At 54.5% G+C, this 63642-nt stretch overlaps 1 protein-coding gene across 1 annotated transcript; it reads right to left on the bottom strand.

The window, feature by feature from the left end:
- Positions 1 to 3176: 3176 nt before the first annotated feature.
- TGFBI (transforming growth factor beta induced) lies at positions 3177 to 36093 on the bottom strand. Its single transcript, XM_037138393.2, has 17 exons — positions 35900 to 36093; positions 31415 to 31513; positions 20308 to 20372; positions 18902 to 19062; positions 18423 to 18587; positions 18045 to 18191; positions 15967 to 16108; positions 13653 to 13865; positions 12747 to 12884; positions 12020 to 12165; positions 11113 to 11249; positions 10215 to 10345; positions 7806 to 7930; positions 6510 to 6612; positions 5333 to 5412; positions 4269 to 4293; positions 3177 to 3805 (listed from the first exon to the last, which is right to left on the bottom strand). The coding sequence occupies exons 1-17, from the start codon at positions 36031 to 36033 to the stop codon at positions 3765 to 3767; spliced, it is 2052 nt and encodes a 683-aa protein (XP_036994288.1). The 5' UTR covers positions 36034 to 36093; the 3' UTR covers positions 3177 to 3764.
- Between the last annotated feature and the right edge of the window lie 27549 nt (positions 36094 to 63642).

Here is a 63642-nt window from a genome sequence, read left to right as displayed (position 1 = left end):
GTGAGCTCCACTGCCCACCGCGCCGAGGGCAGGCTCAGGCGGAGCAGCCGGCTGGGGCGCAGGTGGCTCTGTGGGAGTTACCCGGGCCTGAGGCTGCCTCGGACCTTAGGCCTGAGGACGTGTGTAGGGGGCTGTCTCAGACTCCCATGGCCGAAGCACTTACTCTCTGAACTACCTGCGGCCGAGCTTTGGCCAAAGGTCACCATGGAGCGGGACTTTCTTTCCACACCGGGCAGGGAGGGCCGGGGGCAGCCCCACTTGACTCTCCGGGTAGGGCACCAGGCCCGTCCCCCACTTCATGGTCCTCCCTCCTACCTGTGGGAAGTTCCTGAACTCAGAGTCCCGCCAGTGTCTCTCAGAGCAAGACACTGAGTTGCGGTTTCAGGCACAGAAGTCTTTTCCTCTGCGTGCGAATCCCTCTCTGTTCTCTTCTTCCTGGCATGCACTAGGCTGGGGCATCCCCAGCTGGTGTGGGTCTCCCTCTCTGCCCTCCAGTAGCCTGTGATCGTGTTGTGGTCGGGCTGTGCGAGCAGAGACTGGGCCTCTGGGGCTTCTCAGGAGGGACGGGGCTTTCAAGTCCTTTCTGGCCACCCAGGCACCGTGTCCTTGCTCTGGGCTCCTCCTCCAGGGACCCTGTGGGGTGGGGCAGATGGGATGGACTGGACCAGAGGGTAGGACCCGGACTCGCGTGGGCCTGGGCTGTGTGCCAGCCTCTTCCTGTTCTGTGACCAAACTGCTTGATCTCTTCAAGCCTCTATTTCCTCAGCAGTGAAATGAACGCTCTACCAGCACTCACGGGTCTCAGAGCACTGATGTCAGGAAGAGTAGAGGCCATGGCTTCAGGTCCACGGCCCGGTGCAGTGGCGGGCCACTGCGCCCACAGTTGGGCTGGCCTGTCAGCTGGCCAGCGAGGCCAGGTCTAGATGGCCCCTGCCTCCTGTGTGCAGAAGGCCCACCCAGCCTAGTCGGTCCTTGGACCCCAATGCAGAGTGTCTTTGCAGTTCCCTCTACACACACACCCCAGAAGCTCGGTAGCCCCAGAGTGACAGCAGACAGAGAAGGGACTGAGCAGAGAGCCCTTTCCCTTCCCCCTCCCTCTTTCTGCTGGTCCGGGTGCAGCGGGCAGGGCTCGGGCAAGGAAGGCCTGGCAGCCTCCCTGGCCTCCTGACAGACGGGGCAGGGGCGCATGCTCCTTCCTGCGGCAATCGCCCACTCCAGCCACAGCCAGCGGCTGACCCCTTAACCAGGGGATCCACCTCCTGGCGGCAGCACCGAGTACTTGGCCCACCGAGTCTCCAGGAAAAACGTGTGTGTGTGCGCATGCATGTGCTGTTTGGACCCCAGAATGGGAACTCGATCCTCTCGGTCCAGGAGGAGAAGGCGGGGCAATGGCAGTCATGAGGAGGACTCCCCAGGGAGCTGAGAGGAGAGTGGAGCTCCCCTTTCAGGGGAGGCTGGAGGGGGCAGGGCAGAGGTCGAAGTGACAGAAGGAGGGGGTGTGGCTTTTTTAAGGAGTCCTGTGCTGATTTTTATTTTCTATCTCCTCACTCGGTTTCTGACGTCCTTACAAAGCCACTGCGTGCACTCTGCATCCTGAAAGTGAGGCAAAGCTGGGCACACCCAGTGCTGGGCCAGGCCATCAACACAGCCCCAGCCCGTGTGACCACCAGGCCAGGCGAGCAGGGCCAGTGACACCTCCCCTCTCAGGACCCCTTCTCCTGAGCCTGACCACTTCCCAGGTTAGCTCCCTCACCTGCTCTCGTGTTCCCCCATTCTGTGGAGCTCCTGTGTGTCCCACGCCCTCAGATTTCTTCACTCTCTGCACAGGACCACAGGGCTGCCCTTCCCAGCCCACGTGGATACACACGTAGGTGGTAGTGCCACTGGCTGACAAATGATGCTCTTCTAGCTGTGAAAGGAGTGAATGACTTTATTGGATGGCGTGTGATATCTGTACGGCAGGGCCATCTGCTTGGCCACCGCTGTCCCCAGCAGTGGACAGAGGAGCAGCGGTGTTGGCTCAGTGGGTCCAGTAAGTGAAATGAGCTCCGCCTGCTGGAGAGAGGCGGCCTTGGCCCCGGGAAGTGTGGGAGGGCAGAACTGTCCCATTTCCTAAGAAAGTGGGCTGCCTTTGGGGAAAGACACACACTACAAGGCTCTCAGCTGCCCTGATCCTGAGCGGTCTCTGCGTGATGAGAGTAAGAGTACCAGGGCTGGGGTGGCTCAGTGGATTGAGCGCTGGACTGCAAAGCAAAGGATCGCAGGTTGAATTCCCAGTCAGGGCACATGCCTGGGTTGTGGGCCAGGTCCCCAGTAGGGGGAGTGCAAGAGGCAACCACACAGTGATGTTTCTCCCTCCCTTTCCCTATCTCTAAAAATAAAATATTAAAAAAAAAAGATACCTACTGCAGTGCTGAGCACATTGTTAAGTATCATCTTGTTCTTACAATGAATGAATATTATGGTCTTATAATGAATCTTAGAATGAGTATTATCATATTAATTCCCACAACGGGCCTTTGAAGATGTGGCAGCCGTTTGCATTAACAGATGAAGAAACAGAGGCACTGAGCAGCGAAGTGATGGACTGGAGGCCACAGAGCTGGGGAGCAGTGGTGCCATGGCCACACTAGCCTCTGGGTGGCAAGGACGATGGAGAAGACAAAAGGAGCAGGGGAGGGGACTGGCACATTGTCGGCACAGAGGGTGTGGCTGGAAAACCTGGGCTCACTCGCTTGTCACGTGCTGGCCTCTGGGGTCGGGAGACTGGGCTTCCAGCCCCAGCTCAGCCATTTTCTCTGTCCCCAGTGGTTCCCCCTTCCTGAGCCTCGGTCTCCTCACCTGTGTAATGGAGCTACTTGGGTGCCCATTTCACAGGGTCTCAATGCTGTAAGGGAACACGGATGCTTCGGGCCCGTAAGAGAAATGCTGGTGAAGTGAATCCTGAGGACCCCAAGGCCCCGGGGCTGGTGGAAGCAGAAATGAACCCATGTGCCACAAAGACTGGGATGTAAACTCCAAGTGCTGTCTGGGTATCTGAGGAGCAGCCCGTCCTCCAGGCTCCCAGGTGAGACGCTCCCAGGGGTGCTGTCGGTGCGAAGGAGCATCACAGCCCCGAGCACAGAAGCCCGTCCCCAGAGAGTCCCAGGACAGCACAGTCCCCATCCACGCGGGCATAGGTTTCTTTGGCTTTATTATTACAAACACATCATGGCTCTGCCACATCTGGGAAATCCTGGGCTCTGTGCGCTCTACCTACCCTCTCTCATCTACTGGCCAACAGAAGCGTCCAAGCCATGTGTAGACTGGAGCCACGTCTGACAGAGCATGCAACTCATAGCTTATAGTGACACCATTTCTCCAGCAGGAAGCGCTAGCACAGACAGAGCCAGGACGCCCCAAGATGCTGGGTTGCTTGATGCATGTTTTGGAAGCTCCACAAACTTCGGTTCCCTTTTCTGGAGCAGTGGTCATAGGCAGGAGGTTCCATGTTTGGGACAGGTCCTTTCTGAAAGCGAATGTCAGGCAGTGACTTCCAGGTCTCTCCATGCAGTGGGTTCACAGCCATGTTTAGAGAGAACAGAAATGAAAAGTACATCTTCTCTCCTTCCTCCCCCAACCCGCCCAAGGCTCAGACCTCACTCTGGCGAGGCCCATGTACATTGAAGTGTGCTATTGGGTTTCGAAAACATTCAGTCTCTTTGGCAAACGGGGAGAAACTGGCCGGGAGCTGCAGAAGCACACTCCCCCCGTGGCGCTTCGCACTAGTGCTTCATCCTCTCCAACAGCCGCTGGTACACTGGGGCTGAAAGACAGAGGTTGGAAAGGTGAGAAGGACGCACACTTCCCCACGTCGGTCTGGGACCTGTCGGGGTCATGAGCGTGGGGCCCACGGGGTCTCTTTCTGCCACTCTCCCCCACACCCAGCAGTCCCCTGCGGTTTGTGAAACCTCCTGGCTCAGTGAGGTTCTGAACTGGCATTTCCCACACTGCCAGCTGGGAACCACGTCCTCACCATGGCTCCTGCCAGGCCCCTGTGCACTATGTCCAGGCTCCTGAAGCCAAACATTTATATCGGCCCTGAAAGGCTGGTACGAACTTATCATCTCCATCTTATAGAGGAGGAGATGGAGTGTTCTGCGCCTGGCCCCAAGGACCGGGCTGGCTTTATCGCATCCTTTATCTCTATACAGCAGATGGTAGGGATGGCCTGCTTGGGGTAAGGCCCAGACAGGTCTGTGGGGACCTCGGACTCGGCCCGCACTTACCTAGCTTCACAGAGCTCTGGGCAGCCTGAAAGAGAACACAAGGTGTCAGGAGTTTGAGTGACAGGTGTGCCTGCACCTGCTCGTGGCAGTGGTTTTGCTCACTGCCACCCCTCCTTGGAACAAATGCTGGGGATGAGGAAGAGGAAGGAGGATGTGGGACTGCCGGTCCCCCGGGAGCCCCTCAGTTCACCTCCACAGCTCTAAGTGACTAGCAAACCCATACCAAGTGGAGCCTGAGGTGAACATTCCCAGGACACCCCAAAGCCATGCTTCCACTAAGACCCCACCCTAGAGCTTGGGGGGCTGGGATTGCACAGGGAAATTGGAGCTCAGGGCTGAGAACCTTCCTGAGGGGCACTAAGGACACCCCTCTGTCCAAAAGGAGAGTGACACATTCCAGCAGCAGGCCTCTGCATTAAGGGCTACCTCCTGCAGACCCTCGTATTTGGAATGCAAGCCTTCTGTCTGGTGCTCCATATTCCCAAGGGGCTCCACCTGCCCCGAAATAGCGGAGCCACCTGGGTGGGGCTCCAGGCCCTGGGCCTGGGATGTCAGGCAGGTGAGGGAAGAAGCAGGAAGAGCAGCAGAGAGAGTCAAAGGTCTTGAGGCGGGAGGAGCTGAGGAAAGGGGTGAAGGCTCCATGCACAGAGCTGGCCCTGTGTCCAGAACCCACACCACAGCCCAGGGAGCCCCCGCAGCACCCTTGAGGGGCCACATCACGGTAAACAGGCCCAGGCCACCACCAGGCAGATTCAGGATGGGTGGCCTTCCTTGGAGAGATGGATTCTGAGGCTGCCTCTGTTCTCACCAGCAGCAGCTTCCCCACGGACAGGGCCTCTGTTTGAAGCCCTGAGAAGCCGGGACTGCCTGTGTTCCTGACCCTGAACTCCACACAGGCCAGGGCTAAGGACGCCTAATGGGAGAGGGAAGAAGTTTCCAGAGAGCCCTGAGGAAGCAGCCGAGGAAGACAGAGAATCCGGAGAGCCCCTCCGTGGCCCCACGCAGAAAGACAGGGGCCCAACCAAGGCTGCTCAGGCCAGGGCCAAACCTAGCAGGCATCTTACCCTGGAAAACGCTGCTGCCTGTCTGAAAATTTCAAGTGCAGAGTCTGCCAGTTCATCCCCTCGTTCCTGAGGTCTGTTGGCTGGAGATGAAAGAAAAAGCAGCTTTGCTGAGAGAGACACTATTAGCATGCCATTCCTAATACCAGCGATTTTCAACTGGTGTGCCACAAGAATTTTTAAGACATGCAGTACCTGACTATTTAGTCAGGGACACTGACTTCTTTTCCCTTAAACTGTCAAATTAAAAAAAATGACAACAGCCAACACAACGTTAGCTGTGCAATGTGAATGAATCAAAATTATACCTATTCTTTTGGCTAGGTTGACAAAGAACACATTTTTGGTGTGCTGCAGAACTTTAGTAATTCATTTATATGTGCCGTGACATGAGACAGGTTGAAAGTCGCTGCCTAACGGCCATGACCGAGGGGCACCGTTGGGCTTTCTGGCCCACATTTGCCACTGGATGTTCCCCTTACAACTTCCATAACGCAGGGCAGAATCCGGCCTGTGGGGGGAGAGCACCCAGGAAAAACAACGCACGAGCGAGGGGGGGCGGTGCTGCCAGAGCCACCTTCACCGAGTCTGCGCATGACAACCGACGGGGCTGTGTCTGAGTGGGCTGGGCCAGCCAGGCCATGCAAAGGACAGATCTGGCCTCACGCACCTCGTTGTGATGGCTTTGAAAGGACAGTTCCTCATTCACTTTCCCTCAGCCACCAAGGTGCCCTCCACGGAGGCGGGTTTGTGTGCCCCACCTTATTCTTATCTTTGCTTAGAAGAGCTTTTTTTTTTAAACCAAAGAAACCACAAATACTCTTTAATATAAAAAGCTCCTCTCAAGAGCATTAGAGTTCCTATTACCAATTGGTAAGACTCGGGTACAGGAATCCGGTTCCTTGTGAGACAGTTGAGTAACAGGATAAATGATGTTGAGGCTTGAGTGCCTCTGATGCTTCTGACTCCAAACCTTCAGAGCAGGTTGCAGACCGAGGGCCCTCCTGTGTGTGGCTGAATAGGGGCTCCACCACACGGATTCCCTGGCCAGACATAGTCATTCATGTAGATCTGGTTCTGTTTTACTTGCCATGTTTTAGAACAGCTTTTCTACTGCCCACCAAATGCTAGAGAAATGCAGCTGCGCACTGAGGGGGAGGCGGCCACGCCGGGGCCTTACCTGGAGGCTGCAGGACACTGGAGATGGCATAGACCACGCCGTTGGTGGCCATGATGTCGGCTTCCACAACGGGCTCTTTATTGACATACACGACATTGTTTTTCTGGGAGAAAGAAGGCAACAGTCGTTGAACGGAAAGCATGCTCACCCCAGTCGTTCGGCCAGTGTGGACTCAGCGCGTCTGGACAGCGGACCCTGGGCTAAGTGTCGGGGGTGCCCTGGTGACAGCAGGAGTCCCTGCCTGCTGCAACCCTCCGGTCTGCTCGACTCACCCCAGCCCCCCGTGTGGACCCAGAGTGTTGTGGTTCACAAGATGCTCCTCCGCGTTCCTCACTTCGCCTCACAGCAGCGTATGGGGATGAGGCACGGAGCACTGCCTCACTTCACAGAAGAGGACACTGAGGCTCCAGAGGGATCCGGGGCCTTCTTTAAACTAAGCCACTTGGATGGATGGGGACAGAGCCAGGCCTCCAGCTCTGGGTTAAGGACTCGTTGAGCTTTGGCTCGATGCCCTGGTTGGGACTTTCTCACAGGATGCGCACCGGGGAAATCTATCTAGGCTTCCCTAGACAACCCACATATCAGACCCACGGCAGGGAGGGGGGACCGGAGCCTGTGACCGACAGGACCTGACAGGCAAATCTAAGAGCTGGGAGAGTCTCGGGTGGCCCTTCCTGCCTCCCTACACACTTTCCTGTGCTCTGGAGAGAAGCCAATGAGCAGAGGGATGGCTGAAGGGCGGGGGAGAGCCAGGCACAGAGGCTGAGCCAGCCGTACAATGGAAGAGCGGTCCCTCCGCAGGGGGCCAGTGGCCATGGCTGGGGCAGCCAGGGAGGCCTCAGGCAGCTCCAAAGTGGAATGTATCTCCTCGTGCAGAGCAAGGGCAGGCTCACGGAGAAGCATTTTCGGATGGTCTGGCTCATGGCACAATTCAGTGAGCCCTGGACTTGGGTGAAGTGAGAAGGGGAATGGGGATTTACCTCTCAAGACAGATAAGTCATTGCCCATCATCTCCTTAAGGGAAGGGAGATCCAATAGCCTCTCCTAGATGCTCACCAGAGCCTTTATTTCCCTGCAAATCTGGAAGTTCTTATTCTTGTCTAACTACAGTCTCACTTGATTTCCCTGAAGATCCTTTTCTATTTTCTTTCTTTCTTTTTTTAACAAAATGCACTCAGAGATTCAAGGTATGTCTTAAAGACCGTGTGTGTGTCTACTGCTGTACTGGGGAAGAGAGGGGCCCTGAAACCCTGGTGGCAGGCCATAGCCAGCCTTTTAATCCACAGGCACACTCACTGAGCTGATTTCTAGCTTGTCGCCTTGGAGAGACTTCAGTCGCACCAAGGCCCCGACGCCTCCGCTAACCAGGATTTCATCACCAACGTGGTATTTCAGGATGTTGGCAAGCTCCTTGGCATTGCCTGCAGGTTTGTGGGAAAGAAAGCAGAGTTAATAGCAAGGTTGATCATTGGCGTGGCCAAGGAGGGCCCATAGGAGAAGATATAAAAGGTCACCCCCGAATTGGAGAACTTGCCTGGCTAATACTCACTGAGCACTGCTGTGTGCTCAGCCCTCTGCCCCACCACTCCACTGGGACCAGGCGAACAAGGCATATGTCCATGGCCATGAACCTCCCCTGCAGCCGGCGGGCTGCTGAGTTGTGGTGCTGAGAAGGAGTTAACCCATACCCCTCTGTGAGTGTGACTCATGCTTCCGTGAGCTAAAATATTTGTTTGGGAAGCCAGGGACCTTCCAGCACTGGCATCTGGGACATTTCATCATCAGCATGGCTCCTGATAGTTATAACAGTAGTGAAATATTTACACATTCTGCTCTCAAACGCATATTCAGAGACTGGCTATTTCCTGAAGGGAGAACTTGAAAGAGTCGACAGCTGCAATCTGGAGGAGCTATGGAGCCGATGAGGTCAGGGCCGAGGGGGCATTCCTGCCCTGGGTCCCCCGCCTCACGCCCCAGCATTCCTTCCACCCACGTCACCTCCCCGCCGACTGGAAAGCATCAGATGGCTCATCAAGGTGCACAGGCATTTCCCAAATTAAGTGTGGGAGGCAGTTCTTCAAGCCGCCAGCTGCTCTCTCATCTCTATCGAGGCTACCCCCTGATCCTCACATAACCAGCCAAACGAGTGAATTTCCCCAGGGCTGTTTCCAGCATCTTGGAACTGAGAAGGCAGGAAGTTTTAAAGCATTCTGGAGAGTTCACTTGGTTACCCACACATCCACGTCAGTGCTGGGGGAGGGAGCCACCAGGTACCAAGCGATTTCCAACACAGAGCCTGCGTCTGGCCAGAGCTCCCCGCCCCCAGAAACACTGCCAGCCACAGGGGGGTGTCTGCTATGCGGCTGGCCCTCCATGCCCAGGAGTGCTGGGGTCCCATCCCACCAATGGGCCCGCAGGAGGGCACGTTTGGGAAGCTCGGCCCCCACCCCCCTCTGCTCCCACGCAGCCGAAAATGAAACGGAAGCCGAGCAGGCTCAGGCCACCTGGGGAATATTTCGTCCCTGCTGGACAGAGAGAAGGTGGAAAGTTTATGTTCAGCATGAACTTCTTCCCTATTCTCAGGAACACATGTCAGCATTAGGGACATAGGCATTCATTCAGCAATAAAGAAAATTAAACAGGACACAAATTCAGCTCACAGCTGCCTGCAACCTGAACCTTCTATTCTGTTCCAGAGCAGGAAGGGAGGTGTAGACTACGGCCCCAGGGTTTGGCCAAGGTCCTTCCTCCTCCTCCTCCTTCTTAGGCCCACCTTCTGTGGTGGGTGGAAGTGTCTCTCATGAGCATATGCCAGAACTTAGCGCCACAACCCCATCCCACCTTCCCCTCTACCCCAGCTGTTACTGATGGAGGATACATGCTCAGCACTGTGGGGAACACCTCATTTAATCCTCAACGCACTGAGCCATGTACTCTTACCATCCCCATTTTTCTAATGGGAAAACCGAGGCTCAGAGAGGTTAAGCAACCTGCTAGAGGCCACTCAGCTAGCAAATGCCAGAGCCAGGATTTGAACTGGCATTCGTATCATCTGGGAGCTCGAGCTCTTGACCACTCGATTTCTGCTCAAACATTCTCAACCTCATTTCTCAGGGTCGTGACCAGCTTCTCCGTACAGCTTTTATCCCGGGATAAAACATGCGATGCAGGTAGATGGCTTCCACTCACAGGCCCTGAGTGGAAGCCATGCGGCGGTGACTGGCTGGTTGTTATCCACTGGGAAGTCCTCTCTGCTCTTCTCTGCCCTGTTTGGTGCCAGGAAGGCTGATGTTGAGAAACGTGTCTTCCAGGCTCCCTCATTCACCTCCTGCAACCAGCCGACATGCGGCCTGGCAGGCAGTGCGCGTGTGGGAACGGATCGGGGCTGAGGCACAAGGTGACCAGAACTCGGAGGGCAGCTGTTTGTGGCGCTGCCCACTGTCCTGTGCCCCTGGTCCCGCTCTCCCTGGTTCCACCCACCACCCTGCCCCAGGCCTGGGGCGGCAAAGGCTTCTCAGGGTTCTTAATCCCTGGGTGCTGTCACACTTTGCTGGATCCTTAATCCTACCCACACCTCTGCCAATAGTCTCACTGTTACTCATCTTTTGGCCAAACCCTTTGTGCTGGGCCAGCTCTTTCCTGGGGGACCCTGACTGACACAGGGACTTCAGAAAAGCTGCAACATGGACTCAAGCTGGTCTTTACCCAAAAGTTTGTTCCGTTCTCCCGGTGGCATGGCTTGGAAAGCTTCATCTGTGGGGGCGAAGACTGTGTAGACCCCGTCCCGGTTCAGCGTCTCTGTCAGCCCTGCAGTCTGGATGGCGGCCACCAGCATGCTGCGGGCACACGCACAGAAAATGTCACCTGCCTCGGGGGCCGTGTCTTTCCCTCATACGTCTCCCCATTGCGGGCAGCTGGGACCCAGAGCACTGGGACTCCCCCTCCCCCCTATGCACAAAGAGGGACAACTAATTCCAGTCTGTATCTTCTCTCCTAAATGCTAAGCTCAGTTAAACGGCCAGAAGCCAGAGGCCAGAGGTGGAAAAAGGAAGGAAGGGGCAGCAGCATGGCTGACCCGGAGCCTGGCCGAGCCCCTGGGCCCCGGGTGGGCCCCCCGGGCTGTCGCACAGGTGGCCGACCTCAGTAACAGGAGACCCTCAGTGTCTCAGCACCGAGTGGTGAGCGAGGAGGTCAGAAATGGAGAACTCGGGCCAGGAGACCGACACAGACAGCCCGAGAAGGCACGGCAGGAAGTCCTCAAGTGCGACCGGTGGACACTACGCAGAGGGGGCTCATGGGCACTCGAAACTGGGAGCTCCTGGCTCGCCCAGGACGGTAAATCGAGGGCGCGAGGCTTTCCTTGCACTCAAATGAAAAAATGCAGCCTCTCCCCTCCCCCATGTGGGTGAGGGCCCCACTCCCAGAAGTAACCTGTTTTCTCAGCTGCGGCTTTCAAGGGCCTCTTTCCCACAAGCCTGGAAGGTAACATCAGTGTGTGTCACTAGTGTTCCCTGATGCCCAGGGGGAGGGGGGACCCTGACATATAGCCAACACCCAGCACGACCCCCTGGCAGAAGCCATGCGCTGGGATGGGGCTGGTTACCTGAAGCGATTGTCCCCCTTCAGGACATCCATGACGGTCCCCATTGGAGGGGTCAGCATGCGGTCCATGGTGAACAGGGTCCCGTACCTTCCCCTCTTGTCGTGGGCGGCGATGCAGCTGTTCTCAATGCACAGGCTCTGGGTGGAGCAAGTGAGGAGGGCAGGTTACCCCCCCCCCGAGAAGTGGTCCCCTGCTCTGTGCTGATGGGGTCACCCGCAAACGCCAGTGAATACACACTGGGATGGGTTTTCATGACTAGGATAAAATAATGTGTTTTCTCCGGGAAAGAAAAACATAAAAATGTGTTCCTTAATTCAGAAAGAGGGCCACAGAGGCCCCGATAAAGTCCCACAGAGGCCTGCAATAAGACTATCATGTGACACATGAGGTCCACTGACAATGGCCAAATAAATAGGCCAAGTCTATCGATTTATGTATTTATCAGGTGTCAACACTATTTGGTCACATGGTGCAGGCTGGTCTGGAGCAAGAGCCGCGGTGTGTTGTACTTGCTGCCTGATGTTCCCGGGTAACTGCTGGGTTGGAAGGGAGAGGGGAGACAGGAAAAGGGAGAAGAGAACCTTTGGACCAAGGAGGGCGGTGCTTCAGTCCAGAGGGCTTCTCTTCGCCCAGGCCGAGGAGGATGCAGACCTTCATCCCTGCGCCCTGAGTTCCTCACTCTGAGTTCCCAGCGGACGGCTGCCCGCCCAGCAGGCCTGGCCAAGGGTGCGGGTTATTCCTGAAGGCCTCCACAAAAAGGGATTCTAATCCTTCTGCAAAAGCTTATTTGACCCTTTGATATCAGATATCTTTTGCAGAAACTCTTTCCTTCCTTATTTTTTTACACTAACACAGCTCTCCTGTTTCTTGGAGCTGAGAGGAGTGTGATCGAGGGCCCTGAACTTACATTACGATAAACGAAAACTCGCAGCTTTTTGCCGCCCAGAGTGTCCAGGGTCTGTCCGTGGTACAGATACTTGGAGGCCAGCTGGCTTTTAACCATGTGGTTCAGAAGCAAGTTCTTCGTGCGAGCGTCAATGCGAGGGGTTCCATCTGCAAGAGAAGGTGCGGTCAGGTGCAGGCACACGCCCCGCAAGGAAGAGCAGAGACGAGTGCGGCCTAAAGCCGGGCTCTCCCTGACTTTGGAGACGGAGATCAAGAGATCAAACGAGGCTGCAATACTCCTTAACATCTGGCAGCTTCTGCAGATTAGAACACAAGAAGGTCCAGAGAATCGAGGCAGTTTGGAGTTTTACCCTGAGAGGGAGCAGAAGGCATGGATGCAGCTGGCCCCTGTCTCCACTGTCCCTGTGATCACGACTCAGCTGCATCCCCCCTCTGACTGCCTAACTATCACCCTCACCGTTGCCCTTGCAAATAAAGAGGCAGGGGAGTGCTCTGCTCCCCCAGCGGATGCAGACTCTTCAGTTCTGAGGGCGAGAGCCCCAAATGCATTCTCTGCTCTGCCAAAGAAAACAGCAGCGGCTCTAAAGTTTCTGGTGAAGTTACATCTGCTCTCAGTTGAGCTGGGTGGGAGTGCTAATGTTCTGCCAGGCGCTATAAATCAGGGAGGTGACAGCGGCGGGGCAGCTGCCCCCAGTGACGCACCCACAGGGGCGCCTTCCCCACATCACCTTTGAAGACGGAATTCAGGGGGGCCAGGAGAGTCAACTGCTCATTTCCAGAAAGATGGGAGCTGAGGCCTGCTTGTTTGAAAAGGTTGATTGTGGTGGAGACCTCGGACTCTGCAGCCAACTCAAACAGCGTCTTGGCTACAAGGAAGGAGACAGTGGGTTCAAAAGTTAAAAGTGCTGTTTTCGTTTGTCATCCGTGCACCCCAGAGCATGACATACATCAGCAGGAATGTCACCTCATGAGTCTACAACGCCTCCAAACACTGCGGCATTGGGGCACTGCGGGCTCGTCCGGCAGGGGGCGGTCACCCAGGAAACCTCCCTGGTCGGGGCACTGTCGAATGCCAGGGACAAAGGCACCCTGTCTGTGTCATGGCTTCTTCTGAAGTGCAGAGAAGACCAGTGACCACACCCATGGAAAGAGTTTTCTCCTGGTTTGGTTTTTCTTTTGAGAATCTGGCACTCATAGAACGTGGACCTTCCTGGAATTTCAGAATGGGGCTGGGATGCTGAATGAAACCCAAGCTACAGTCCATTCGGTCATTTCTCCCAGGGCCAGTGACCCTGGGATGCTTGTGCACTCTTGAGGAAGCAATGGCCCTGCACGGCCAGCTACAGCGGGCAGACCTTCTGAGAGGCTTCTGTGATCGCATCGCTCCCTCCCCCGATGCCTCTGATGGCTCTCCACTGGCCACCCCCCCCCTCCGCCCCGCCCTGCAGCTCAGGATTCTCCGCACTCTGGCTACAGCCCCCCCACATGCCCAGCCTTCTCTTCCCAGGGGCTGCAAGCTGGGTGCAGGCGGGAAGTCAGCCCCAAAGATCCCTGAATTCCCCCGGCTCTGCCACCATGGATGGCAGAGGGGACAGTGGGCCTGGTAGGACCAAGGCACCCTGAGCCTGGCTTACCCGAGTCTGGGATGAGCAGCTCGTCGATGAAGTGGATCACCCCGTTGGTGGCCAGGACGTCTTTATTGGAGATGATGGGCTTCCCGTTGACGGTGAGCATGTCGCCGCTGCAGCCCACCTCCAGCGTGGTGCCCTGCAGCGTCTCCAGGGACAGCCCTGCGATGATGGCTTCCGCACACATGGCCGACTTCAGGATGTGGTTCTTCAGCAGGTCTGGGGGCCAAAGCACACAGGAGGGTCAGCAGGGCCTGCCCCTGGCTCTGAGGAGTCTGTCCCCTGCAGCGCTAACCTTCCAGCGAGGCTGCAGCACCTCGTGGCCCAGATTCTCCTCTCCTCCTGCCTGCTGCCCCTGTAAAACCAGCCGGGGCTCTGTGGTCAGGCTGCCTGAATTCGAGTCCCAGCTCAGCCACTTACCGACTGTAGGACCTGAGGCAAGTCACTTGGCCTTTTAGAGCCAGATGGAGGTCAGCAGAGTGTTCGTCTCCTGAGGCTGGGGCGAGGATGAAGCTGGGTGTGAGGCACCCAGTGGGACAGAGTAAAAGCTGGCACCTGTTTGTGATTAGCCTGTTCATACCTGAACTTCAGGGGTAAGGGGACACTCAAAGGAGTTTACCCTGGGACTTCTTATCTACGGACATTAACAAAGATGTGAAATGTGGTACGGAAAGATGGGAACCAGTAAATGAGGTTACGAGTTACTTGTACATTTATTAGCTTTTGTACATTTTATCCAAAGGTCTGGTAGTTAGTTGCCAGGCTGCCTTAGGGGTCGGGAATGGGCACCAGCAGGGCCTGGTCTTTGCCACCCCACTCACCCGGACCATGGATCATAAGTATAATCATCCAAGTGCTGCTTTGGGGACCAATTAGGGGCTGGGGGCCCTGAGGAAGCTACAGGGTACAGACGAGGGGGATGCGTGCCGGCCCCGGCCCAGCAGAGCAGGCTCTGGGACTGCCACTCACCACTGTCACCAAAACCCCTGTCTTATTCTCGCAGCAGAGGCGAGTTTCTGTGTGTCCTGCCTGTGGGAACGAAAACCTCTATGGTCAGGGGGGAGGTCGGAGGCCCTGCAGGGCCCTTGGGCGCCTGCAGAAGTGCGGGAGACTTGAAAGCCGGCAGTGACCCAATTCAGCCAGCGGGGAAAAGAGAGGACAGCTAGGTCTCTGTGAGAATGAGGCCCTGGGGATTTAGCTTCCGGAGGATGGAAACTGAAAGCAGGGCCGGGGTAGGGGACCTGCCGGGGCCACTGGCGGGGTGAGCTGGGCCAGGGCTGGAAGCCAGGCTTCCGACGAGGCACACGGGCCCAGGGCTGCGTCTCGCCTGTCTGCCAGCCCATGAGGAACCACAGGACACTGTGGGATGAACTCATGTCCCCTGCCTTCCAGCTGCCAGCCCAGGCCCCACAGATGACTCTGGCTTTGAGCAAATGGGTCACTGAGCAAGAAAAGGCAGATGTGCATAAAGGATAAATTAGGGGTGGGTTTTTATTTTCACTTTGTAATACGGTTCACTTAGCGGTGGTGAAAGCTTTTGTTCTGGGTGTTGTCTGTGTGGCTTGTGCCCAACGGCATTTCTTTGGACACCTTTCCGCGTGGGGGGGGAGCCCTTTGTGTTTACAGGGTGTCAGAAATGTACCAGGCACGTCGGTCCTACATTTCAAAGGTGGGCTTACGTAGATTCAAAAGCAATGAAGTCCTCCCTGGGTTATATCCTGGAGGAAGAGGGGTGGTTGGGACACTCGGGAGACCTGAGCCCACACACAGGGACCACCAGGCAGCAGCTCAGTGGCCCGTGGACAGAGTGGGACAGGCTGGGGGCTGGCACAGAGCCCGGTCTCCCCTCCTACTCCCCTCGCATGCTCGGTCCTCCCCTGCCCTCCAGTGATGATCAGCGCGCCCCAGCTCCAAGGCCCACTGCGGAGCGCAGACGAGCCCGGCCAGGAAGAGTTCAAGGGCCAGCGTGATGACTCCATTTCAAGGATCCCAGGACGGGCCAGGCCCTCCCGGTACCGCCAAGCTGCTGCCCACCCAGCAGCTTTGTGCAGCCTTTGATCCCTGGGGCCTCCAACTCCCCCTGTGCCTGGCCTGGGCCTGCTGTCAGCCTCCAGCTCTGCCTCCCTCCTCAGCCCAACGGCGACCCTAGGCACAAGCTGCCGATTCCGTGCACCCCTCTGACCAGGCCTCTGCAGAGACTGGGCTGGCCCGGAGCGACGGGACAGGACGGCAGGTGGCCTGTCTACCTTGGATGGGAGCAGGCCTCGGGCTCTGTGCGGCAGCACCCGTGAGTCGGCAACAGAAGCTGAGGGGTGCTCACCTCTCAAGGCCTCTGGGTCACCCAGTATGCGGTTCAAGGTCTCAGCGGGGATCTTCTCGAAGGCCTCATTGGTGGGCGCCAAGAGTGTGTACTGGCCGTCGCCCTCCAGCAGGGTGTTGAGCCCGGAGGCGGCCACGGCAGCCTGTGGGGGAGGGGAGAGGACGGAGCACCCCCTGAAGGCTCTGGGAATTTCTGCAGAGGAAAAGACACGCGCAGCCGCAGCCTTGCCAGTGAAGCCCAAGGTGGAAGGAAAGGCCAAACAGAAGCTCACTGGCTGCCACGGTGGGGGCCGTCTGGGGCCTGGCCCCTCTGGCCACCTCTCAGGCACTGCACGGGCCTTCTCCCCTCCCGCCTCCAGCCCGCACCCCCACCCTTCCCATCTTTGCTCCTGTGATTCCTCGTCCTTCTTTGGGCTCTAACTAAAATGTCCTTTCTCTAGGTAGTCGATGGGACATTGCCTCATGCCCCCACCTCACCGGCCACTGCCCCCATGAAATGGGCCGTTACACATACTAAATAAAGCAGGTTGCTGTCCTCACGTCATAATTAAACAGTTACTGGTGACGATGACTTGTGTGGGTCGTGTGAGTATAAAGATCATGTCGCCCGCTATCTGCAGAGCAGCCAGAAGCATCTGCAAGCACAGGTGGCGTCTGGCTGCCCTCGGATGAAGCTGGGCTCCTGGGCCAGGTCTGCCGGCCTGAAGGAGCTGCCCTGCCCGCAGCCCGCCCGGCCTCGCCCCTCCCCTTGGCTATCTTCCCTCTGGCCCCTCCGGCCTCCTGCCGGCCTCCGAGCCCCTGCTCCTGTTCACTGCTGCCCTCCCTCTGCCCGTTGGGCTTCAGACCCCGAGTTTTGTGTAACCGGCTGTTCTCATCTGTCAGGCCTCAGCTCAAAAGTCACCTCTTCCAGGGACCTTCTCTGATCACCTGGTCCCAACCAGACTCCTCTGCCCGCCACTTCCTGCCTTCGCACACTTAGCACAGTCTGCGGGAACCTTGTTTGTTTCTTGTCTGTCAGCCCAGGAAGAACACAGGTGCCGTGGAGGCACAGTCTGGCGTTCACCTCGCTACCCTGGGCGTGCACGGCAACGCCTGGGAAGTAGCAGGTGCTTTCACGTGTTCACAGAAGAAAAGATGGGCGTTAGGGAGGAGCAAGCAAGGCCTAGTTGCCAAACCTAAACTGTAAGAGGTCCTTTGGTGGGGTCAAAGGATGTTAATCAAAAGATGTGCCACCCACTCTGTGGGAACATCCTTCCCAAGCAGACCCTGACCTGTGAGTGACCCGGGAGGGAAGCGGGGAAGAACTTAGGCAGCGGGGTCCCCAAGGCTGCCAGAGTCACTTCCTGAGGGCCCCTGGGTGCCAGCCCAGCCCGGGGTGTTTGTCTCTGTGTGTTGGAGATCTCCAGGGGCGGGGCCGCCCCACTCCCACTCTGCATCCTTTGTGGTCAGGAAGTTCTTGAATCAGGGCAGAAACCCTGACGGGGCAGCCTGTGTTCACTTCCTCTGGGCAGCTGTTGCCAAGAGGAACACCCGCTTGTCACTCAGGTTGCAGGACAAATGTCTGCTGGGTAATGGGGGAGGGGCAGTGTCCTGCAGCCCCCTGGTTGCCGGCCTGGGCTCCAGGGAAACATGGGTAGGGCGGGAGCAGGGGTCCCACGGCGGGGACATGTCAAGAAGATCATGCCAACTGGCCATTTATTCGAATCCCACACGTGGGAACCCCAACTGGGAGGGAGCACCCCCACCTCTGGAACCCACAGGGTTCATCCCTGGCCGCTCAGAGGACCCTGGTCTGCTGCAGCCACAGCCACTGACTTTCCAGGGCAGTGAAGGGGAGGGAAGCTTCACACAGAAGACGAAGGGCTGAGGGGATTTACGGCACACAGTCTCGATGTTTCACTGTGGCCACACTGGGGCTCTGATTAACGGAATCTCCAAATTCATGGGCATTTAGAGGAACTGGATTCGTGTTCCCTAAATGCCTGAGACATGGAGACCTCCTCGGCTCCTCCCACAGAGGCAGCCCCCTGCCTCGGAAAGCAGGGTGGGCTGGGCCCCCTGCCCCGGGCAGCGCCTCACCCGAAGGGTCTCGAAGGTGTCCTCGATCTCGATGATCTGCTGGATGTTGTTGGTGGTGGTGGAGATGACCTTGTCAATGAGGTGCACCACTCCATTGGTTGCATGGTGGTCAGCTTTCAGCAGCCGGGCACAGTTGACGGTCACAATCTGCCCAGAAAAGTGGCGAAGACTCGAGGTTAGCTCACAGAAGCACTGTCTCGAAGCCCCAGGCAGGGAAGACCCGGCACAGCATGTGGGGCCCACATACTGTGGGACTAGAGAGCCCGCGGAGAAGACGCAGGGGCCACAGGGGCGTCTGCAGCTTACGCCCCTGCGGGACCACAGCGCTGGCGCCAGCCCCCGGGGCCCTGGCAGTGCCGCACCGCGGGGACGCCCTACCCCGTTGGGATAGTGGTGGATCTGGATGTCGGAGTTCTGGTACATGGAGGTGAGAGCCAGGCCGTGTTTCAGCTCGTCCGTTAGGACGCGTCTGTTCACCATGTGGTAGCGGAGGGCGTTCAGCAGCTCGATGTTGACGTTGCTCACCAGGGAGTCCAGCACTTCCTGGGGGAAGGGCAGTGCGGTGCTTAGGGGGCCGCGGACCCCAGGTTCAAGAGACGGGCATTGCTACCCAGGCCAAGATGCTCTGCAGCCCGGGTGGCCCAGGCCCCTACTCTGCCAGGGCCCCTCCTCAGAAGACACTGGGGTCACCTCTCCAGTTGGAAGAACCTGGTGAGATCTGCTTCAGCTGGAGGTCCCTGGCTTGTCTCCTGAGACAGTGGGAAATCCCTGCGTAGTCTCATCCTTCACGCTCGCCCCCTGGGGTGTAAGGCGGTCCCCAGGAAGAGCCCGAACCCCGCAGGGGGAGGCGGACTCACAGCTGGCAGGGCAGCCCAGGCGTCGTTGCTGGGGGCGAAAATGGTGAAGCTGCCGGGACCCTCCATCTCGGGCCTCAGCTTCTCGGTGCGGTCCGTGTACAGCTGAGTGGTGGTCGATCCAACAACCCCCAGTGTCTCATAAAGGTTTGAAAGTGGCAGAGCTGCAGGGGCAGAGGACAGAGTGGGTGGGCTGTGAGGCTGCCCCCCACCGGGCCACACCCTTCCCTGTTGCAGAGGGGGAGGGCACGTCTGCAGGAAGGAGCCGGGGAAAGGGCTGGAGACGGTCTGCTGGTGGGGGTCTAGATCTTCTTAAAATAACTCTGTCTAATGCCTCCCTACTGGAACTGGACCAATTGGTAATTTTTAATCATTTTAACCACATCGGAGCAAAGCTTTAGGCCCCAGGCGTTGAGATGATGCAGGCGGGAATGCAGGCCAGAAGTGCTACCGACCAGGCTTTCACGCTTATCAGTTGTTGAGACTCGTTCCTGGACTGAGAGAACCGCACACACACGAGTCTCTGTGGCACTGCGTGTGTCCACAGCAGCCGAGGGGGGCCTTCCCTCACACGGCGAGCCTGCTGTCCGGATCCGGGGTGTGACCCTTGGGTGCACAGGCTGGGCTCCCCCCTTCTATGGTCACGCTCCTTTCCCATTCCACATCCCCACTTGTCCTTCCACGTAGGCCAGGGAGGCCGTGGCCCGGGGGTGCCAACCACACCCCCTGGTGACCCTGGCACCCACCTAACTGGCCCCCTTCCTTTTAAGTCTTGGTCTCACATTCTCAACTAATAAAATAGCAAATATTTCAAAGTTTATAAAACATCTCCCCTGCACAGTCCCTGGTGGCGCATGGGGACTAACAGGGAGGCTCCACCGACATTCACAGGTGCCATGTGGCCCTTGGCCACAGGTGGCCATTCGTGGCATCCTCTGTTGCCTGGGGCTAAGCCCGCCTGGTCTGCTGCTCTCCCCGCTGCGGCACTCCAATGGGCTGGGTTTCCACCGAGCAAGGCGGGGGTGACTTGGTGTTCCCGGCCCAGCCAGAGACCACGCCTGTCCCATCTGCTCTCTAGCACGGCAGGTCAGAAGCGCTGCCTGTGTTTGGAATCACTCCCAGCCAGAGCCGACAAGCTCTTAGCCCTTGAACATGGGTAGGGCGCTGGAGCCTGTTCTGCCACTCATCGAGGTCTGCTTGAACAGCAAGGAGCAGTGAGGGCAGCTCAGTGTCCAGCGTCCATCCTCTGGCCCTCGCGCGGAGCCTGGAGGTCAGAGGCACGGGGCGGGCAGGTCCACCCAGCCTCACCCCGCGGGCCCCACGCAGATGCTGCCGCCTTTTAAGTGGGTGCTCATCCCCCCCGCCACTGCCCTCCATCTGCACCGACAGGCAAGGCCTGATTCACTCACCTGCAGGACAGCCCTTCTCCCCCGGGACCTTTTCGTACCCAGGGCAGCACTCGTAGCTGATGACTCTGCAGTGAGACACACACAGGCAGCATTAGGCAGGGCTTCCTCCTGCTCATGGCAACAGTCCTCCCCCCGGTAGAACAGCCTCCACTGACAAGGGGTGGCGGGGATCGTCCACTACATCACGCTTGTGCCTTTCATTGGCAAGCAGCTTGTCACTCCTCCTCCACTTTGTGGAACGTTCCCGACGGCTGCCAACTGGGAAATGGTCAGGGACGGCGGTGGCATGTTCAACAGTGGGATTCGAAAAACACACCGAGAACTTATCTCTGATGTCGTTCCCAGGGGCCCCATAGTTAGTGTCCCCGGGAGGCAGCAGGGAGGGCTGGAAAGAGCCCCATACCTGCCCTGGCCCTGAGTCTGCCACTCACTGCCCGCGACCTCCCAGGCGGTCCTGCCTAGTCCTCTGCGTCTCGGTCCTCATCTTTACAATGTAAGCTGTGTATTGTGTGATGTCGCTGGGTTAAATCGCTCCTGTCCTTCTAGCTCTCGGATTTAGCGACCAAGGAGGGTGGTGTGCACCTGACCGAGTTTTTCTCGGCTGGGGGAGGGCCCTCCTATAGGAGGACTAAGTGGTAATGGGAAAATATAATAAAGGTTATAGATTTTAAAAATTGAAAATGAAAACAAAGCTGCTTTTATCAAGATGTTTTTAAATTTTTTTAAAGTTAAAAACAAAATTTTAATCAATGAAAACATTTGTATGGCTTCAAATTGAAAATACGCAAAGGACTATATAGTAAAGTGTTCCCCAGGCACCCCGGTCCCCACAACCCCACCCACCTCTGGGAGGCGACCGCCATGGCCAGTTTGCTGGTCTGTGGACTTGGAGGAACAAGCCCGGCGGCATACAGTTGTAAACTTTGAAATCGTTTGGCAGAGAAACTCACAAATTTCTCTCCTTCTAACTCAGACCCATCCATCACGGAGCATTTATCTCCTTCTGGATGTCTGAAACACCCAGCTTCAGCTAACGCCATGTTCTGAGGAAGCCCCAAGAATTTCAAATGTCACTGCAAGGAAGTAGGTGTTCTCTCTTTAAAAGATCTGTCTTAAATGAAATCTGTTGGGGGTGATATTCATATAGGTTCCAAGTGTACAATTCTAAGATACGTGATCTGTGTATCACACTGTGTGCCCATCACCACCTGAAGTCAAATCATCTTCCATCACCACCCATTTGGCCCCCTTTACTGCCCCCCACCGCCCCCGAAGGCCCCTTCTCCGCAGCCCAGAAACCAGAGGCCAACGGCCATGTCCTCCCTTTCCTTTCTTACACATGGAGACGCCCTTGGGGACAGAAGAGAACTCAGACTGTAATTGCAGTAGGTTTTTCGGGTTTTACGTGGAGCTGCTCACCGAGGGGCAATTTAATGACATCACCAGAAGGGGCAGGCGGGTGGGGAAGAGGGCTTTGCACTGGGGGAGCAGAGGGGAGCATGTCTCAGTGAGCCCAGACACTCTGCTCTTGCTGACAATCGCACCGGAATCGCCTTAGGAAAGCCCTGTTGGTCTGTGATCCAACTGTTGCAGCAACGGACTGGCTAGGATTCTCCACTGCCACTCGAGCTACTGGAGTCTTTGGCAGAAACACGCCCCCGACCCCAGGGCTGGGCTGAGGAGTGACCAGCCCTGTGCACTCTCTGTCCTGTCCTCTCCACCTTCCTGCCTCTCTCGTGCCCGCGCCCCCAGCCCTCCTCCATCTTGGTCCTTCCGAACCGTCCATCCTTGTGCTTGTAAGGGCTACACAGGCTGGTGCTCTCAGGTCTCTGCTTGACCAACCCACAAATTTATTTTTGAAAACCACAGTAAAATTTGGTTGACTTTAAGGATTGACTTCAGTTTATAAGTTGACTTAGATGACCTCTAAGGTCCCTTCCCACCTCACACTCAGAATTCTGGTCAATGGGGTTATTTCCAGGGGCAGAGAAACTGTCAAAGGAGGACAGAGCCAGCCTCTCCCAGCTAAACCCAGGGACCGCGCCAAGCCTTCAGCCCACAGGACGAGGGGACGGGCACCCAGGCGTGGGATCCCAGCCCTTCTCTGACAGGTACCAGGCTTCTGTGACTGGGGTGGGGAGGGGGGATTAAGTTAAGTCTCCCAAAGCTTAGTTTTTCCCCAAAAGTGCCTGGGTGACATTCCATGAAGTTGGAGAAGCACAAATGGAGGACGGTTCTCCCCTGCAAGCCTTCCTTATTTCTGGGGACCCCTGTACATGTGTGTGCTACACACGCCGCACCTCGAAGCCCCCAGCCACGCTGGCCCTGCTGAGCCACGGGAGCCACCAGAACGCTCTTGTTCCAGGGCGTTAGCACCTGCGTTTCATCCCCCAAAACCACGAGAGAGCTGACAGCCCAGGTGGCCTCATCAGGATTTCACTGAGGACAAAGGAAAGCCAGCCCCCCAAGTGTACACTGGTTCCCGTGGCCAAGTGTGTATGTGTGTGGGGAAGGGGAAGTGGTCAGAATGACACAGGAGGAACAGTGAGTGGGGGGGAGGGGAAGTGGTCAGAATGACAGGAGAAACAGTGTGTGTGGGGGAGGGGCAGGTCTGAGAGAAAGGTCTCCGCAGGAAGGACACTTCCAGGGAGCCAGAAAACTGCAAGGGCTCCAAGGGACAGGGGCTCCGAGGCTCACAGCTGTGAGGGGCAGATCTAGGCCTCCCCCCAGATTTCGGCAAGTCCAACCCCTTCCCCAGTTACACAGACCGTGCATGGACAGGGGTCAGCAGGCGGATTTGCAGAGTTTGACAGGGAAAGGTCACAGGTATTTTCTCCAGTGTGACAAGAGCCACCCCAGGTCAGCATCCCCTGTGCCTCTCCAGGGGGGCTTGCCGTACCTGTGTCCCCGGCACGCTCCCCCACAGGGGCTCAGCCCCCAGCTGAAGGCTTCCTCCTGGTCCTCTGCCAGGAAGCTTCCTCCCACTCCTCTCGCCCTGCTGACCCCTGCCCCCCTACTGCCCAGTCCGGCACCCCCACTGCTGTCGAGGTGAGCAGAGGGAAGCCCAGCCTCTTGGCCTGAGCTTGGCAGCCCTATGGGCCGAGATGCTGCCACAGCAGGCGGTTCCCTGCTGCCGCTGGCCCAACAATGCCCACTGTCCTCGGACCCTGTGTGCACGGCCCGGAGCAGCAGGGACCTGAAGACTGAGAAGACAGCCATCGAGACAATCTCGACCAAATCTTCCTGGGCAAGCACTCTGGTCTCAGCCCGATGTGCAGCCCTGGCCCCAGGGAGAATGCCTGCACCATGGGGAGCCGGAGCGGGGGTCAGCCACAGGGTCGCAGGCCTGACGCCATCCCTCTAGGGTGAACGCAGCCAAGGATGGAGACCGCGGGGGAGCCCCCATCTGTGTCTCCCTAGTTCCTGGGCTTCCCTGTGCGGAGAGGACCAACTGGTTGGTCTTTGAATCGAATCCCATCAGCAAAAGTGATTCCAGTGAAGGCGTCTGGCTCTCCTCGGCCTGACACAGTCCAGTAAGGAAAAACCTGGGGTCAGAAAAATCATGTCCTGGAGGGCACTGAGACCTCTCGGCTTCCCTGGCCGGGAGAGCCACTTGAGGAAGAAAGCGAGAGAAGGTTTAGGGGGCCACCGTGAGAGGGTAAAGTGATAGTGTAGATCCACAGTCTGAGAACAGAGATGCTCCAGAAGCCCCCCTCCAGTCCCCCCAGATTTTCAACTCGTGATTTAATTGAGAGAACTTTTGGTGTTTCTCTCCCCAAATAATTTCTCAGGGCGTTAATGTAATAAAACAGTCACTCTTGCCCAGGTATGCTTCATGCTCTTGGCTGGCTACTGGGGCTGTAAATCCCCTAGGGATGAACCAGACCTTGAATGGAGGTGGAGCAAGGAGCAGCGCCCGAGAGCCGGTTTCCTGTGACAGCAGGCAAACCGTTCAGCGAGTCATGGTTTCCGAGAGGAATCACAGCGCAAACGCAGACCCACACTGTCTAGACATGCAGTGCGCAGGCAGACGGGCGGCCCGCCGTGGTCTGTTTTCTGCACGGCTGGCCTGGGAAACAGCTGAGCTTTCTCGAGCTTCCCAGCAGAGGACCAAAATGTGGAGCGTGCTAGTGAAAAGTGGGCTTTCTAACCGACTGTCCACCCCCAAAGACCCCACCCCTCCCCAGTCACCAGGGCACAACTTGGTTAGTGATGAGGCTGTCCTCAGAAAATGGAGTTACGTTCTCTGGTGGCAATCTGTGTGCAGTGTGGGGGCATTTGGGGGGCTCCTGGGTGCTGACTGTGCCTCCTCTGTTCCCAGGCCCTGCACCATCTCACCAGGGATTTTGGGGAGGCCCCTCGTAGCCGGTGATCAGAATGACACCAGACTGGGAGGGAGCAACTGGGAGAAGGCTGGTGACTCTGGGCCACGTGGCCTCTGCTGACCCTGAGAAGGTCCTCTCCCTGGGGCCCAAAGCCACAGGTCATAGGGCTGTAAACAGCGATTGGAGCCGTTCACCCAGGCCCAACAGGGCTGCTCACTGATTTTCCCAGGGCCAAGGAGCGGGGCAGCAGACCTCCCCCACTGACCAGCAGGTTGCTTAGGCCTTCTGAGCCTCCTCAGTCTTCCCCTCTGTAAATGGGCTGATGGCCAGACTGATGTGATCCGGTAATTGTGAGGACTGAAGGAGCTCACACAGGAAAGTCACTTAACAGATGCTTGGTATTTACTGAGTGCTCAGCTGTTAAGCTTCTTTAAAAACTCCAGGTATAGACTTTAACATTGAAGTTAGGTTAATAATTTCACTAAAAGTAATGTCCTACGTGAGACCATGAATCAGTGACGTGGCCATAAATCTCCCACAACATATCTATATAATGCACTCGATAGGGCCTGCATTAGTTCCTTGCTGTGGCTGTAACAGATCTGCACCGTTTAGTAGCTTAAAACACACATTTGTAAACTCGCAAGCCTGGAGCCAGAAACTGGCCTTGCAAGGCTAACGTCAAAGGCTGCATCCCCTCGGGAGCCTCCAGGGCCGAATCCACCCTTTATCTTTTCCAGTTTCCAGAGGCTGCCCTGAGCTTCTGGGCTTCTGGCCGCATCAGTCCTACTTCAGAGTTCGCTGCCATGCCCTTCTCTGACTCCGACCCTCCGCCTCCTGCTTATAAGACCCTCACAATTACGCTGGACTCACCCAATAATACTGTGTAACGCCCCTCTTGAGACTCTTGACTTAATCACACCTGCAAAGTTTCTGTTTCCTTGTAAGGGACGTGTTTGCAGGTTCACAGATCAGGGCATGGACATGTGTAGGGGTCCACCACAGGGCCTCGCCCCACATGGTACATGGGCTTGTGAAAATGCTCAAGGGAACGAAATTCCACATGAGCTAAGCTGCTGCCTAGGAGTTTGCAGAACGGGACAGGACTCTCAGGAAGCCCTGCGCAACAGAGAGGTTTGGTGAGCCCCTGGTGTTGGGTGTGTGTCAAATCTCAGCTGTTCGGGGACAGATTACTCACGGGTCCCAGCAGGCAGGGCAGCGAATATGAAACAGGGAAGGAGGTGCTGGTGTGGGCCTGGCTTCTCCCCTTCCTCTTCTTTACCCTTTTTGGACCCAAGTTGTGGGACACAGGGAAGGGAGGACCAGGAGGCTCTTCTGCAGCCTCACGCAATGCCCCTGGCTGCCCCCCGGAATGAGATCCCCTGGAAACGGCCCTGCCAGCTGACAAACAGCTCAACCTCCAGCGGCAGCTGTGGTAAGAGGCAGATTTCGAAGCGCTGATGTAGTGCTGGAGTAGCACCGAGATTTCAGCCTGGGGCAAAGCGCCCTTGCTCCTTGAAAGGGGAGTGTCCTGCCAGCTCAGCTACTGTGCTCGTGAAACGCGTTGCTGCTGAAGCAACTTCACGACTTCTGGAACGGACAGCTGCCACTCCAGCCTGCCAGCTCCCACCAGCCTCGGGGTGCCACGTTTATGACATCTGAGCTCCTGCAATGGTGAAGTCAGCTCTGACTTGGCTGTGAACTAGGCCTCCCTCTCGCTGGGGCTCGCACGGAGGGGGCCCGTCGGGAGGCAGAGAAGCTCCTGACCACAGTTTCCTGCACTGTCACTCAAGCTGCTGCGCGTACAAATGTCCTGGTGGCCGACCCGACTGGGGCCTAAAACCAGAGTGGGATTGCTGCTCGCTCTCAGTTCTCTTTGTCTCCTTACTACCGGACCTCTATGGTGCTCTTTAGGGTCTGAAGTGAAAGCTACCTGAAAGTTCCAAGTCCTAAGGTTCACTCAAGTTCCTAAATAGAGGCCCACTGGTAACCTCTTCTGGTAATAAAGTCCACATGTCGACTTGACAAATAGCATCCAAGACTCCAGTTCTTCTCTTTTAGGAAAAGCAGAGAAGTTATGGTCCCAGGACAGTGCAGGGAGGATGCCTGAGGGGAGTGCTAAGTGTGGCGTGTCCCCTCCCTCCCTTCATGGAGGTGACTCCAGGCTCCTGGGTCTCTGACCTGACACTACAAAGTCTTCACATACACACACAAGCACACACACATGTGCCTCCTACCCCTGCTTGGTGTTGCTGGACTGCTTTCAAGTTCAAGTTCTCCTTGGTCTTGGGCTCTTAGTGACCTGTGCTGCCCCTCCCCTGTGACAATGTACACTTCCACTCCAGTCTCTTCCCTGGAGACTTGCTGAGAGAGTTCCCACTGCCCGAGGCAGCCCTGCGCAGAGAGAGTCTTCCAACCACCACGTGCTCCCCTCTGCCCAGTCTGGTCCTCACCCAGACGAAGGTGTGCAGGGACCCATTCCCACCAGTGTGACATCGCTGCCAGCCAGTACAGCTCTCTCCCCTTCCCGTCATGGCCACCCACGGCACTTAATTCCGGGGGTCGGATGGCGGCTCCCACGTGGCTCTCGGTCCTGGGCACGGCAGTGAGCGGCGAGGCTGCTCTTCCTCGGCCCTCCCAGGACAAGGGTCAGCTGCTTCCCTCCTCCCTCCCGGGTTCCCTGGACCTCCACCAACTCAGCTCCCCCTCCGTAACACGCACACATGGTGTTCTAGGAAGCGACCCTCTTGTCCCAGACCGTGAAGTTTTGTTTCACCCCAAGTTTTTTACCCTCATTTCCTTTTCTGAAGCTGCCCAAAGCAACGGCCACCCTGAAGAGTTGAATGTGCCTATCTGGCTCCCTAAGGCCGGGGCGACCGCTGGGCCAGGGCACCGGGCTCTGCCTGACTCCCCTGCACACAGCACTTTCTGCACCTGCACCCCACCCACCCATTCCTGCTCCCAGTGCCCGGGAGACCCTGCATGTGCAGGTGTGAGGGGGGTGCACCATGACAGGACCACCCTCTCAGAGCCGGCCTGCCTGGAGGGGAGGGCGGGGTCGCCAGGACATCTGCCAGCACACGGCTGTGCTGCCTGTGCTGCGTCCTAGCACGCGGGTGGAGACGGATGCAGGGACAAGAGCCACTAAGCCAGGACGGCTCACCGTCAACAGCAGGGTCCGCTGGGAACTGCTGGGGCACGTCTCCAGCCGACCGCTGCTGCTGCGGCCAGTCCTCCACGCAGGCCCCGGGACACCATGGCCAGTGCCACTCCACTGCCAGCTTGACATCATAAGCAGGTCTCATTTTTAGGGAAACACACAGGTGCTAACACAAAGGTAGAGCTCTTCGAAGCCCAGGGTTCTCTGTCTGCTCAGCGCTGATGCTTCGGTCGCCTTCCACAAAGCAGTTACGTGGGGCCTGGCTTGGTGTTTAGGTAACTGGTTTGTGTGAGTGCATAATGTTTGCACACGGGAAAAATCAGAGTACTAAAGGTATTCTTTCTTTTTTAATCCTCATCAGAGGGTATGTTTATTAATTTGAGAGAGAGAAGAAGGAGCAGAGAAAGACAAACATCAATGTGAGAGAGAAACGTTGATTGGTTGCCTCCCATATGTTCTCCAACTGGGGATCAAACCCACAACCTAGGTATTTGCCCTGACTGGGAATCGAACCTGCATCCTCTTGGTGTATAGGACAATGCTCCAACCAACTGAGCCATCCAGCCAGGGTATATTCTTTTCTTTCCTTTTCTTTTTAACTTGAGCACCATGAAATGGTCTGTGGTCCAGAACCTACATCATCTCTTTTGTCCATAGCAAAGGGAACTATCCCTGCGTGTTTGCTCATGAACCCAGGAGGCGTGTCCTCTCAGCTCTGTCAACCCTCGCCTTTGAAGCTGGGCGTGGGCACCTGGGGAACCAGCTGTCACGCACCTGCCCTTGACAGGCTCCCAGGGAGCTGCTGGTCTCTCCCCAGCTCTGCCACAATCCCTAACTTCTCCTGATGCATGCAGGATGGATAATTGACTAACATAATAAGGATCACAGTTGTGGGATTTATTTCCATACACATTTCAAAGAAAGAGCATTTTACCTTCCTTTAGTTGGTTATGCAACTGAAGAAGATATCTGCTCAAAAGCAACACTTTTAAAAATCCCTAATGTGGGAACTGTTCAAGGCAGTAGCGTGGAGTCTCAGAACCCTCCCGGGATGCAGACGGGCGGGGGGGGGACAGGCCCTCCCAAGAGGCTTGGGAGGCCTCACACAGCACACGTTGCTGTCTGAGGGAGGGAGCCAGCTCCAAGATCTGCTGATGGTTGGTGCCCAGACAGATCAGGTTTCCACGGGTTTCTGTTAGGACACGCACAGCCCCCTGTTCGCACCAGGCAGCAGGTGGCCGGGCGAGCGTGCCTCCCTGCTCGCTGGCGGAGACGCCACCGAGCCCCGCCGTGACCACGCTGGCCCACAGCCCACGGGCCCACACCCCGCTGGCACTCTCGCCTCTGTTTGCGTGGCCTAGATTTTCAAGGCCTGCTGGTACTGAGAATGGCAGGTAGCCTCTCATGGGCACTACTTCATTCAGTCCTCCTAACAGTCCTGTGAGTCCGTCCTGCTGCTATTTCCATCTTACAGATTAGGTAATGGAGGGCTCCAGGGTGAAGCGACTTGCCCAGGGAAGCGGCAGAGCCAGGGTTTGAATGAGGGAGTCGCGGCCTCTGTTCCTCAAATGCTGCACTGACTGGTAACGTGCACATGTCCAGGCTCTCGAGCGGTTCCGGGGCATCTGCCTGAGCACTGCACAGCAGGCCTGGAGTATCGGCTCACCAGGGGGCCTTTCCCAGAGCCGCAGGCTGCCCACTTCTCCTCCACAATAATATTTGTATCGTTTAGTGAGGATTAAGAAATTCAAGGAGCTCCAGCCAAGAAGGAGGTGTAGGTAGAAACCCTTCGCTTCCTTGAACAACTGAAAGGAGGATAACTACCAATATAAAAACAATAAACAACCAGAAGTGACAGAGAATCAAACTGCATGGAACTCCGACAACCAAGGAATTAAAGAAACAGTCAACCAGACTGGTGTGCTGAGACAAAGAAATATGGCCCAAAGAAGAGAACACAGCAAAACTCCAGAAAAAGAGTTAAGCAACGAGGAGATAGCCAGTCTGATGCAGAGTTCAAAACACTGGTGGTCAGGATGCTCACAGTACTGATTGAGCTTGGTCGCAAAATGAAGGAAGAAATGAAAGACACCCAAAGTGAAGTAAAGTAAAATATACATGGAACCAACAGTGAAGGGAAGAAAACTAGGACTCAATCAACAATTTGGAACAAAAGGAATAAACATCCAACCAGAACAGAATGAAGAAACAAGAATTCAAAAAAATGAGGAGAGGCTTGGGAACCTCTGGGACAATTTTAAATGTTCCAACATCCAAATCATAGGGGTATTAGAAGGAGAAGAGGGAGAACAAGTAATTGAAAACTTGAACAAAGAATGAAGGAAAACGTCCTCAAACTGGTGAAGGAATTAGACTTCCAGGAAGTCCAGGAAGCCCAGACAGTCCTAAAAAAGTTGGACCCAAGGAGCAACACACCAAGGCACACCATCATTAAGTTACCCAAGATTAAAAATAAAGAGAGAATCTTAAAAGCAGCAAGAGAAAAGGAGACAGTTACCTACAAAGGAGTTCCCATTAGACTATTAGCTGATTTCTCCAAAGAAACCTTACAGGCAAGAAGGGGCTGGAAAGAAGCATCCCAAGTCATGAAAGATAAGGACCTACATCCAAGATTGCTCTATCCAGCAAAGCTTTCATTTAGAATGGAAGAGCAGATAAAGTGCTTCCCAGGTAAGGTGAAGTTAAAGAAGTTCATCAGCCCTGGCTGATGTGGCTCAGGGGACTGAGCACATGCCTGCAAACCAAAAGGGTCACTGGTTTGAATCCCAGTCACGGCACATGCCTGGGTTGTGGGCCAGGTCTCCACAAATAAAAATATCAGAAGAAGTTCATCATCACCAAGCCCTTATTATATGAAACGTTAAAGGGACTTAGCTAAGAAATTGAAGAAGATCAAACACTATGAACAGTAAAATGACAACAAAGTCACAATTATCAACAACTAAACCTAAAAAAACCCCACAATGAAAACAAAAACTAAGCAAACAACTAGAACAGGAACGGAATCCGAGAAATGGACCTCACATGAAGGGTTTTCATTGGGGAAGAAGAGGGGAAGAATGGGGGGAAAAGGTACAGGGAATAAGAAACATAATTGGTAGGCATAAACAGAGGGGGAGAGGTTAAGAAGAATATAGGAAACGAAGTCAAAGAACATATATGTTTGACTCACGGACATGAACTAAGGAGGGGGAATGTGGGAGGGTTGGGGAATGCAGAGGGAGGGGGAATGGGGGGAAAAGTGGGAAAACTGTAATAGCATAATCAATAAAATATACTTAAGAAATAAAAATTGTAAAGTAACATTAAAAAAATTCACACACACACACACATACACACACACACACACACACACCACATTTCATGCTTCTTGTAATCTCAAATCAGCCCTGAAAAATGCAACCAAGTCTCTTCAGGAGCCTTAAAAATGCAAAACAAAACTGGCCAGCTTACTAAAACCGCCACTCCCAGGCACACAGCTCCCTGGCGTGTCTGCACAGGCCTTCCAGAGCCCGGCCCAGGCCCGAGGGTCCCGCAGTGGGCGGACACTGGGCTCAGCCTCCTGAGTGCCTGGCAGTCTCGGGTGGTCACACATACTCACGTTGACTTGCCACAGATCTTCCTCTGGTACCACTGCTTGCAGTTGGTGAAGTACTTCTTGTTGGTGCCGATGAGCTTCTGCACCGCACACACGTTGGGGCTGCAAACAACACAGCGGCGTTAACAAGATGAGCTTGCATCCACTCACCTCCATGTCCTTCCCTCACAGGGCCCTTCTGGCATGTTGGAACATTCTAGATACGTAGAGACACAGTCTTTTCAGTCTGGGTACCAGAGAGTGGCTTGGGGCAGACGTCGATCCTCTTGACCTAGATTCCCAACACCCTCCGGGAAGTTTCCTTCCAAACTAAAAAATGCCCAAGTGTGTGACAGAGGGAGGGACATAAGTTCCTCGTGTGAGTATCCTTCTCTGGCATGACATTTGGCAAGTGGAAGTAAAAGCGTCTTAAAAGTTGCAGCTTGCATGTCACTGAGTGAGATAACTAGCTAAGTAAAAGTTGTGCATTTGCTAAGTAAAAGAAGCAGCTTTCTGAGAAGCTCCCAGCCTTCCTTTGCTTCTCTGCCCCACACTGAGCCAGACACCCACAGGCTCCAAGCGGGCATCCCAGTGCACGCCGTCGGGAGGGTGGGTGGAGGCCCGGGCCCCTCACCTCCCAGGCAGCGCTGCACACACAGGCACACCCTGTGCCCCTAGACCAGCCGCCTGGTTCCCACACACAGCTACCCCAGTGCCACGCTAGAAACAAGAGGGCACAGCCGGCTGCCGGCAGGACCTTCTGCAAGACGCTCTCCCACTGGACTCTCAGTCATTCATACTTAGGCCCTGGCTCGTGTCCCACCTCCCCAAGAACGCCTTCTAGTGCCCCAGGTGACACTCTTCTGTCTACCTCAGACCTGGGAGACAGCCCTTGTTTGACCCTGGGCACTAAACAGAATCCGAGAACTGACCAGGGTGTGTCTGTCTCTCCATCCCCCACCTCCCAAGGAACCTTCAGGGCAGGCTCTCTGCCTCATTCTTGTGCACTCCAGCTGGGGCCTAGTGCTGGGCCGGAGGGAAGGAGCATCCTGGGAAAGAGCTTGAACAAACAGAATGAAAACACTGCTCCCAGGACCACCCAGCTCAGAAGGACCCTCGGGAACTCTGCGGAAAAGCCGAGGGCACATGCCGTGGGGTTGGGCTGAGAGGCCTTCTCTCCGAGAGCTGGGGGGCTCCGCTTCTGTGTGTTTCATCCCGGTGCACTGAGTCCTGCCGGGCACCGTGCCCGCGTGGCGTAGTGACCCCTGGGAGGGGCTCATCCTGAGCTGGGGCAGGCAGTCCGTGTGGCTGAATCCCAAGTCAGGGGAGAGCAAAGCAAAGAGGCCGAGGGCTTTCACACAAGCCCCGTGCCGGAGAAGTCCAGGTGTCGTTCTTTCACACCAACGCCTCTGTTACCGTAAAATGCAACCAACAGGCATCATTTGATGTGCGTAGCATTTTTCAGGAAGACACTGATAATGCAGGACGCCTATACCTGCCGTCCCCGGGTTATTAGATGACAGAGCATGCTGACCCTTTATTTCTCTACCCGGCTGTCACTTCTTGCCCGGTAGTTCAGTAGGCAAAGGTGAGTGGGACAAAGAGGCACAGTGAATATCGCCGAGTTAGTGTAAGAACCCGAAGGCCAGAGCGGTCAGGGCTGGGGAGGGAAGCCAGGCTGGCTGGGAGCAGAGCCCAGGTCCCCTTAGTGGTGACTCGGTTTGGCCCAATGCCCGCAGCTCCCAGAGGATTCTAACAAGAAGCCACCTTGCTTCTGTTTGCTGTCTGTGACTCACAGGCTTCAGCAGTCCCCAGCCAAGCCCTGGGGAGTTCCTGCTGGCCGCATTCCAGCCCTAGGTGCACAGCCCCCACTCCTCTATCTGACCCAGCAGGAAACAATTACTGCCGAGTTCCCTGCAGCTCCCATGGGCGTCTGGCAAATCATCAGCGGGTCTCTTCTGAATGTGGCTCCAACATTCCCCAGAAGAGTTTCCTCTGCGGCTTCCTTCTGAGACAGGAGCAGGGGTTGGGGGGCACTGTGACCCGCCCCCTCTCACATCAGGATGACAGGTTGGGCCGCGCACACAGCAGTAGATGCAACGAGCAAGCCATTTCTGGGTCTTCTGCCTCAAGCACGGCAGCTCTGCTGCTCGACTCGGATTTGAAAAGCGAGTGCTTCAGGAAATTCAGTCCAGTTTTGGTGGGTGCTATTCGGAAGTGTGGCTGCATTTTTACTTCTCTTTCAGGATTGTTTTTGCCTTCCCTATGGCAACACAGATACAACGGGAGTGGAGCGACCACGTCGTCGTCACCGCTCTCCCAACAGCTTTCTGCCCCGGTCTGCGCCGTGCCTGCCGTCTCACGGAGCTGCGCTCTCTCCACCTGTGAAGTGGGACCCCGAGGCTGCATTTCACAGGTGGAGAGAGCGCAGCTGCCGAGGCTGCAACAGGGGTGCTGGGAGATGGCGGGCTGCACTCCAGCAGGGCCCATCTTGGAGCGCTCTGTACTTCCTTAAGACAGCAGAGAGCTTTCTCTTCCCTTTTCACTTTGAAGGAAGGGCTGGAGCCTGAACAAGGTTGTCCGTTTTGTACAGGGCACCACACCCCGTGTCAGGCAGGCAGCCCTGTGGCATTTTCAGGGACAGTTAGACCGGAGGGAACGCAACTGCGCCTGTAACCATTTTGTCACGGATCGTCTGCCTGAGCATCCAGGCTTCCTGGGTGGGGGGGTGCACATGTGCCTGCCTGGCCTGCTCCGCCCATCGCAGATCACCGCAGGCCTCTCCAACACCGAGCCAAGGGCACCAGAAGCTAATCAGCAGGGCTAGCCCGCAGGGGTGTTGGGGAGGGAGGTGGAAAGTGGGTCTAATACCCACAATGCATAACAAAGAGCATTTGCATTCAAACAACACACCTGTTTTCAGGCTGGTTCCTGTCTTCTGTGCTCTGACTGATGGGAAGGAGTTTGCTGTAGAGACTGACACCTTCAGGGAGGTTTCACTGTGGTGTGCAGGCACCAGTCTAGGTGACAGGGCTGCAGGAGACCCTAGGAAACTTGTACTTAGCGGCTAAGGTGCAAAGGAACACAAACCTCCAGGCAGAAACTGTAACACACGGCATTTGCAAGAAAGGCAGAGGGGCAAAGGTGAGCCAGGCAGAGACAGTGAAAATGCCAGTTGCCCCCATTTGGGCTTTAAAGCCATGTGAGCCCCTCATCCTTCTGACCTGTCCCCTCACCCTTCAGTACCAGCCTGACTCGAAGGTGGTGCTCCCCCTAAAGACCCCGGGACCTCCCTCCCTGGCACTCTCCTCCTCCTGGGAGGGCACTGGGTCTGTGGCCTGGCCTGGCTTCACTCCACTCTGCAGAGTAGTCAGACTTACTCCCAGTGGTCTCCCTCCCTGCAGGCCCGGGCACCTGAAAGTCCAGGCAGGTAAGGGTGTAAGGACATAGGCAGAGGTAATAAGGGCACGACCCCGAATCCTGCAGCAGTCCTGGGGTGGGAGCCAAGGCTTTGTAAAGTCCTATGAAGTCACCTCTAATCACCCCTAACAGTGAGTTTTGATCTGAGTACAAATGTCCCTAGTCACCAGGTGGTCTGGACCTCCCTGGGCACGAACGCCTGGACCCAGCAGAGTTTGGGCAGGTGCAAAACTCCACCCACATGCCGTGGTACCTGGGGGTGGGAAAGGAGCTGGGGCAACCGGGCAGGCACAGCCTGGCTCTGTGTGCGCAGGTCGGCCCAGTGCCCACCTCTGCCTGGGTCTGCCAGGGTCCTTACCAGGTCAGACCCTCTGCCTGGGTTTGCCTTCTAAGGCCAACACATCTTATGCAGATATGCCCCTAAGGAATGTGATGATCACGTCCCAAATTTACAATCGTAGCTGTGGTTTTAAGAGGGATCCCAGTCCTGGGAAAGTGCTGTGTCCCCTCTGGCCTCAGTTTCCCCATCTGTGCAACGGGTGGGTGGCCATGGAATTCTCTCGCTCTTCATTCCGCAGGGGAGCTACTGCCTTCACTATCCCAGCTGTGTGCAGGGAGCTGTCTAGTGCCAGGTGGTGGGCACAGCGCCAGGCCAGGCGAACAGGAACCTGCGGCCTTGGATGCTACCAACTTGCATGGCCCCAGGGTCATGACTGGAGATGCTGGACAAGGACCTGGCTGGACTGGAACACATGTGCTGTTGAGTGGGCTTCCTCTCTGCCCGGCCAACTTCCCACGGTGATTCTGGGCGGAGCCGCCTACTCTCCTTTTCTCTTGTCGGCCGGTTGGAGAAGCGGAAAGCCGGGGTTGGGTGCTCTCATGTTTTTGGCCCGAGTCTGGGGTCGCTGGTCGACTCTCCCACCCCCTTCCTCTACAAAGCTTCGGCGGCTGGGTTTCCCTCCACCGTCCCCTCCCTCCCTCCACTTCATGCAGACTGGTCCCGCGGAGGGAGCGCCCCACTCCACCGTTTTTGCCCTGGCGCCCCCAGCCTGTCCCAAAGCCACCCCAGCGGCCGGCCGGCCGGCTTACCCATGCTGTCGACCCCGGAGCCGGCTGTGCTGCAGCACCAGCTGGTAGGGTGACTTGGCGGGGCCCTCCAGGGTGTTGGCGGGGCCCAGGGCCAGCGCCAAGGCAAGGGGCAGCAGCCGCAGGAGGAGCGCCATGGAGTGAGGACGCGAGGAGCGACGGCGAGCAGCGGGCAGTGAGGGCGCCTCTGCCGCGTCCCGGCTAATAAGTGGCCAGGAGGGGCGGGGAGGCCCGCCGGGCAGGCGGAGGGCGGGGAGCCCCGGTGCCTCCCCGCCCCCCGCCCCTGCGGGCCGCCCAGTCCTCCCTCCCCTCCCCAACCCGCTTCCTGGCACCGAGGCTACAGGTCCCGGGACAGGAGAGGCTCTCCCCGCACCGCACTCCCTTCCTGGAGCCTGCCAGTCCCTGAACCCGAAGATCCTCCACTGGTCATGAGGCTACAAACCCCTGCCCGAAGTGGGGAGAGGCAAAGCTGAGCCCCCAACACTTTGCCCAGCAGACTTGCCCCTACATTCCAGGAGTGCCCTCTGTTCCCCAGGCTTGCTCGCTAAAAGACAGATAAGGACTAAATCTTATGATTGACAGAAGTGCAAAGAATGTAAGCTACTCTTGCAAACCCTGGAGAAAGGTGGAGCCCGCCACCTTGGTACCTCATTCTCTCTTGCAATAAATATGTCTGGCACTGAGGCCAGGTGGATGCTGCAAAGATTTCTGCCCTGGAGGAGCTACGAACAGGTAAACAAACAGTCAAGTGGAGGGAGGGCTCATCCAAGCACCTATCAATCACCCACCACTGAGCTACCTGGCTCTGCTAGCCTGGGGGAGACAAAGATGGGTGAGTGGATAGGATCCAGGCTCCTTTTGAAAGAGCTCAGAGCCTGCAGACCTGTGGACCCTCAGACAATGTGCCATGGAGCAGCGGGGCAGCAGGCGCCATGGGAGCCTGGAGGAGGCCCCAGGCCAGACAGGAGACCTGCTCTTTGGCCTGAAGGGTGGGAAAGACTTTACAAGCAAAACGAGGCGTGCACTCAGGAAATGCAGGCGGTGGGGTTGGGTGAAGCAGGGGGTGGTGGCGTCAAGGGTAGAGGAAGGGGGCGGCCTGTGGCAGGGCCTAGAGCCAAGCCAGGAGTCCTTCAGGGGATGGAGAAGCAGGTGAGCGATTCCATCTCTGTCAGGAGCAGGCTTTGAGGACCTGCTAAAACAAACCAAGGCAAGACTGGAGGCAAGAGGGTCAGGTAACCAGGAGGGGACTGTGTGGAAGCTTGACCGTGGCAGTGGAGGTGGGCTTGGAGAGAGACTACAAACCTGGGCAGTGTCTAGGGTGATGGACCCAGCAGAACTTGGAGCCTGCATGCAGGGTGTGGAGGAGAAGGAGGAGGAGTCAGGGGTCACTGAGGTGCTATTAGCATGGGCATCATGGTAGATGGGTCACCAGTTTTACAATAAGGGGCATGGAGGGGACGCCGGTCTGCCAGGGCAATGGTATTGGACGTGCTGAGTTTGAGGTGCTTTTGATTCACCCAGAGGGAGTGTCCTGTGGCAGCTGGATATAAAGATCTGGAGCGCGGGCCGGAGAGCTGGGGTGAGGAATCAGCTGTGGGAGTCACCCTTGGCCTGTGAGGAGCCGCTGCCGTGGGAGTGGGTGAGAGAATTCTTGGGGGCATGTGAGTGTGGAGCAAGAGGTGAGTGATGACAGGTGATGGAGAGGAGTGTGGCAGAGAGCAGCCCCCAGGAGGAGAAGGGGCGCAGACAGGGAGGCAGGAGGGAATTGGCAGTGGGGCCTCAGGGGGAGGGAGCTGTTAGCAGCAATGCTGCCCCCAAGATGCATCCAAAGAGCCAGCGTGCCCTGTGTCTCCCAGGAGAGGGGAGAGGCGCCTGGCTGGGGGTCCTGGCTGTGGCGAGAAGACGGTGGGTGATGGAGAAACAGCAAGGGGAGCGTGCAGATGCGTCTTTCCAGAAGCCTGTCGGAGAAGGGAGGGGAGAGTCAGGGTGGGAGCTAGGGGAAGGCAAAGTCCCAGAGGCTTGGCCGAGTTAGGGTCTGAGGGAAAGGAGTTGGTCAGGAGAATGGGGCAGAGGGCTAATCAGAGGGAAGGGAGGGGAAGCAGGAGAGGGGAGGGGTGTGGCAGTGTGGGGTCCTGAGAGGGTAAAAGCCACTGAGGGCCTGATGGGGTGCGGTGTGTGGAAGGAGTGGAGAGGAGGGGACGGGTTCCAGGGAGAGTTCAGTGGCAGCACTGATCTGACTTGGAGACACTGTGGGCAGGGAGGGTAAGGGAGGGGGCGAGTGGGAGACAACTGTGCTGACTGGTGCGTGCTGGGCCCTGGTGAAGGTCCACGCTGGGCTGCGTCCGGGGAGGGGCACGACTCCAGGTGTTCACATCATGCCTGATGGGCCCCTGCATTTCCGGCAGGACATGTCCAGGAGACGGCTACCTCCAAAGGTCTGGAGTTCAGGGGAGGTACGAGGACTAGAGGTGCAGGTGGAGTCACCACGCTAGCAGGTGGTGGCTAAAGCCAGGGACTGGACACAGTCCCTCGGGAGCACGTGTTGGAAATGGGGAGAAAGAGCAAGGGCAAGAGGAGGAGGTGGCGGGCCGGAGCCCTGGGCAGTACCCGTCTGGAGAGGTGGAGGGGAGGGCAGAGAAGGAACCCTGAAGCGCCGGAGGTCCAGAGTGGCCACAGGAGAGCAAAATCCAAGCGGGACCCAGTCTCTGAGTAGTTCCTGACTATGACTGACACTCAAATCCAACAACCACAAGGCTCCAGAGTTTTCTGGAACACTCTGATCCCAGGTTCTATTGTCTGCATTGACGACCAGGAGGTGTGCTGCGGTGGCTTTGACCTTAGAGAGTCAGGTCTTTCCCTGATGTCCTCCCCTTCTCCCCTCTCCCCAGAAAGGAAAGCTGGGGCTTTCCCTGTCCTGGCTTCCTGTGGGAGCCAGTCCCAGGGCTGGGGACCCCTGCCACACTGGGTAAAGTGCTCCCTTTGCCCGTCTGTCTGTCTTGGTGGGGCTCATTCTGCTGGCTGGTGAGGACGTCAGTCTGGGATTACGGGACTGTTCTGAAAACCACTGTCTGAGGGAGGAGAATGCCTCTTCTGCTGCCTGAGGCTTTGCATTTGGGCTCCTGGGATCTAGCTCTGCTTTGTCTAAGAATTCTTGTCTTCACTGTGGTGTTATTATCATTTTTCTTTCTTTTTTTCCCCCTGAAGTCTCAGGGAGAAGACCCAGACAGAGATCAGGATAGGAAACCCTATTCTGATGATTTCCACATCAGTGAATCCCACCTGCTGACTTTCACTCAGTCAGTGATCACGCAGAGAGAGGTGTCCTTGGCAAAATGACCCAGCCCTGCGAGTCCGTGGGGATGAACCTCAGGTTGGCCCGGGCTGCAGTCTGAGCACGCAGCAGCCTCCCTGGGTGGCTCTAAAACACCCCCTTCTTAAACAGGGTGGTCCCGACCCGGAGGGCAGGGTGAGAAACAAGGAGTTTCAGGGGAGGAAAAGCACCGAGAGGGGAGGAAGTGGCCTTTGGCAACTTGGCTTGGTGGTTTAGGGTCTCAAGCCCCCTACCAGGACCCAGAGAGACTGGCGGCCTTGCCCGCACGGCGCAGGCGTGACAAGCTGCTGTGCAGAGGCTGTGGAGGTGGGCATCCAGGGTGGGATCGCAGCCCTGCTGCTTAGCAGCTGCGTGGTCTTGAGCAAGCTGCCCCACCCTCCTGGGAGTCCACGGCTGGGTCACGGAGACAACACCTGCCTCGGAGGCACTATCCCAGTGAAGCGGCTGATGAAAATGCTACTTCTCCCCAGGGATTGCTCCATGCGATAGAAGGTGCTGACAAGGTAGGGTCATGGAGCAACTACAAAAGTAAGCATCTGAGAACGACCATTTGAAGGACGGAAGGCAGAACATGACTGTTTGAACATGACCGCTTGGCAGGGGACATTGGGAAGGCTCACAACTATGCAAACGAGGGCTCGAAGCGTCCCCCGGGGCCGGGGCACTGCTGGCGTCCCTGTTTTAGGAAAATGCCATCTGTGTGTAAGGGCCTGGGAGCCCTGCCTGGTCCAGCTCTTCCTCCCGCGTGATTTACGGGCTTTGGGGCAAGTCAGGTAACCTCGCCGTCAAACTTTCCTCCTCTGTGAGACTAACATTCCATGACTTGAGTTTTTCCATGAGCTCAGAAAGAGAAATTACAGTAATACTTCATTTACTGTCTAGATGCAAAAAAAAAAAATTATACCTCCATGCCCTAACATAGCCCCTCCCCCAAACCATAAAACACAGAACCCAGTGACTGCACACTGGCCCTCCCACCGCTGCTGCGGTGGGTGTGGGGGGGGATAGAAGCTGTGGCTGGAGGAGGGGGCGGGATGCCCGTGACTGTGACTGGAGCCACCCAGGCTTAGCACAGCTCACTGCAGGCCTTTCATTTGGGAAGACTTTCTTTTTCTTTCCATGTCAGACAAACTGAAGAGAAAGAGAGGCTTGTTTGGGACAATAATTACTAGACTTTTTCTGGCACTTTATAAAAATGACTACTTACACATTCTGCGGCTCATACAAGTTTACTAAAAACAGTTTGATTTTTGAAAATAACCCTGGCAAGCTTGACAATAGGCCTTGTAACAGTGGGAAATTGTACCCGTGGGGGTGTCTAGCCCACCCACCACTCTCCTGACGTTGCTGCTGTGAGTGCTCACTCTGACTACTGTGTGGCTTGTAGATGAACAGTGCGTTTGCACAAGAATCCTAGGAACTGACTTCAAAAGATGACTCCACCCTGCAGGCATCCTGGCCCCAGGAGATACGTGGGTCTCCAAACGTAAGGCCGGGGTGACGGGGAGCCGGCATGACTAACCCCGGAAGACACTCACCACCGTCACTGGTCTCCTCGGACTGGACTGTGCTCGTCCACACACAGAGCACTTTGCAGGCCCCTCCCTCGGTCGCATTCCCTTTACCTCCTTATAGAAACCTCCGCCTCCACCAAGATGGGAGATGGGCTCTGTGATTCGAGTCCCCATCGTCCAGGGTGCCAGAATAAACCACTTTCCTCTACATTAGCACCGGCCTCTGGAGTATTATTGGCTGTCATAGCGGCAGGCAGCCGGACCTGCGTTCTGTCACAGCCTTAGACACCAGGTACGTTAGTAGCTCCAGTAAGTTCCCAACAAAGGAAGTGAAAAAAGGAGCTAGTCTGGGTCTTCGGGGGAAAGCGGGCGATTTCAGCCTCACCATCTCCATGCCTTCCTTCTGTCATCCTCTCCAGGGTTCTTGGTGACGCTGGGTATCCGGTGGAAAGATGACATAGTTGAAATACTAGCCAGAGGACACCCTGCCTTTGTAACCTGTCACTGTGTCTGAATCCAGGAGCTCTTACAACTCAGTGTCCCCAGACTTGCTGGGGAGCAAGAGGGGCTGGTTCTGGCGTGGTAGCCAGTTTAAAAGGATGCATGAATCATGTCCATTCTTTACACAACACACAGCACTTAGAATAGTACTTTATACACAGCAGTTATTCATCCACCTAACAAACAAATGCAAGAAACACCCACGTTTACTAAAATTAAGAGGTGGTTGTAGTGCCATTTGGGGAATTCAGCTTTGGTTTTCCAAGGATTTTCCATGATCTTGCCACTCAAAGTGTGACTTGCCAAATAGCAGCACTGGCACCCTGCCCCCGCCTGGCCACCCCCCTGCTCTGAACCAGACTCAAAGTTTCAACAAGGTCACCAGGTCCTTTGTGTGCATGTCAAAGGTCAAAGGCACAGGCCTGGGGCAGGGGTGGGGAGCATGTGAAATAGCTAAAGCTCAGATGAATTTCAACTAGGTTCCCGCTTCTGTAAAAGCTTTTCAAGAAATGTAACCATTGCCAAAAGAGAAATACACCTAACATGTGTACCAAAACAAAATGACCACGTTGGAAACCTCTGTTCCCCCACCTGTCGTTGGGCATTCAGTCCTCCGCACCATGACCAGGCGAAGGAACTTGTGGGCGGTCCGGGTCACCTTTGGTTCTTCTCTCCTTTCAAAGCCTGCAGAGAGGCCTGGCTGAGCCACAGGTCTGCAGCAGCAAGAGCCTAAAACAAACCTGCGGCTTCAGGAGCCGCAGCCCACAGACACAGAAGCGGCTGGCACAGCCCTCCGCTGGCATCCAGTCCCCAGTGTTTACTTCGCCAGGACTTCTCCAAACGCTGGCTTTCTCCCTTGGAGCTTGCCAAATGCTACTACTTGTTGGGTAGAACCCAACTCTATATTCCAGGGAAGCTGATTTTTCACAGGAGACCTCCACTAATTTGGCTGAGATAAAATAACAAGAGTAGCGTCCAGAGGCGCTTTTGATGTTGCGTCGGCTGCCTGACCTCAGATACTTCTGTGGAGAGACGCTTGCAGTAGGGACTTCACCAGATGATGGTTGGCTGAAGGAGCAAAGCTTGCCTAAGCCTTTTCTCCGCTTCCCTCAAGCTTTCTTGCAAAGGCCTCTGACGAATAGACAGCCCTCCGCCCCCAAGGGCAATGCCTTCCGAAGTCCAGGGGTCTGAGTAGCTCTCGGCTTCTTTAGTCCTCATCTCTGGCACTGAGGGGTGGGAAACCAGTGCGGCCAGTTTTGCCCGATCTCCTCTTCCTGCCCTACCCCCTGCAATCGGTCACCAAGACCCTGCACTGCTCAAACTCGCCTGGATGATTCTCTCCCCGTCCACCACTCAGGTACCCAGACCCCACCACCTCAGCTCTCAGCCCCCAGCCGGTCTCCTCACCATCACCTCCCACCGCTACCCCAGCCCCAGCCACCCACCTTTCCCGGCTCCACCCGGCTTATCTCCCACAAACGTCTTTTCTGCCAGAACACTGCTTGCCAAGCGCATTCCCAGTGGCTTCTGTTGTTTATCAGGGAAACTCCAGACAGATGGCTCTGCCTGTTTGGATTTAGTAAATATCTTTTTATCCCTCTTAAAAAAAAAAAAAGGAATACATACATGCCCATCACGCAATGCTTGGAAAATACTGAAAAGGTTAGATAAGAGGATAAAAATGATCCATCCATAATCCCTGTATCAAACGGTACTTTCCAGTACTGCCCTCCTTCCGCTGCGTCCGGCCTCTAAGTCCCCTACAGAACCGCTTCTCTCAGGGCAGCGCCAGGCCTGGCTGCTGCGGGCGGGGCTGTGCCTCCACCCTGCTCACACCCCACCGGCTTCCCCATCTCCCTGCTGTCTCTGCTTAACATGTGTAACACTCTCCCTTCAATACCAGCTTTGCTCCTGAGACGGATGAATCCTCCAGTAAATCCCTTCACCCACCTGGGTGGCTGGGTTTTTGTTTGTTTGTTTTCAGCTGGTCTCCCTGCCATGGCCTTCCGTGGACGGCTCTCCTTTTCAATGCCCAGCACGTCTAGCCCTGGGGTCCAGGATCTCAGTGCGCACCTGTGCTTCTTTTTATGCCCCCCTGCCCACCCCCGTGACTCAGCATAGAGCCCCATTAACATTTAGGGATTCATTAACTGACTGGCTGGCTGTGTTTCGAAAGGTCTGGCCCAAAGCCACTGGCGGTTCCAGCGGATCAGTCCCAGGTAGACAGGGGCTGCCACTGCTTCAGGTGGCTGCTCCACTGCACACCTGGGACTGACCTGTGGCCCACTGGGTCAGGCTAGACTCTGAAGGGCCGCAAAGACATTGGTCCTGGCTCCCCTGCCCAGTTGCCCCTGGGACTGGCGCATGCAGTCCCAGCAGGGAGATGCCGCTTCTCCCCACATCATATCCTGCTTCTCTGACTGTCTGCCAGGCTAGGGGAGAAGCCCCCACCCCACCCCCCTCAGTTACAGGGCGGTGCTGGCATTGGAGAGCAGAGCAGAGGGGGGGCCAGAGGCTGAAGCTAAGAGCCTCGTTCAGAGTGCCTAAGATTATGCTGACACCACCCTGCCCCACCCAAGACCACTCTGGACATTTGAATCCAGGGTATAGAAGGCAGTTTGTGCCAGCTGAAGTACTCGTGAGACAAGAGTCAAAGAATTTTGCCTGCAGCTTTTAACATTTGGAATGTGCTCCTTCTCCAGCCTGGCACCTTTACCCTGGGACGAGAGCACAAGATGACCCCTCGTGCAAGTGCTCCGTGATCCCACCTCACCTCCCTGGACCCCACACCCCAGCGGTCGGGCTCTGGGCCCATCTAAGACGACAGGCTTCGAGGGCGCCTGTCAGCGTCGGTCGGCTGCCACACCTCCTCCCCGGCCTTTCTGAGGATGCACTCTCTTCCCAAAGCTCATCTTCCACCCAGGGAGCGCACTAACTCTCCAGGTCCTGAGTGGGCTAAATGCTGTGACGAGAGGAGGCACTTAAGGCGGACACGACTGCTCCTTCTAACGTGGCAAAGGCAGGGGTTCACCCGAGGCGCCCCAGTTGAGACGGTGTCTGGGGAAGGCTGCGAGCGGGAAAGCCACGCAGGGAGGGCCGTCAGAGGGGGAGAGCAGGTATGTGCACGCATGTGTACGCGCAGACTACTGGCCTATTAAAGAGTAATTACAGCTTACAACGGCAGGGACTATTCTAAGTACTTTCCACGCCTGAAGTGATTTCATCCTTGAAATCATCCTATGGGTTGGGTATTGTTATTTTTTCACCAGAGAGGTGAAGGAACCTGCCGGAGTGCTGACAGAGCCAGTCACAGAAGAGTCAGCATTTGCACGGAGGCGGCCCAGCTCCCTGCATCTGCCCCGCTGATCCCCGGGCACCATGGTCCTCTCCTGAGTAGTTTAGTTGCACGTGTTTTGAGAGTCCTGGAACCTTCTCTCCCTTGCACAGATGTTCATTGAACAAACCTCCTGCAAGTCCCCAGTGGCCTGCTGGTGAATGAGGCCGCTGTGGTGAGAAAAATGCATGCATGTGGCCACGCCCCTCCCTGTGGCCACGCCCCTCCCCGTGGCCACGCCCCTCCTACCCCTCGCAGTCAGGAGAGCTGAGCGGCTGAACCACCGTTTACTTGGATCATGAATTCAGTGTTCCTTCGAGTAGATCAGCTAGCATCACCTGGCAAGGCCACTCCCAGTCTGCAAAGAGAGTGTTGCTCTCTTTGTGGGGAATCCAGGGAGCCGGTCTTCCCGGGCACAGGGAGGGGCTACCAGCCTAGTGCCTCTTCCAGGTCATCCCACTGCAGTGCCCTCCTCCGATATAAAGCCGTGAGAATTTGAGTCAAATAAAAATGTCACACAGCTACTATGGACAAGAGAGCAATTCCGTTCTTAAATTTCTAGAAAGCACATGCTGTGTTTCCCTTCATTGTCTGGGTGGACACCTGCGGGAGCCTGCGGCACTGACATCGGGGCTCTCTGTGGCCAGAGACCACCCAGGGGACACCCCCAGCTGCTCCCCAATTTACCCTTATGTAGCTGCTAGGCCCCCATCTTAATTATCTAGACCCCTCTCTGCGTCTCTCTGGGACTTCTGTGTGGCTCTTTGTTGGCAGGATGGATCATCTTCTTTCCTAACAAATGTCACAGCGGGATGGACTGATACATGCTAAGCTGTCATTACTTTTCTTACAGCACCATAAGAGTACTGTAGACCCCCCCTTGTCCATGGGGGATCTGTTCTGAGACCCCAGTGGATGCCTAAAACCACGGATAGTATTGAATCCTGAGCATATTGGTTTCCCCCGTACATACCTACAATACAGTTCCACTTACAAATTGGCCATAGTAAGAGATGGACAACAATAACTAAGAACAAAACAGAACAATTTATGTAAATGTGGTCTTTCTCTCAAAATATTTTAGTGTATGCCCCCTCCTTATGATAAGGGGAGATGATAAAACTCCTTACTAAGTTGGCAACTCCCCCTTTGCACTTGAAGGAAACACTGCAGGGCTTCTCTCTGGCAAATCTGGGCCGCCAGCCTGACCACTCTCGCACCGCGGGGCCATTAGGAAGTAAAACCAGGGCGACTTGGGCACAAGCACTGTGACACAGTGACGGTCGATCTGATAGGCGAGACAGCTTCGAGGTGACTGCTGGGCCGGCAGATAAGCTGGCCACACGTCCGGGGAGGGATGAAGCAGGACGGCGTGGCCTTTCGTCACACTGCTGGTCGGAGCAGCGTGTGGTTTAAAACTTAAGAATGGCTTATTTCTGGGATTCTCCACGTGATGTTTGCAGGCTGCGGTTGACTGTGGATAATGGAACTGTGGAAAGCGACACCGTGGATGAGGGGACACTACTCAATGGAGACCAAGAGGTGAAAGGTAATTTTGGAGGGCTGCTTGACACAACCCCACATGTGACAACACTTCGGCAAGGCAGGTCAAAAAAACCAAATTTTTATTCCTGTTTAATTACAGATCAAACACTAATTACCTGTGCCTGAGAATTCTTCAAACTAATAGCTCAGTCATGTTGGTTAACACTTCATGCAACAAAATCCCGGGACAACAAGAGAACGGAAACAAACCACGGGGTCTGTAGACAAGATTTACCTTCATTAATAACGACTGCATTATGCGGTCGCAGTTGAACTGGGCTTCGAGTTAACCCTACTGCTCTACATTTAAAAAAATACAACTGACGATGTACGGACGACCAGCCTGCTCCGGAGGAGGTTCTGGACCGCCTGTACAAGCGCTGACTGAACTCACACTGGGAGCCCGGCTGTGGCCTGCAGGCTGTGGTTCCGGAGATGAGTCAGTCACTCTCTGGCCCTGAGACAGTCTGGTGGGGAAACCAGGAGCACATACAATGAAATAAGTGCCCAGCACAGGGCTCTGGGCGACAGGAACTCCGAAGGGAAGTGTCCAGCCACACAGCGGGGGTGGGGCGGGGGAAGTGGGGAGAAAGAGTGGCAGGGGTCAGGGTTCTTCCCAGAAGAGGTGATTCATCTTGTGGTAGAGGGAAGCCAGGTCAGCAAGGTGGACGGCAACTCATCCAACCAGCAACCGGAGACAGACCGCTGGGCTGGGTTCTGGTTCTTGTTAGTGCTACGTGCTGTTCCCAAGACACAAGAGCCTGAAAGAATTGCCCTCTGGTGTGTCCCTTCTTAATGGCCAAGGAAAATGCCATTCTGATTATTGTACTTAGGATCAGTCCCTCCCCGTCCATTGTATAAAACTCTACTAAATATCCTAAGGCTTGATTTCCGGTCCTCCTCAAAAGTAGCCCCGAGTCTTCTGTGCGGGCACTTTCCAAACTCCAAAGCCCAACGAGCCCTGGAGTGGGCCCTGGGCCCCGTGGACTCTATTCCCTCAGCAATTTGGGGCACATCGCTGTGGCGCCACACACACGGAGCTCAGGCTCCACGCAAACTTGCTGGGCGCTTACCGTTGGGAGGAGGGAAGGAGGAGCCACAAACGTGTATCAGAGCGTGTGTGATGTGTGAACAGCAGACTGTGTCTGGGTGTCCACACCCAGTCGGTGCAAACCCTACGGAGCCCTGAGATGGAGTTTGCCAGGGCGGGAGCGGCACCAGGCTCAGGCCCAAGGCAGAGCTTACAAAGGCTTGGCTTGGCGATTAAAGTCCAACCCAACACGCAATTTCAAAAACATGTTTGTTCAGATACAAAGTTCGCCCAAGACCCCGTAAATAAGACTTTGGCCTGTTTTCACAGAGTACGGTGACAGTCACGGCCTCTCTTTCATTTTGGCTCCCATAACTTACTCTGGGGACCAGAGTTGACGGCTCCAAACCAGTAAATTAATAAATAAAGCAGCAGAAAGGAAGACTGCAGGGCCGTGAGGCCCGGGCTTTCATGCCTCTTCTTTCTTTATAACTGTTTCCAGATGTGAGGGGTTGGCGTGGTGTCAGCTCAGTGACAGTAACGAATGAAAGTCCTTCCCCCCCAGCCATCAGCAGGCAGCTACCGGCCCCGGCAGTCAGCCTGCTTGCCTTTCACTGCAGAGGGCCAGGCTGGGCTGGAAGCACTGCCCAGGGTGCGTGTTTACCTGGCATAGGCCGAAGAGTGGGTTGTACCAGACGTGAGAACCTGAGGGCGAGGTGTCTCCTGGAAAAGGTTGGGGAAAACCATATACTTCTAATTCACAAAGGAGGAATATGAAGGCTGGAATCGGGGTCTGACCACCCATCACACGGGCAGTGGGACTCGAATGGTGATGGGCCTGGGACCCTGCCCTTCCCATCGATCAAAGGCTTCCTCCCTAGTTCCCAGGAGGAGAGGTGAGAAATGGTTTGCCCCTGACTTCAGGGTGCTTACATTCTGAAATGGAGCACACACTTGAGAAAAAAACCAGAGCAGGGACTGGGCCAGACGGGATTTGTCAGGGAAGACGTCCTGGAGGACACACACAGTAAAGGACTCTTGAAGGACAGCCAGGCCTTTTTCAGTGGCAGAAAGGAGGCGCTCTGAGAAGATGGCCGGTCCCGGCACGGTTCAGGGGCAACACAGGGCTCTGTGTGGGGGGCTTTGCTCTGGAGCTCAGTCCTCAGCGAGGTACCAGTCCGTCTGTAAGAGGCTCAAGGCCTCACGTTCTGCTTCAGGTCTGATTGCTACTTGCTGGTCAACACGCTCATCACAACCACAGGGAAAAGCAAACTCTTACAAAGTAATTTGACACAAGTGTGGTCTTCTCCAGCAGACCTATAGGAAGTAGGTTTGGCTGGGCAGCAGCATCACTGACTGCGGTGAAGTCAACCCCATGAAAGTGCATTTCATTGCTTCCTAGAACAGAGCACAGCACTTCTTGTGGATTTCCAGGAAAATCTCACAACTGGGTATGCTCCAAGAGAGCTCAGAAAATATCTGCTTTCCTGCCCCAAAAGATAAATCTGATCTCGGTTGCCTTTGATTACCAGTGGCCGAACTCGTCTCCTTGAGACATTTGCAGGAGTTAATTTTGCGGGCTTGGACAGAAAGCCCTGGGGGCGTGAGGGAGACAGGGAGGGCTTGTGGCTAGCCAGTGCCACTTTGGGGAAGCAAGAAAAGCTGAGTCTGTCTGCTGGTGACAGGGCCTGATCCACCAGGGACAGAGCCAAAGTGTGAAAGACAGTCCTGCTCTCCCATCCTTGCTGCTGACTCGGTGCCCTCCCTGGTCTCGGATGGGTAAGGCAGGCTGAGACAAGACACACAATTCATCCTTCTCACAGGCCCATAGCCCCAGCCCCAGGGCCACTGGGTGCGCACACCCTTTGCAGGTGGAATGCTCCTACATAATCCTGATTTTGGGATCAGACGGGGCTCTGTCGGCCTCTTTCCTGGCTAGACAGATTCCGTATGCACTGCCCAGACCTGCCGATGCATGAGATGAACTCCAGAGAAGTTATAGGAGGCCTCCTTTTCTAGCAAGTTCAACACCCAGTGAGCACACGTTCAAGTGTCAGCTGGGGTTGTCGCACAGCTGAGCAAATATGGGAGAAAACACAAAAGATGGGGAAGATTCTTTGTGCTTTCCAGAAGCCTACCATCATCTGGGTGGGCCAATAGAAGGCAAGAAATCAAGTTAAGAGTGGAAAACCTTTATCTCCATGGCCAAGTTTACTAAGGTCTTTTCTGCTCTCAGGACCCAGCATGCTTTCTCATCGTTAGGCCCTAGGAACACGGGTCTCTGCTGGCTGGCTTCCACTTGGCCTTTTGATTTTAGTTTAGACAACACTTTCTCCTGGAAGACTTCCCTTCCTGATGCCTGTTGTCTGGGTGTGCACTGGCCCCTGTTTTTCTACTATGGTGGCACCTCTCTGGTAGTAACTGTCTGGTGACATCTAGACTGCGAGTCTGGGGAGGGCAGGGAAATGCCTGCCTCCTTCACTCCCGTTCCCAGCATCCATTTACTCGGATCGACTCGTTAACTCATTGATGGATGATCAAAGAAGAGGGGGGTCATTGTGGGGCATTATTACAGGGGGAGGCATGTTGGAGGAGGGGCCGTGTGAGTCTCCTTGAAGAAGTTTGAGACGAGAGACAGTAGGAGGCACGGAACTGAGCTGCATTGCACTGCCACCCTCGGGAGGTGTCTGGGCTTCGGTGGGAATAAATCTGGGAGCCATCAACACATGGGGGGGTGGCTCGTATTCAAAGAGCTCCTGCCACATGCCAAGCCAGCTTTCCAGATGCCAACGGTGCTGACAATGCCTGCCATTCACCCAGAGCTGGCTGCAGGCCAGGACACTTCTTGATCTCTCCCATTTGATCTTTCAACAACCCTGTGGAGTGGAGATGGTTGTCCCTGGTTTTACAGATGAAGGACTGGATTTCAGAAAGGGCGGGATTGAGCCAAGACCACATAGTCACCGAGCCAGATTTTAAAGTTTGTATGTAAAGATTTTTATCATACATTTACATAACTGCTGAAGATATCAGAAAGGTATGTTTTAAATATGTACACTGCATTACATTTTTGTAAAAATATTGGAACAATGGACTTGGTTCATGCAATTTACAGAAAATGTCTGCTATACAGGAACCCTACTGATTACTGGCCATGTGACCTTGGGCAAGTTCCTTGACCTCTTATAGGTCAACGTTCTCTGTCAGTTAGGAACAATGTCAATACCTACTTACAGGTTGTGGGAGGATCACATGAATTAGTTCACGTAGTGCTTTGCACAGGAAGTAGTGTGGGCTGCTGTTATTGTGTTTGATGTTATTGTTACTCTCAGATTTCATTGTGAGGTCAGTTCTCATTGTCAGCATTAGCCAAAGCACATGCACTTTTGGTGTGAAAAGTATGATTCATTTTTTAATTCAAATAAGTGTATTTCTACCTGCCCTCCTGACAGCCACCCCTCTTATGAATTTTAACCCTGTGAGACCACGGGTCACACCTTCACCACTCCTTGCTCGGACCTCAGGAGCCTGCATTTGCCAGCCATCCGGGGACCTGTGTCCTGGCTCAGTGCAGGAAGGCAGACGGGAGGGAAATCTTGCTTTTGCAAAGGTGAGAAGGAGAGCAGGAAAGGGGAGGCGCGTGCCCAGGCAGGTGTGCTGTGCGAGAGTGTCATGCGGAAGCTGAGGGAACCGATTCTGGTGAAAACTGCAGGCCCACAGCCCCGAAGGTCTTTCTGTAACCCCAGGCTTGTGTGTGCTTCAGTCGAAAGTTCCCATTTGTTCTTGAAGGTCAACTCCAGTTTCTCCAGATCTTTCCTCCCCAGAAAGGTCCAACTGCTGGCAGGTGCTCTGCTGACGTGGCACAGCCAAGTCCTACAGACCCCTGCTACTCGAAGAGTGGCCCATGGACCAGAGTCGCTGGCATCACCTCCAGTACAGGCCCCGCCCACGGAATCAGAGTCTGCGATGAACCGGTGGCTCTGGACCTTGGCAGTGTCTTGGAATCACTGTCCACAGGCAGCTTTGCACAAACCCCAAAGCTCGGGACCACACCTCGGACCAGTGAAAGCAGAACCCTGGTCCTGCGGTCATCCGAGCAGCTGTTCTTAAGCCACCCAGGTGATTCCCACGTGTGGCCAGTGCTGAGAGCCGTGGGTGCAGATGCACTCAGAGCAGTGAGGCGGCTCCCACTCAGGTGCAGGCCCCTTTCTCCTCCTGGGCTGCAGGGTGGCCTCAGCCCTTTCCCGCCCCAGGCCAGACCCTCCTTCGTCTGGCCCTGACCACGCTTCTCAGCCTTTTCTCCAAATGCTCCCCCCTACCACTTCTTGGCACACAAGAGCTAAACACCCACACACCCCCCCACACACCCACACGCACCCTGATCCTTTCCCAGGCAGAGGGCAGGAAAACCCCAGAGCCTGGGAAATCCGGGTGGGGTCCCAGTGGTCCGCCCCCACTGGGAGTCATTGGGCATGCCAATATGTTTTATTACATTAAAGCTATTTTAAATTACTACTCTAAAGCGAGTGGGCAAAACCCACATGAGGCCATTTTCTTTGGTTTCTATAACATAAAATTTGCCTGGAAAGTTTTCTAACGTGTAGCAGTGTTCATACAGAACTTCAAATGTGGGCCCCTCCCCTCTAAATAACAGCCTTCCTCTTTGGTGGTATGAGGCGGGCTCGCGACCGCAGCCAGCAGGGCCCTCACCACCACCACACTTCAAAGGGGACATTCTCCAGTCGGCCCTGCCAGCCCACTCTGGCCGCCGAGTCTGGCCTCAGTTCAAAGCCGCGATAAATGTTCTCTTAATGCAGAGACGTGCACTAGCGTTTGGGCTTGGATTCCTCCGCCTTCCCCTCATGCCATGGAGATCACGAACTAATTGGCTCTGACAAAACTCAGGCGCGTTGAACGTCTAGAAGCAGGACATAGGGAGGAAGACTCCGCTGGCCGTCACTGCCACCCGTGTGTGTCCCTTCCGCCCAGGGCCCGCACTCCCAGTGGCGGCTCCTTTCCCGCCCGTGCCCCCCTCACTGTCACCCCCTGCACTTGCCAGGTGTCCACTTGGATTTTAACGGAGGTGTGATGGACATCGTGTATTTAGTGTCCTTAGGTGTGCACCATAACGGTTGCTGTAGAGAAATGAGCACCGCAACACATTCGGTCAACCTCCGTTACACACAGCTGCAAAGCTCTTTTCCTTGCGACGAGGCCTTTAAGATCTACTTCCTCAGCAACGTTCAAGTACGCAATAAGCATCATGGACTGCAGTCACCATGCTGGACGTGACTTCCCCAGAACTCATTTATTTTACAACTGCGGTTTGTGCCTCCGGACCCCCTGCTGGTTTCCACCCCCACCCCACCCCGTATTCTTCTTTCTGATTCATCTTGCTTCGCCTAACGCCCTCAAGTCTATCCGTGTCATCGCAAATAGTAGGGTCCTCTTCCTTTGTTTTTGAATAGTACGTCATTGTGTGTATATCCACACACACGATGTTTTCTTCACCTACAGTGGACACAGATTGTGTGTCTGGGCTGTTTTAAGAAATGCTGCTGGGAGCTCAGCGGTGCAGCCGTCTCTCTGAGTGAGTGATTTGGCGTCTGCTTTTCCTCCGGCTCCGCCAGCCCGTGCTTTACACAGGGTTCTGATAAGTGTCAGTATGGGTCACGCTGAAAGTTCATTTTTTCCCTCTGAGATCAGAGTTGGTACTGACAAGGTTCTATGACAGGTGTAAAGCCAGATTTATGAAAGAGTCAGCGCTTTTTTGCATCATCATCTTCTTAGCACCAGACACAGCTCTCACGTGAAATCGTGGGACGCGTTGCTTTCCTGGTCCTGCAACTTCAGAGAAAGGACATTTAGCAGAGAGAGAAACAAGACACTCTGTCTTTCACCTGGACAGGCGAGGGTGAGGCAGTAAGCCTCCCTGGGGCCCCATCAGAGCTGGGCCAATTTAGGGGACACATTTAAAAGACTCTCTTGACGGCTGGGATGGGACTGGGCAGCGGGAGCTGCCGGGTTTCCTGAGGACATCTTCAAGAACACACAGCCACCTGCTGCACTTGGCTGACATGAGCACTGCAGGGACGGGGAGAGGGACCTCTGAAGGCTGCTCCCACCCTGGGACCGACTCTGTGACGCGTGCAGTCTGCCTCTGGCCAGTCCGCCTCTGTCCTCCTCTAACTTTCAACCCGTGTTTCCAGCACATGTACCACTTCCACTCTGCCCCGAGGTCCCTCCCTCAGAGGGAAACCGCAGCCCAGAGGGGAGAGAAACCGAGCTTTCTGAGCCCGATGCCGAGCCACTTTTGTCTGCACAGGCATCACTGCAGGATCCATCTCCTTAGAGATAACACAGCTGTCAAAGACCAGCGGTCTGAACTGGCCCTCATTTGCAAACATTCTCGAAGAAAATGCCACCTCAAAGGCACTCAGAGGTTTGTACTTGGAGTTCAGAATTTCTGATGAGAACTGCAACTTTTCTACTTATCAGGCAAAGCATGAATTAGACACTTATAGTAAGAAGAGGAAATGGCTTGCCAACTATCAGCGTTAATTCTCGAGATTCGTTTAATTACACAATACTCCGCTTCCTCTTCCTCAATTAGCATGAACAAGCAATTGTCTGAAATATGAAATATATAAAACCACAGCAAAAACTGAGAGATCCTCAAATGGTGCATGCGTGTTCTTCGTGTATGAAGAAAAGCAGATGACATTACAGAAAGAAAAGACTAAATAAGGGAGAGAGTCCTTCCCCGCCCTGAGTGCCTTGGAGAGTCTAGGAAACCATTTTTCAAGTTTACTTCTGATTTTCAAAACCACGGGCTGATAACAATAAAAAGCCTATAAGTCTCTGGCTACAAGCACACAGAGTAAATTGCTCCCTTATTAACCCAGGGAGACTAATTACCGAGTGAAAGATCCGCTCTTGTTCCTCGACTGTGATTTCTTTCACATGCGTCCACTCGGCCCCCCATCCAGCTGCTCACACGTGTGAGCACTTACACATCGGAGTAAGTTCCCCATTAGAGCCGTCACTGGGCATTGCTTTTTGACTTACGAAAAAGATTTAAAGATTATCAAATAGAAAGTATTCCAAAGCTTAGAACCAACCCTCTGACGGTCCCTCAACTACTTTAGCTCTCTTATCACAAGGTTGGGTGAAGTAATGCTTTGGCTGCTTTCCCAAACACCCAGACACGTTTAATGTGAAGTGTGAGTCACGGCGGGCCTGCTCTGGGGGCTCGGACAGTCTCCTCGGAGGGAAAAACAAAGGGTAGTCCTAAGTCATCGGTGATGATGAACTGGGAACTAGACATCTATCCAAGCGAGGAAAAACAAAATAGGAAAACGTCGCCTGCCAACTTCAAATAAAGAGCTGTGTCGACGAAGACAGATGGGATCTGGGCTGAGCCTGGAAGGAGCGGACAGTGGAGCCCTGTCGGGGATGAAATACTTACACACCAGACTAAAGTATGGACTCCTGAGAGCTTCGTGGAAAAAAAACAATCACCGTCTTCCCTCCCTCCAGCGGTGTTTTCTGTGTGCTAAAGTTTTATGCACGGTCCAAAAGACAGTGGAGTCGGTGATTTCCTAAAATGCTGGCTTTGTCTGAACAGTATGTAGCATGTGTGTGATGAAACAAAATGATTAATGGGTTTGCATCTGGATCCGTTGCCTTCAAAATCCCCATCAGAGGGGAGTCTTGTTTCTGCCGGACCACTGAATGGAAAGTCTGTGCTTTTGAATCAAGACCTCGGATGGAGGGAAGAGAGCCACAGAAGCAGGAGGAAAGGGAGAACCCCGGGAAGTCTTCGCTGACGGACTCAGTGCTATTCGGGCCTTAGCTGCATAGGTGATTTTAGATTTTCTAGCAGCTGTATTAAAAAAGTAAACAGAAGCAAGTAAAATTCATCATAAATATATATTTTAACCCAGTATATTTCAAACATTACTATTTCAACATGTAACCCATATTAAAATGATGCCTTTACATTTTCTAGACCAACTCTTCAAAATCCAGCGTGTATTCTACACTGAAGGCAAATCTGAATTCACAGACACATTTTAAGTGCTTAATGTGGCTGGTGGCTGCCGTGGTGGAGAGCTTGGGTCCGGATAACAAATTACTGGGGAGGGGGTTAGACATGAAAAAGGAAAGCCATAGAGGCTGTGGGTTTAGGAGTTGGGGGAAGGTAGGAATTTTGGAGAGAGAGCTGCCGGAGCTGCTGTGACCTGTCGGGTGAAGGTATGGAACTGCTGAGGAGCAAGTCCTTAGATCCCTTTTCAGAATTTGCGAAGAGCAAACATAAAATATCTGAGTTATTTTGAAGCTAATTTGGGTAGATAGTGTTTCTTGAAACTGGATCACTTGGTCTCGGCTTTATAAGGGTTACAAATGCAACGTGGATGGGGGAAAAGTAGACTAAACGTAGGGCAGAGGGCAGAGCTATATTATCACCTAGTTGTGCCTGACCCTTGTCTGGCATGGGTCACGCCAACCCGAGAGGGCACGAAGTGAGCAGGTCAATGAGATGGCCCACTGGTGTCACGGAACGGTCATAGTCTTGAAACCCTTGGAGGACAGAGGCATGGTCGTGTGACACAGATCCTGACGTGGGGTGCAGTGTGGGCCAGTTACCCGAAGTGCGGCAGCACAGAACAGGACAAAGGATGCCTGTCACCAACCCACACCGCAACCAGAACATGGACAGGAGAAAGGGACACTCTGGCCTTCACGTGCAGCTCAACCCCCAGAGCCAGGGGAGCCGGGAGCTCTGAGCCTGTCCCGTGTCAGACGGGAGCAAAAGTCTTCCCAAATCAGTGTGCCGTCCTGATGGCCGGTCCTGTGAGATTCTGCGAAACGCCATGCTACTCTGTGAGAGTGATTCACTCGCCGGGCCATCTTCCTGGACTGGGGGTCGGTCTTAGGGTCCCAGAATAATCCTATGAATGTGGGTCCTGAAGTTCCCTAGAGCACCTGGTCAACCCCGCAACCCCCCCCCCCCCCCAAAGACATGAAAACCGGAGTTCCTGTAGATGGAACTGATGATTTCAGCCTGTCCCAGACATCAGAGGGGGCTTAGAAAATTTCAAGGAAGTTACCCCAAAGCATGGGGTCCCTTTGGGATTGGGCCCAGGACAGAGGCCCCCCTTCGTGGGTCTAAGGCAATGTGGGAGGAAGCCAGCCCAGAATAATGGAGAACCAGGTCTCTCCAAAGAGAGCGGGAAAGGCCGCGTGCCAGACGCAGTCCTGCTGACACCAAGCCCTTGAGACCCATTCAGCCCCGGCAATGACCGGTGTGGGCAGCCAAGAAATTCTCTTTCTCACCTCAGCTGCTCGCAGGGGTCTTTGCCCCCTGCAACTGAAAGAGCTCTGCTCCCATTGTATTTAAATGCCTGTGAGTAGAATCCTGTTTCTCTCGTTCACTGCCACAGCCCCAGTACCTAAAAGAATACCTGGCACACAGTAGGCGCTCAATAAATATTTACCAATTGCACAAGTGGAATGCACACAATCTGTCTCGGCTGATGGACGCAGCTTGTCTTCTGGGGAATGGCACCCTCTTGGCTCGTTAGCTGAGTCCAGAGCTGACGTCTTCACTCGGCTAAACAAGCTGCTGTTGAGTGTGTGCTCCGCACAGACTCAGTCTGAGGCGATAATTGGACAAGACTCTAACCCTCCAGGAGTGCAGACTGGTGGGAGAGACAGACACAGGCAATAAAGACAGCACGGGAAGTGCTGCAGCCCAGCTGGGGGAGCAGGGACAGGGCGTGAGCTCTCCGGTCGGGCACAGACATTCGGGCGGTGCGATCAGGGGAGCCACCAAGAAAGACCCTTCAGGATGCGTCTCTTCTCCCCTCTTGCGACGCCTCCCAGGTGTGAATTATGAAAGTGGTTCCCCCCATTCTCCCCTCCCCCTAAAGTGTGGGCACATGCGAAAGGCCCGGGCAGGAGCCATCTGTCTGGAAAGGAGAGGAAGCTGGAAAACCCAGAACTTGGGCGACTTTGTGATTACTGTTTGCATGTCAACAGCCAATTACATTATTTATGCCCCTCGAGTGGCTTTTCATTAACCTGCCTATCTGGTTTTGCCAGTGTTTTATAATCTACCAAGTTAGCTAATGGCCCCTCCTATCCTGGCTTGAGGTAAAGAGATGACAAATGAGACAGAGTCGTGGGTGGCGGGACCTCCTACCCACTGAGTGCTCAGGAGGACAGCCAGCCAGCAGAGTCCCCACAGGAGTCCCTGAGTTCCGGGCGTTCATCCCATTGCCCCAGGAGGTACATCTGAAAGACCGGCCTCAGCAGACAGCAGCTTGCCTCTGCTCTTTGCCATGGGCGCTGACTCACCTCCGCCTGTCATGCCCACACAGTCTATGGCATTCCGAATACAGGGGGAAAAGCCACCTGGGGCCCCGAGGTCTTTGCCCACCCTGGTGTATCAGAAGTTGCCTCAATCCCCTGGGATAAACCTGGCCTAAAAAAAGAATCATTGCTCATTATCAGAATGAGGCAACATCCAACTTTTTATGGCTGGACTATGAGTCAGGCATAAAAAAGAGACAGATTTCTCATCTTTAAAAGGACTCCTGAAGTCCATTCCCTGCTGCATTGAACACACGCACATGTGGGCAGGATGATTTAAATAGGTGGGACCTTCATAAACTGCAAACTCATCTATGAGTTTATAGGCCATCTTGTCTAAGGAAATTCAGCAGGCGAAGGGATGAGGTGGAGAGGCTGGAATTGGGCACCCCTGGTAGGGACACGGGGTACCCCCTGACACTGAGGCTGGACACCGGGAGGTATCTCAGTTCCTGTCTCTCTTTGGCCCCTAGAAGGGACCCATCTGCCCGAGATCAGAGGATCCCTCCTTTCCACAGTACTTCCACGGAATCACAGCATCCCAGGAAGATGATGCTTGCTGGAGCTGGAGGCCTGCTGGAAACTCTCTAGAGCAATCCCCTCGTTTGTAAACAAGGCAAGAGAGTTCCAGAAGGGAGCCCCGCCTTGTCCGAGGTCACACAGCCAGTCCCTGCTGGAGTCAGTGGGAGAAGCCAGAGTCCTGAAGCCCGGCCCGTCGCATTCCCAGCACACCCCTCACAGTGCACCGTCTGGCACTGCGAGTTAGTGTCCCCGTGTGTCTGTCCCAGCTCCCCAGTGAGGCTCTAAATCTCCATTGGTTATGGACACGGCTTTATTCTCTGTGATCCCCAATAAAATCCCTTCATTAGAAGGTTCCCTAGGACTTTAGTTTTAAATGATGCTTGGTGAACAGCCTCCAGTGGAACTTCTCCCAACTTCTCATGAAAATACCTACAACAGAAGCGAAAGCCTCCTTCTGTGAATTAGGATCAGAGTTCAAACCAAGGCTGGGCAAGAAACTGGGATAACAGTGTCTCTTCAGGACCACTCACTCTGCACGCCAGGGGGCCAGCCCCTAAAACCAGGACAGCAGGGCTGAGCCGCACGGGCAGCCTCTCCTCGGGTCCTGGGAGGTGCGGACGTAGAGGACCCGGCTCCAAGGAAGCCGGGAGGGGCTCTCCACAGACACGGCATGGCAGCCACAGCCCAGACGGCAGAGCCTGGAGGCACGCTGGCCCGGCATACCCGCTTCTGCAACGTCCAGCGGTGCAGGGGGGGGAGAAGGGTTTCTGTTAACAGATGCTCAGTAAATACAAGCCCTCCCGGTCATTAGGAACAAGGCCAGAAAAGTTGCACCACAGTCTATGACTCAAAGAGCGAACAAGGCTTTTGAGAGATGACCCTGATGACAGAGGCAGCAACAAGCACAGACGCCCACAACCTCTCTTCTGGTGATTAATGGATATTGGCAGGTAATGGATCTGCCATAGTTCGAGGCTGAGTGTCGGGGGAGAAAACAACAAGGAAAGGGTCCTCGAACATCGGAAAGAAAGCACTCAGGTTTGCACGAAAAAGTTTTCCATGCAATAAAGCCCGCCTGCATTAGGTCCACAGAAGCAGAGCTGACACCACAGAAGAGTGGACTAACAGGAGGACGAGCCCGAGACTCAAAGAGGATGCAGAGAAGGGCGAAGCACCGGAAAGGCGGGGAGCTAAGGGCAGGTTGTCTCCTCATTCTCCATTCTGCCAGGTCCAAGTGCTAGTATGATACGGACAAAAGCAGTGATGCGAGGTACAAAGAATACTTTATTTAGTGTACACATGGAAAGGGCTTGTTGTACTCTCAGCAAAAATAAATTTAAAGGGGGCTGTGCAGGAAAGTGCTAACTAATAAGCATTCTAAAGTTGTGACTCTTAGACAGCTTTGCATGCTGGCCTCAGGGAACGTGCTGGTAAACAGCTCCCTACACCAGCACAAAACTCTGTCCCAGTGGTAAGTAAAGTGGCTCATTGCACCTGAACTGTTTCTACAGACCCCATGGTTTTTGCTGGACACCTGCTTTCCTTCTAGAAGTCTGGAGTTTGGGTGCGTGCTAGGTAGAATGGCTGTATGATCAGACCCCCTCACCCCCGAGAAAACCCCAAACTGGAGTCCCGAGTCTTTAGTGGGCTTCCCTGGGCAGACACATCTCACAGATGCCGTCTCGTCTCCCTCGCTGGGAAGAGTGAGCTCTGTGTCCGCCGTTTTCCTTCTAAGGCAGTTGTATGTCTCGACTGCATCGCTGCAATAAATCTTAACCCTGCGTGCACTTAATGCAGAGCTTTGTGAGTCATTCTGGTGAATTTCCAAACGCAGCAATGGCCTTGGGGACCCCTGACCCAGGGCTTCACTTAAAGCATACTCTAGCAAAATGTTTGAATAAAAAGGATAATTTACTTTTATGAGAATCAAGGAAGAAAAACAAACTTTTCACTAAGAATATCAAAACTGGTTGGCTTCTGACTTTTCTTTTGCCATCTTGTATGGAGCCGCCTTGAGAGGGTTTGGAAGGAAGAAAACTGGGACCCAATAACTTTGTAGTCTCCAGAGGAAAGGCCTTACCCAGATATTCCTAGATATGCAATGACTCAAAATAGACTAACACCAGTGGCTGAGATCATGAAACCCAAAACTGGGAGAACACGGAATTCCAGACATGCAATTCTTCTTTCATAGAGACCCCAACTCAAAATCCAGTTGGACTGGCCTGCTGGGGAACCCCGAGACTTTAGACTTAACCCCTCACTATTTCCCTCAGCTGCGTTCCTGCTTCTAGAGCTTTCCTGCAACAAAGAGCTGACTCCCCTGTGCCTCATTTTTCACCCCACAATTTGGGCGGGATCTTCCGCACACTGACGGCCACTTAATCTCTTAGGCAGTGTGGTTCTGTCCCTAAGGATTGCTAAAGATCAAGGGCAGCGATGAATCTGAATTGGCCAGAGTCACTGCGCTGGGGACTATCGGGCTGATAAGGTTCCGAGTCACACCAGAGCCCCGTGGGAAAGAACGAGGGGATCGGTGCAAAGTGCCCGTCCTGAGGGGCGTGTTGGTGTGTGTGCCCCTCATCCGCTGCCCTGACCACAGGCTCGGGGTACTGTGGTTTACAAATTAATGACGAGATCTTACTTTTGTCTGCAAAGGAAGAGCTGCATTGTGCAAGAAAACAGACCCTTTACATTTCAGAAGCCTGAGTAATAATTTTCTGCATTTAGAAAGTTCACACTGGGAAAGAAGCCACTCCCAGTGAGTGGTTGTGTGTGAGTGGTTTTGTGTGTGTGTGTGTGTGTGTGCAATGGGAAAGGCACTAGACCACTCAAACACAATCACTACCCATCATCAGTGGTGTCAAAATGGTTTTTGATTTGGGCCTCTAACCGCCCCGTGGTTAACCATGCTTTAGAAGCAGTTATGTGCTATGATCTCGACTGTATAAAAGTAACTCACATTCAGACAACAGAATGGTGGTTGCCGCAGGGGAAGGAGGGTGGGGGAGGATGAAGAGGGTGACTGGGGTCAAGTGTATGGCGACAGAGGACACTAGACTTCAGGCAGTGAGCGCACGGTAGAGAGTATACAGATGTCACATTATAAAGCTATACAACTCAAATGTATAGTTGTTAACCAATGTTAACCCAATACACTTAATTAAAAAGTAAATTATGAGAGTCATGAGTATTACAAAGTGATTGAGAGAATCTATCAACAGCATAGATCCAGATCACCTCTGGCTGGTGGATTTTTGAGTCATTTTTAGCCTCCGTTCTTCCTCCTGGCTCTTCCCAGTGTGCGTCAGCCTTCACTCTCCCCTGCCTTGCTCTGTGACCCGGGGTCCGTAACCTCCGTAGGCCACGTCGCCTGGCTCTCCTGCCCTCTGGCTTCTGGTCGGGTTTGGCCAATGGGGGTGTCCGGGAGAAATCAGAGGGAGGGAGGGAAGACAGGCCAGAAGAACTGTCACAGGGGAACGGCGCTGGTGGTCGTGGTGTTATTCCTCAGCAGACCGGGGGTCACTCACCTGCACGCGCTGCTCTCCTTCCTGCTCTGGGGAGTCTCCCCCATTGTGTATGTGAGTCGGTCACGTCGGCTCCAGGGGCTACACAAATCAGAACCCACCCAGACTTGCTCGCCTACAGGACTTCCTTCCCGTAATGAAGGAACTGAGACCAAGGCTGGGACTGAGGACTGGCGGCCAAGGTCAGGAGAATGCCCTGGATTCTGTACTCTGTGGCAGAAAAGACCTTAACTTTCTTTATATCTTAACCTTGAATGTGTAGACACTGGGTGCAGTTCTATACTAAGAATGTTTAATGTGATAAAATGTTAGCTTTTTAATAACTATGAGGAAAATCGAGCAACACTTTGTGATATCTAAAGAAAACATTTATGAACCGTATTAATTAGATAAGGGTGAGATATTCCCTACAGTGTTCAAAAACCAGACCAAAAAGGAACATAAATAAATTTCTTTCTCTTCTATTTGTGTTCTAAATTAAAATAACGGTGTGAGTCTACACCTTGGACTCACCATTTTTGGTTTCTCAGAGCTGGTTTCCCACACAGCCAACGGATGGGTTTCTTCATTTCATCTTTCTGGTCCCTGAGTTACCCACTGCAACATCTCAGTTCTTCAGTTTGTATCGCGGCAAGTTCAATTTGAAACAGCAAAATAAACACCTATATTTAATACTCATATTTATGTAATATTGTTGAGGAGACAGAAGGAAGTTTAAAATAGAAAATAGTACAAGGAGGAAGGTACTAAGTAGAAGACTAATAGATCAGTTGCATAATACCAGGGTGGGCAAAAGTCGGTTTACAGTTGCTAGTGTGGAAAACTAATACAAGGATAAATAATAATCCAAGTATAATCTCTGTGTTTTGCAAACATACTCACAACCTACTTTTGCCCACCCTTCTATTTTTAAACCTCAGACCAAAATGCAAAAGCATCATAAGATAAAAAGACAAATGATGGAGGTACCTATAGACAATACAGGCATCAAAGGACCAATATCCTTAAAGTAATAAGCGTTTGCAAATCCATTTAAAAATGAATTACACAACAGAAAACTGGGTAAAGAGAATAAGCAGCAAATTTACAAAAGAATAAATGAATTCGATCATTCACAGTTTGATCCCTGAGAAAGTGAGTTGTAAGTTTAAAGAGCAAGCCCTGGCTGGGCGGATCAGGTGGCTGGAGGGTCTCTGCACTCACCGGAAGACGGCACGTTCAATCACTGGTCAGGGCACATGCCCAGGCTGCGGATTCGGTCCCTGGACATGGCGCGTATGGGAGGCAACCAATTGATGCTTCTCCCTCACGTTGATTTTTTTTCTCTCTCTCTCAAATCAATAAACATATCGTTTGGTGAGGATTTTTTAAAAGTTTAAAAAGTGAGCTATACATTTTAAAAATCCTTAACAATTTGACAGGTGAAAGACTACAACCCAGTGTTGCAAGTGTAACTTTTCTTAAAAGCAGTTTCCCTCGTCTTTCAAAACTCTCTCAACTACATAACGCCCATTCACACAGAAATTGCCCTACTGCTGAATCGGGGGGGGGGGGCGGGCTTAAAGATATCTGTACTGAGGGATCAGGTCAGGGTTACAATGGCAACATTTGGAACAATCCCAAGTCAGGGGATTGGCTGAATAGGTTAAGATGAGCCTATGCGGCTGTAAAGTCACGTACAGATTGAATGGGAAAGTGGTCCCATCCATTGGTAAACCAGGACACGGAGCAGCTTGCGATCCACTCCGGTGTGTACTGGGAGGTGGTTCTGAGCTGTGGAACCCGGAGCCTGAGTCCTGGCCCCGCCCACCTCGCTGGGCGTTTCTGGGCAGATTTGCTGCCCCTCTTCAACTGCAGTGTCTTCATCAGGAAACATGGTGTTCCATAGAGTGCTCACCTAACAGGGCTGTAGTATATGCAGCCTGAGATCATCCAAGCGAAGTGTTTAGTACACTGCCTAACTCAGGACTGCATATTAGGTCAGTGTTTTTTTAAAAATAATGCTCAAAAATAGACCAACGGAAGCCACATGAAAATCCTTGGTAGTGAGGCTGTGACTAGCTTT

This window comes from Artibeus jamaicensis, unplaced genomic scaffold (assembly GCF_021234435.1).
Source record: "Artibeus jamaicensis isolate MK-2021 breed Jamaican fruit bat unplaced genomic scaffold, CSHL_Jam_final contig_786, whole genome shotgun sequence".
NCBI lineage: Eukaryota > Metazoa > Chordata > Mammalia > Chiroptera > Phyllostomidae > Artibeus > Artibeus jamaicensis.
This window is presented reverse-complemented; position numbering and strand designations above follow the sequence as displayed.

Excerpts from the sequence above, each read along its gene's own strand:
- TGFBI (XM_037138393.2), bottom strand. The coding sequence starts at position 36,033 with ATGGCGCTCCTCCTGCGGCTGCTGCCCCTTGCCTTGGCGCTGGCCCTG. Across the intron at positions 7,931-10,214 it reads AGAACGGAACAAACTTTTGG|GCAATGCCAAGGAGCTTGCC; the intron begins GTAAAGACCAGC and ends ACAAACCTGCAG. Across the intron at positions 5,413-6,509 it reads CAGTGTCCTGCAGCCTCCAG|CCAACAGACCTCAGGAACGA; the intron begins GTAAGGCCCCGG and ends TTTCATCTCCAG.